The sequence below is a fragment of the Lolium rigidum genome, chromosome 6 (assembly GCF_022539505.1).
Source record: "Lolium rigidum isolate FL_2022 chromosome 6, APGP_CSIRO_Lrig_0.1, whole genome shotgun sequence".
In the NCBI taxonomy this organism is placed as follows: domain Eukaryota; kingdom Viridiplantae; phylum Streptophyta; class Magnoliopsida; order Poales; family Poaceae; genus Lolium; species Lolium rigidum.
The window spans coordinates 356044457-356114989 of record NC_061513.1 but is presented as its reverse complement, the minus strand read 5'-3'; the positions used below and the strand labels follow the sequence as shown (position 1 = coordinate 356114989).

The 70533-nt window shown below is 44.0% G+C and overlaps 7 protein-coding genes across 7 annotated transcripts; 2 read left to right on the top strand and 5 right to left on the bottom strand.

Moving 5' to 3' along the window:
• The first annotated feature begins 19387 nt into the window (after positions 1-19387).
• On the top strand, positions 19388-21229 carry LOC124668527. Its single transcript, XM_047205652.1, has 6 exons — positions 19388-19674; positions 19868-20037; positions 20109-20214; positions 20315-20602; positions 20739-20862; positions 21042-21229. Exons 1-6 carry the CDS (start codon positions 19405-19407, stop codon positions 21158-21160), a joined length of 1077 nt encoding a protein of 358 aa, XP_047061608.1. The 5' UTR covers positions 19388-19404; the 3' UTR covers positions 21161-21229.
• A 6006-nt stretch (positions 21230-27235) lies between these two features.
• On the bottom strand, positions 27236-31608 carry LOC124660056 (epimerase family protein SDR39U1 homolog, chloroplastic-like). Its single transcript, XM_047197852.1, has 7 exons — positions 31356-31608; positions 31211-31270; positions 29073-29191; positions 28938-28982; positions 28751-28829; positions 28002-28230; positions 27236-27782 (listed from the first exon to the last, which is right to left on the bottom strand). Exons 1-7 carry the CDS (start codon positions 31534-31536, stop codon positions 27464-27466), a joined length of 1032 nt encoding a protein of 343 aa, XP_047053808.1. The 5' UTR covers positions 31537-31608; the 3' UTR covers positions 27236-27463.
• A 3147-nt stretch (positions 31609-34755) lies between these two features.
• On the top strand, positions 34756-35574 carry LOC124664997. The gene is made up of 2 exons (XM_047202397.1): positions 34756-34846; positions 34961-35574. Exons 1-2 carry the CDS (start codon positions 34756-34758, stop codon positions 35572-35574), a joined length of 705 nt encoding a protein of 234 aa, XP_047058353.1.
• Positions 35575-35792: 218 nt separating this feature from the next.
• LOC124666500 (GDT1-like protein 1, chloroplastic) lies at positions 35793-40553 on the bottom strand. Its single transcript, XM_047203851.1, has 12 exons — positions 40370-40553; positions 40028-40291; positions 39824-39877; positions 39379-39440; positions 39114-39182; positions 38927-38978; positions 38651-38725; positions 37914-38043; positions 37756-37826; positions 37274-37321; positions 36309-36446; positions 35793-36190 (listed from the first exon to the last, which is right to left on the bottom strand). Exons 1-11 carry the CDS (start codon positions 40499-40501, stop codon positions 36375-36377), a joined length of 1029 nt encoding a protein of 342 aa, XP_047059807.1. The 5' UTR covers positions 40502-40553; the 3' UTR covers positions 35793-36190; positions 36309-36374.
• A 3961-nt stretch (positions 40554-44514) lies between these two features.
• LOC124667647 (aluminum-activated malate transporter 9-like) lies at positions 44515-47356 on the bottom strand. The gene is made up of 6 exons (XM_047204910.1): positions 47007-47356; positions 46714-46854; positions 46285-46554; positions 46060-46199; positions 45820-45966; positions 44515-45156 (listed from the first exon to the last, which is right to left on the bottom strand). The coding sequence occupies exons 1-6, from the start codon at positions 47290-47292 to the stop codon at positions 44557-44559; spliced, it is 1584 nt and encodes a 527-aa protein (XP_047060866.1). The 5' UTR covers positions 47293-47356; the 3' UTR covers positions 44515-44556.
• Positions 47357-51580: 4224 nt separating this feature from the next.
• Positions 51581-54591, bottom strand: LOC124660397. Its single transcript, XM_047198206.1, has 2 exons — positions 54079-54591; positions 51581-52203 (listed from the first exon to the last, which is right to left on the bottom strand). Exons 1-2 carry the CDS (start codon positions 54465-54467, stop codon positions 51735-51737), a joined length of 858 nt encoding a protein of 285 aa, XP_047054162.1. The 5' UTR covers positions 54468-54591; the 3' UTR covers positions 51581-51734.
• Positions 54592-64133: 9542 nt separating this feature from the next.
• On the bottom strand, positions 64134-64643 carry LOC124667455. The gene has a single exon (XM_047204733.1). The coding sequence runs from the start codon at positions 64564-64566 to the stop codon at positions 64336-64338; it is 231 nt and encodes a 76-aa protein (XP_047060689.1). The 5' UTR covers positions 64567-64643; the 3' UTR covers positions 64134-64335.
• Positions 64644-70533: the final 5890 nt, after the last annotated feature.

The window sequence follows — 70533 nt, the reverse complement described above, 5'->3', positions numbered from 1 at the left end:
TATCTTAAACGTGGTCTAAACCTAATTTGGGGGCGTCCTGGGCACTTATATAGGGGTTCAGGACGACCTCAGGTAAAAAAATTACAAGAATAACCGACCCAGATCGGGATCTGGTCGAGACAGACTCGGACACGACCGGCCTGGGGGCCGGTCGACCGGGCCTAGGACCGGGTCAGGCCGGTTGAAACCGGGCCTGGCGCCGAGTGGTGACCGGACGATGGTTCCGGGCTTACTGGATGTGGCCCGGCTGGCACAAGCATGGCGTCCGGTTTGGACCGGACGGATCCGGCGTGGAAGCCGTTGGACCGGGGCTTGTAATATCCCAGTATTTGGGGTTACAAAAATAGAGGAAACAGATGTGTGCATTGCATTCATGCATAGAAAATCCGGGGAATTTTCGCGCTTTTGTTTAAAACTATCAAAGTGATCGAGATTTTTCTTGCATCGGTGGAATTGAGCACCGGTGGAATTGAGTTAGTCATCGAGGTGAGTGCGACAAATTTCGACATGACCTTTGTGAATTCATTGTTTCCGGGAGAAAAATTTGAATTCAGATGAAATATGAATTACATGAATTCAAATAAAACCTGAATTGGAATTTGAATTCCAAACAAATTTATAAAACACAATTGAAAATTTATAAATAGATAAAGAAATAATATATATTACATTAAGAATTATCCAATTGTATGTAGAATTCTCATAAAGAGAAAGTCACAAATTACAAAATAAATAAAAGAAGATACAAAAAGAATAAAACAATTCCTAATCTAAAATCTTCATATCCCAAATCTTCCCAATCTTCTTATTCTTCATCTGCAAAATAAACAATAAAGACAAAGAAATGTTGTGTTAAGGTTAAAATGTTTGTCTCCGCATTTTGGGAGACATTTTAATATTGGAAACTAGCTATTAGGAATTAAGAACTTGTCTTAATACCCAAATGGTGATTAGAGGGATTCAACATCAATTAGGAGGCAGGGTCAGAAGTATCATGAGGCAACAAGGACTAGAGGCAACATCAGGAATTGATTATCACTTAGGCAACAGTAATTGATCCAGATGACAAGGCAACACTATTTGAGGCAACAAGGCAATCATTTTTCATTTCCCTCTAATCTAGCTAGAATCTGTGAGGCACCACAAAATTGTTTTAATGAATCATTACTGACATGGAAAAGTCAGTATGATCCTAAGCCACTAGTTAATAATTACATGTATATAAGCAGGACTGAATTTAAATCCACACTTAGTTAAGCAAAATGACCATTAAATAAAGCCATATAGAAACAACGACCAACGAAGTATTTTCACTTAATAGTACCAAAGATAGACGGAATAGGATAAGTACAAGGTTGAGCAATGGCTTGCACACGAGGCAAGGAAAGTCAAGTTGGCAACGTGCACATGGAGGGAAGCAGCCTACCTAGCAGCTCACACACACATGCAATCTCTGTGTTGTCATCACCACAGTAGTTAGCCCAGTACTATAAAAGCAAGGGCATCACAGCCAGCCAAACCATTTGGCCCAGGTTTCACCAAAGTAGAATAACAGCCATCTAATAGCTAGTTGCAAGATCGACCAGACATGATACATCTCTCCATTAGCACAACATCAAGAATTAGTTCAGCAGCCATATATCAGTAGCTAGATCAATATGAAGCGAGATCAAGAAACTAGGAGGAGCGAGGCATGTCACCGAAGCAAATTATCACGAAGCTAGAAGAATCCACCGAGATATCAAGCTAGGGAGCAACGGGTAGAAATTAACCGAGTAGCTTAACTAGATCATAGTATATGTATCTCTAGATTGCATACACATATGTGGGAAAACAAATGGAATAAAAAATCATTCCATCTAACTACCCTTCAACTAGGTTTTCACCTAGGAGGATAGAAAGATGGATTTCTCTCAGTATTGCATAGGGATACTATGCAAGAATCATCACGAGAGAATTAAATCACATATTTTAGCATCTGTTCTTATCACAAGTTTGGGCCTCAGCCTTTGCATCATTGGCAGGGCTACAAGATCAAGCACAAGCATCTGTTCCTATTAACCAGCAGTGCATCAATCATTGCATCACTGGCAAAACCAAGGAAGCAAGCTAGATCTGTTCTTATCAGCTTAATCAATCCAAAAATATAAAGATATAGCAACCAGTAACATCAACTTGTCTCTGGAATAATTCCTGGAGATCAATGGATCATATATATAGTACATCCCTTCACCGAAATCCACTAGCTGTAGAAGTATACTTAGGGTCCAGGAAATCACTCCTAGGCCAATTAAGTAAGCAAGCAAAGCCACAAGCTAACCATCATATAAAGTATCCATTTATAAGCAGCATATATGTCTAGAGATAAATCTCAATACACCACCAAGACAAGCTTGTCCAGGATCATATATACACATGATCTAGGTATGAGTAACAACATCCTGGAATTAAAAGCACAAGTAAATGGGGGCACCAAATCACTATAAGCATGCTTCTAAGCTCATAGTCAAACCACCAAACAAAGCATCAAGTAAATAGTGCATGTTGTAGAGTATATTCAGTTTCATCAGTAAAATAAATACAACCAGCCACACATGCATGGATGATTAATCATCCAAATAGAGGCATAACATTAAACCACCTCAACTGAATTTAACATTCAGTTTTGACAGTAAGAGTAAAATAGCAGAAGCCACCAGGAAAGCTAGCCACAATATTTAGCTCCACTATAACACTTTTGGGGCACATATTCATCAAGCAGGATAGTGTAGTATATGGCCATAGGCAGAGAAGTGGAGAAGTTAGCTCACCATGATGTAGAGGTGCAGACGAGATCGACGCCGGGGTTGCGTCCGCGGCACCATCCAGCCGAGGTTGCGCCTACGGCACCATCCTGCCGGCGTCGAGGACAAAGTAGCCACCAAACCACCAGTTCACCGTCAACACAGCCGCACGAGCAGCAGCAACACCACCACGAGCACCCCACCCCCAACAGCACACCACCAGGACACCACCACTTGAGGAATCAGAGCAGCCGGGCATGGCAGAGCCGAGTTGGGGCTCGGGGCGCTCAAAGAAGAGGTCCAGTTCGCCAAGGAGAGATAGCCGGAGGAGCGGGAACGCGAGCACCGTGTCGACGACCTAGCCGGAGCAAGCTAGGGTTAGCCACAGGGCCGTGTATGAGCGCAGGTCGGTGTCGTGGCGGCAGCTTCTGAAGGAGAGGCCAATGGCGGAGCCACGCCGACACACGACGGTACCCGCCGAGGCCGGCGACGGCCAAAAGCATCAACGCCGAGCTAGGGTTCCCTGGTTGGGCGCGGGTGATTAAGACCACGTGGATCAAATCGACCGGGAGGAGGCGGTAGAGAGCAGCGAGACGGAGCTGGGCCGGCGTGCGGCGGCGACGGACTTGGTCGGCGGCGGCCTGATGACCCACAAGTATAGGGGATCGCAACAGTCTTCGAGGGAAGTATTACCCAATTTATTGATTCGACACAAGGGGAGACAAAGAATACTTGAAAGACTTAACAGCGGAGTTGTCAATTCAGCTGCACCTGGAAACAGACTTGCTCGCAAGAGTTTATCGAGTAGTAACGGTTTTATAGTAGTAGCAGTAGTGAAATAACAACGAAGCAGAGTAACAAAGACAGCAGTAGTGATTTTAGTAAACAGCAGGATTAAAATATCGTAGGCACGGGGACGGATGACGGGCGTTGCATGGATGAGAGAAACTCATGTAACAATCATAGCAGGGCATTTGCGAGATAATAATAAAACGGTATCCAAGTACTAATCAATCAATAGGCATGTGTTCCAATTATAGTCGTACGTGCTCGCAATGAGAAACTTGCACAACATCTTTTGTCCTACCAGCCGGTGGCAGCCGGGCCTCAAGGGAAACTACTTGGATATTAAGGTACTCCTTTTAATAGAGTACCGGAGCAAAGCATTAACACTCCGTGAACACATGTGATCCTCACATCACTACCATCCCCTCCGGTTGTCCCAATTTCGTCACTTCGGGGCCATTGGTTCCGGACAGCGACATGTGTATACAACTTGCAGGTAAGATCATAAACAACGAATATCTTCATGAATCAATAACATGTTCAGATCTGAGATCATGGCACTCGGGCCCTAGTGACAAGCATTAAGTATAACAAGTTGCAACAATATCATAAAAGTACCATCTACGGACACTAGGCACTATGCCCTAACAATCTTATGCTATTACATGACCAATCTCATCCAATCCCTACCATCCCCTTCGGCCTACAGCGGGGGAATTACTCACACATGGATGGGGAAACATTGCTGGTTGATGGAGAGGCGTTGGCGGTGATGGCGGTGATGATCTCCTCCAATTTCCCGTCCCGGCGGAGTGCCAGAACGGAAACTTCTGGCTCCCGCGACGGAGTTTCGCGATGTGGCGGCGTTCTGGAGGGTTTCTGGCGACTTCGACTTCTCTCCTGGCATTTTTAGGTCGAGGCGAATAAGTAGTCCGAAGGAGGGCGTCGGAGGCCGGCCGAGGGGGCCACACCACAGGGCCGCGCGGCCCCCCCCTGGGCCGCGCCGCCCTATGGTGTGGGGCCCTCGGGCCTCCACTTCAATTGCCCTTCTGGCTCCGTTAGTTTCCCGGGAAAATAGGGCCTTCGCATAAATTCCGAGGTTTTTCCCGAAAGTTGGATTTCTGCACAAAAACGAGACACCGAGCAATTCGCTGAAAACAGCGTTAGTCCGTGTTAGTTGCATCCAAAATACACAAATTAGAGGCCAAACAATAGCAAAAGTGTTCGGGAAAGTAGATACGTTTTGGACGTATCAACTCCCCCAAGCTTAGCTTATTGCTTGTCCTCAAGCAATTCAGTTAACAACTGAGCGATAAAAGAACTTTCACGAACACATTTGCTCATATGATGTATATATTCTCATGTTAAGGCTAATACTTAAGCAGTTCATAATGAGACACATGCAAATAAGATCATCTAACAGCTATGTCAATCATGGAGAGGTACCAACAATTAATAATAAGCATCAAGAATCATGTACATAAGCAAGATTGCAATGTTCATAAGAGAGTATGATAAAGTGGTATCTCGCTTGCCCGTATTTGATTGGCAAAACATAAATGCCCGGGCACCTCCGGAGTTCATAGAAAGACTAGAAGTAGTGATTGTCAAAAGATAAATGCATCAAAGTTATACCACAATCAATCATATTTTGAGACAAGCATATTGTACTAAGAATGACAGTTGTGCTCTCAAGATAGTACTCAAAGAAATAATGGAGACACAACATAAAAGTAAAAGATTGACCCTTCGCAGAGGGAAGCAGGGATTAACATGCGCTAGAGCTTTTCATTTTTATAAATCAGGAGTAAAATTATTTTGAGAGGTGTTTGTTGTTGTCAACGAATGGTAATGGGTACACTAACTACCTCGCCAACCGGACTTTCAAGAGCGGCTCCCATGAATTATTGCATATTTATTTGGCACTCCTTCCAACCTTTCTTGCACAAACCATGGCTAACCGAATCCTCGGGTGCCTCGCCAACAATCTCATACCATGAAGGAGTGCCTTTTTATTTTAGTTTTATTATGATGATGACACTCCCCCAACCTTTGCTTACACAAGCCATGGCTAACCGAATCCTTCGGGTGCCGTCCAACAATCACAAACCATGGAGGAGTGTCTATTTAAGTTTAATTAATTCGGGACTCGGGAATCCCATTGCCAGCTCTTTTTGCAAAATTATTGGATAAGCGGATGTGCCACTATTCCATATGAGAGTCCGTCAAAAGTAAATGACAAGGTTGAAAGCTAAACACCACATACTTCCTCATGAGCTATGAAACATTAACACAAATTAAGAAGCATTTTGAAGATTTTAAAGGTAGCGCATGAGAATTTACTTGGAATGGTTTGAAATGCCATGCATAGGTATTTATGGTGGACACTCTGGAATGACTTGGTTTTCATGTGTTTGGAGGCACGAGCAGCGTTCCCGCTCAGTACAAGTGTAGGCTAGCAATAGACTAGGGAGCGACAAATCAAGAGAGCAATAACTGTCATAATCATGCTTGCGGCAAAATAAATTAACAGAGGCATAAAAGTGATACAAGAACTCGAAGCAATATAGATCATCGAGGCTTAATTGACTTTTTGTTCAGTCATATGCATGCGTGAGCATGTGCCAAGTCGATATAAATGAATTATTCAGAGGAGGATACCACAATGCCATACTTACTTATGAATAAAACAATGCAAGCAAACATCCATGACATGCTACTCATATTAATAGATTGGAGCTAAACATGAGAGATCATAAACTACTAGACTTTCTCAAATAACATATACCTCACATGAACCAACTAAGCATGCTCACATGGATGAGTATATGTACAAAAATGAAAACAAATAGAGTTCATACCAGCCTCTCACCACAATCAGATTGTCGTAGATCGTCATTATTGCCTGTTCACTTGTGTAGCTTGGATAATATGAAATGAAAACCACGCTCCAGCCACCGAAAACCATTGAACTCATGATGAACTTTACAAACCAAAGAAGAACAGCAAATATTTTTGGTGTTTTCAAATTTGAGAATAAGAACAAAAGGAAACAAGCAAACAAAGCAAAAATCTTTTTGGGTTTTCTTATAGCAAACTAGCAATAGCAAATAAAGCGAAACAAATGCAAGAAACCAAAGCAAACAAATGGTGAAGAGAAACAACAGAAATATTTTTGATCTTTTTGTGTTTTGGAAAGGAACAAAGCAAAAACAAGAAATAGCAAACTAAAAGAAACGCAGAAAAGCGAGATGGCAGAAATCTGCCAAAACCTGACAGCAGTACAGAAATCGATTTTTACAAAAATCTTACGTTGCTCAGTTCGAAAAGTGTTCAACTAATGAAAGTTAGATAACAACCTGGGGAACATGCACAAAAATTTTCAACTCAAAATACTGTTCTAGCTGGGCACACGAATTTTTACGGTAACAGCCCAGAATCTGTTTTCAGGCAGCACTTCCCCAAATATCATCTTCCTCTCATTGGAAAACCACTCAAACAAACTAAACAAGTATATACAAGAATCCAGCAATCATAATATGCAAAGAATGAGTGATGCCGGTATACCTCCCCCCAAGCTTAGGCTTTTGGCCTAAGTGGAGTTCAACCCCAACGAGGGTCGTTCCTCGCCGGTGGGTAGTCCATGGAGTAGTCATAGTAAAGCTCCTGCGCAGAAGAAAAGCGTGGAGGCTCCGCATATCCACCATGTTGATGCGAGGAACTTGCTGCATCGGATGATGAGTCGAGGTGCTCCTCGACCTCTATGTCGTCTCTTGCATGTTGGCCTCCTCTCTCTATATGTGCATCCGAGTGCACCTTCGTGACCGACCAATCTCCCCTGGAATCAAGGTTAGACAAAACAGGCGCAAGCAATCTTACTAGTTTCTCAGTTTTCTTAGTTATTCTCCAAACTTTCTTATAAAATATCATCTTATAATACAGGTTACCCAAGTTGGAGGAATCTGAAACAAATTCATGTTTAATCATAGAGGCTATGTCAAGTTTTTCTATGGGGAACGGAATATCAAAATGATGAGGTTCTACATTATGAAAAGCTAGTAAGCGGGAGGCGATGAGGCCTCCGCACATTCCACCTTTCTCACGGTTAGTAGCAAGTCTATAAGCTATTAATGCCCCCAAATTATAAGACCTACTATTTTGCAGTGCTGCAGCTAGAAAAGCCAAATCCGGGATAGAAAGTTTACTACCAATCCTTTTGGCGAGAACGCATTTGGTAATAAAATAAGCAAAGTAGCGGATAGCCGGGAGCCGAATACTAGTGATTTTACCACTTTCACCTGAGAAACTCCTTCCATCGCAAATCATCTTGTAAAGATCCGAGAGTTCTTGCGGCGATCCCCTTATCTTCTCGCACGACCCCCATTGCGGTATTCTAATTGCTGCACAAAAAGCACTAAATGGCAAGTTGACAGTTTTATTGTAAATTTTATACTCGACCGTGGGGTTAGATCGCGACCAATTAAACTTGAAGTCCTGCACAAAAGCCATAGTTAATTTTACATATTGTCTTGGCTCTCCTTCAACAAAGTCACTCAGCCACGCACGAGAAATTAGAGTTTGAACATCTTCAAATATCCCCGCGCTTCTCATGAAATCCGCGCACGGGTAGTAAGAGGGGTATACTCCCTCTTCACGATTGACTATCATAACTTGTTGGACTTCCAATTCTTGCTGGTTCAAGTGATATCTATTCCATTCCATTTTCGAAGAGCAAATGTGCCAAATTTCAGACAGAAATCTGGGCTGAGCAAAGAGATCGAGAAATCTGGAGCTCTGGAGCAAAAACGCGAGAGAGATGAACTTGGTAAGAAAGAGATGACAAAGTGGGGCAGAGGGGGACCCACACCACATGGTGGCGCGGCCACCTCCTTGGCCGCGCCGGCCAGTGGTGTGGCGCCCTTTGGTGCCCCACAGGTCATCCTCTGGTGCTCCCAGGTGCCTCGTCAAAAAATAGGACCAACGGTATAATTTTTGTGAATTTTTGAAAACTTTGAAAAACGCACATTTCTGGGTATTTAGTTTATTATTACTGGCCAGGAAAAATTTAGAAATCTTCAAATAACCAAAGAACTTTACAAATTAAAAGTGCTACAGCAACTAGAGCAAGTGGAGGAAGAAAGAGATGTTGTTTACCTCCTCTATGCATATAAAAAGTATTTGTTAACAAGGTTGATCAAGTCTTGCCACCAAATAAATTTTACATAGCATATGAAGAAATAAACCTCAAATCAATCATGTTACCTTGAATTATATTGATATGGATCCAATAACAAGAGTTTGATATTCTTCTTTAGGCTCATATATAGGACAATCAATAGTTCCCACTTTGATAGTTCTCACATTAGAAATAGTATTAACTCCACACGCTTTCTCAATCCTCTTGGGGAAATAAACGGTATGTTCCCTATCATCAACATTGAAAGTAACCTTTCCTTTGTTGCAATCAATAACAGCCCCTGCGGTATTAAGAAAAGGTCTCCCAAGAATAATAGATATATTATCATCTTCGAGCATTTCCAATACAACAAAATCAGTTAATATCAAGCGGTTAGTAGTAACTTGAACAGGGACATTCTCACATATACCAACAGGAATAGCGAGTAGATTTATCAGCCATTTGCAAAGATATATCAGTAGGTATCAACTTATCTAAGTAAAGTCTCTTATAAAGAGAAAAAGGCATAACACTAACACCGGCTCCCAAGTCACATAGAGCAGTTTTAACATAATTATTCTTAATAGAACAAGGAATAGTAGGTATACCTGGGTCGCCCAACTTCTTTGGAATTTTGCCATTGAAAGAGTAATTAGCAAGCATAGTGGAAATTTCCTCATTGGGGATTTTCCTTTTGTTAGTAACAATATCTTTCATATACTTTGAATAAGGAGGCAATTTAATAGCATCCGTTAAAGGGATTTGCAAGAATAAAGGTTTCATCCAATCGCAGAATTTATTATAGTGTTCTTCTTCCTTTGATTTTAGTTTCTTAGCAGGAAAAGGCATTGGCTTTTGCACCCAAGGTTCTCTTTCATTACCATGTTTCTCAGTAATAAAATCTTCTTTAGTATACTTTTTATTTTTAGCATGCTTTTCGGGTTCTTCTTCAACCTCTTCTTTATCGGAGTATCATTCTTATCATTATCTTTATCATTATCATGTTCATTACCACTTTCGGTTTCAGCATCGAAATAGAAATACTATTAGGATCATTAACAAGTTCGGAGGATTCTACAACATTTTTATGTTTCTTTTTCTTTTTCTTCTTAGAATGAGCACTAGGTTCAATGCGTTGAGAATCTTGTTCAATTCTTTTGGGATGCCCTTCAGGATATAGAGGATCCTGGGTAGAGACACCACCTCTAGTTGTTACTTCATAAGAATGTTTCTCTTTAGAATTATTCCCTAACAAGTCATTTTGCACTTTAGTGAGTTGATCAATTTGAGTCTGAATCATTTGAAAATGTTTGACAAGCATCTTAACATCATTGGAGGTTCTCTCCACAATATCATGCAATTGACTAATAGCTTGAGAATTTTCCATTAAATGATTCTCTACTCTCATATTAAAATTTTCTTGCTTAACAATATAATTATCAAACTCATCTAAGCATTGTGCAGGAGGTTTCGAATACGGAATATCTTCCCTAGTAAAGCGTTGAAGGGAATTTACCTCAATCATGGATGAAGGGGGAATTATTTCACATATATCTTCTATAGGAGGTAGATTCTTCACATCTTCGGATTTAATACCTTTCTCCTTGAGAGACTTCTTGGCTTCCCTCATATCTTCATCATTCAATTTAATTAAACCCCTCTTCTTCACTATTGGCGTTGGAGTTGGTTCAGGCGTATTCCAATCATCATAATTCCGGCCTATTTTAGCCAATAATTCTTCGAGCGTCGTCCTGGAGTTCTTTTCCGAAAACACAACCAAGCACAACTATCCAGGTATGCCCTAGACTCAATGGTTAGTCCATTATAAAATATATCAAGTAAATCATGCTTTTCTAAATCATGGTCAGGCAAAGCTCTAATAAGAGAGCAAAATCTCGCCCAAGCCTCAGGCAATTTCTCCTCATTTCCCTGATCAAAGTTATAAACTCTCTGCAAAGCAGCATGTTGAGCACTAGCAGGAAAGTATTTGCGGAAGAAAATATCAAGCAATTCTTTCGGACTTTTAATAGAACCAGGTGGCAAACTATTATACCAAGTTTTAGCGTCATCCTTTAATGAGAATGGAAAGATTTTAGCAACAAAGTAAGTACGCTTCTTAACATCATCAGAAAACAAGCTACTCAAAGTAGATAACTCAGATCATGTGTTCAACAAGCACTTTCTTTTTCGAGTACCACAAAAAGGTTTTTTCTCAACAATAGCTATATGAGATAGATCAAGAGAAAAATCATAATCTTTATCCCTAATGTTTATAGGAGATGTGGCAAATTTAGGATCGGGAGACAGTTTATATCTAACGGTGTGTTCTCGCAAGCAACTTTTTAATTTTTCTTGCATCGGTAGTAGCATTGCATTTTTCAATAAAATCATCATCAAGCTCCACATAATCTTCCTCAAGATCATCATTAAAATAATCAAGTTCAGGTGAACTAACAGGTGTAGTAGCATTAGGAGTTTCAGTATTTTCAATTTGTCTAGATTTAGCAATTGTAGCATCTAGAAAAGATCCCAATGAACCACTATCATCAAGCACAGCAGAAACATTATCAATATTATGAGAGTGTTCAGATTCAGCGAGATGTACCCGCATGCGAAGCATGTGGCGGTGAAACAAGTTTATCAATCACGAGATGGTGAATCAAGTGTAGCGGAGGTACTCGGAATTGTACCTTTTCTTGTAGTGGATGGTAATATGGCGATCTTAGTATCGCGAGGTTTACCCATGATGGAGAATTTGCAGCGAACAATATTAATCCAAGTGAACTTCCAAATAAAGCTATGCTCCCCGGCAACGGCGCCGTGAAAATAGTCTTGATGACCCACAAGTATAGGGGATCGCAACGAGTCTTCGAGGGAAGTATTACCCAATTTATTGATTCGACACAAGGGGAGACAAAGAATACTTGAAAGCCTTAACAACGGAGTTGTCAATTCAGCTGCACCTGCAAACAGACTTGCTCGCAAGAGTTTATCGATAGTAACAGTTTTATAGTAGTAGCGATAGTGAAATAACAGAGCAGAGTAACAAAGACAGCAGTAGTGATTTTAGTAAACAGCAGGATTAAAATACCGTAGGCACGGGGACGGATGACGGGCGTTGCATGGATGAGAGAAACTCATGTAACAATCATAGCGGGGCATTTGCAGATAATAATAAAACGGTATCCAAGTACTAATCAATCAATAGGCATGTGTTCCAATTATAGTCGTACGTGCTCGCAATGAGAAACTTGCACAACATCTTTTGTCCTACCAGCCGGTGGCGGTCGGGCCTCAAGGGAAACTATCGGATATTAAGGTACTCCTTTTAATAGAGTACCGGAGCAAAGCATTAACACTCCGTGAACACATGTGATCCTCACATCACTACCATCCCCTCCGGTTGTCCCAATTTCGTCACTTCGGGGCCATTGGTTCCGGACAGCGACATGTGTATACAACTTGCGGGTAAGATCATAAACAACGAATATCTTCATGAATCAATAACATGTTCAGATCTGAGATCATGGCACTCGGGCCCTAGTGACAAGCATTAAGCATAACAAGTTGCAACAATATCATAAAAGTACCATCTACGGACACTAGGCACTATGCCCTAACAATCTTATGCTATTACATGACCAATCTCATCCAATCCCTACCATCCCCTTCGGCCTACAGCGGGGGAATTACTCACACATGGATGGGGGAAACATTGCTGGTTGATGGAGAGGCGTTGGCGGTGATGGCGGTGATGATCTCCTCCAATTCCCCGTCCCGGCGGAGTGCCAGAACGGAGACTTCTGGCTCCCGCGACGGAGTTTCGCGATGTGGCGGCGTTCTGGAGGGTTTCTGGCGACTTCGACTTCTCTCCGGCGTTTTTAGGTCGAGGCGAATAAGTAGTCCGAAGGAGGGCGTCGGAGGCCGGCCGAGGGGGCCACACCACGGGGCCGCGCGGGCCCCCCGGGCCGCGCCGCCCTATGGTGTGGGGCCCTCGGGCCTCCACTTCAATTGCCCTTCCGGCTCCGTTAGTTTCCTGGGAAAATAGGGCCTTCGCATAAATTCCGAGGTTTTTCCCGAAAGTTGGATTTCTGCACAAAAACGAGACACCAGAGCAATTCTGCTGAAAACAGCGTTAGTCCGTGTTAGTTGCATCCAAAATACACAAATTAGAGGCCAAACAATAGCAAAAGTGTTCGGGAAAGTAGATACGTTTTGGACGTATCACGGCCGGAAAGGCAGGTGGCGGCGGCAGCATCACGGAGGCGTGCTGGGTGTCGCGTGCGTACGAAGAAGTGGGGACGATAGGAGAGTGTGCGTGACGGCGTGAGGGCAAGGTCCTGTGCGTGAATACACTTGACTGGGTCGGATCCATTCAGTCCAAGAAATATACGTATATGCTATGGCTCAAAAAGCTCCAATCCTAGTAACTAATTCGTTAGAACTACGTATGGCCCTAGCAAATTTAATCAAATAAGAATATGCAGCATACCTATTTTAGTGTAATCTAGTATCATTAATTGATTACAATTTAAAGACTGTAATTTTTCTCTATACAAATGCCAAACAAATATTTCAAAATAAATATAAGTTTTGTTCTAATTTCTAAAAAAATAATATTAAGAACATTATTCACGTTAAAAAAAACTAATATTAACCTTTTAAACAAGTTAATCATTATGTTAAAGCCTTGGGTATTTTAATTCAACTCTAAGTGTTTTAAAAAAATTAAAAAAATATTTTTAAGAAAGAAATGTCGAATAGAATTTCTAAAAAAGTTTGAAATATGACTTCAACCTTAATCATGTAATAAATGTTTTTATAAATAAAGCTTATTGGTATTTGATTTTGATTAATAAAAAAAACATATAAACATGGAATAAATATTAGATAATTCTAAATTATATTCTAGTACTTACTTATATCATATTATTAAATGAGAAGTTCCCTATACCATATACCAAAGCCATAGTCATAGCTTATGAGTAGAGTCTAAATGATTGTCCTTCATGGATTAGCATTCATTTCCAAATCATTTCTCAAGTCTAATGTATTGGCTAACAAGTAAACTTAATCACATCATCCACTTACCTTGAGCGTAGCTAATTACATATCGTTAACCATAAGAGATGGAACCCATGACTTGATATTACTAGAGGCTAACTATGTGTTGTGTCATCTATTACTCTTAGTTAGTCTTAACCATGTATTCGTTATATCACAAAAGCATTTACCTAATACTACTTAGAGACCATATGATCGAAACCTTGATGCTTTATAAAACTATAGTTGTATAATACTAGAACCCCGCAAGCTCTAAATACAAATGAACTAGATACTTCATGTGCTCCACTTTACTGGTTCATGTGATCAAGTAGTAAGGATTTCGTAGTAACCCTAGATGGTTATTTTTAAGTCATCACACCTTGATCAACTAAAGCAACAACCCTATATAGTAATTTACCTCATATGCTCATGCTTAACTAAACCATGCAAGTAGTAGATGTTTATGAACTCAAATTGGTTTATGATCCATCTAACACTTGTTGAATGCCAATTTAAAATAATAATAAACTCTAGAAGCAAATACTTCCTAATTGAAATACTTCTTGTTCACTAAGAAACATGTTCTTCAAAAGTTATTCCTTTGAAATATATAACATGTAATCATTAAGCATGTCTTATAGTACAAAAATTAACAATTGTTCTTTACACGTAAAGAATATAACAACTACTATTCCTTGTATGCCATCATTGTTATTATGATTATTATTATGTATTATACCACTTGTTTATGATACTAATATAACCAAACCCTAATAAGAACCTTGTTTGTGAAATCACTCTAAAAGTGCAACACACCTTGAACTAATCATTACAACTCACTAATCCTAAATGGGTTAAGTCACGCTTAGAACGATTGCATCTCATACTTATGCATTATTGCATCCTTGCCAATCTTTTAAACATCGTCCTTACCGGACGATGATGCTATTTCAGAATTTGGAGTTATTGCGTACCGAAGACCTTGTCTGCATAATCTTGCAGTCAAGAAAGGCAAGTTCATCGCTTGCTCGTGTCATTTGAGTATTTTTACCAAATTACTTGCAAAGTACTATGTTTATCACTATTGCATAAAAAAGCAAAAAATCACTATTTTCATAACTATGAATATGACTATGTGGTGGGCAATGGAACCATGGATTGTGTTGATATGGTGGAGGTTCCATTGCAAGGGTTTATATCCATCTAGGATTAAACAACAAATGTCGTCCAGTGATTCTTGTGTCGTAATACCCGTGTTAACCATAAGATCTGGAGTGGGACGGAATAGTCAATTGTATTTCCACCTCTTGTACATCAACGGATGCGCTTTACCGTAGACCCTTGATCCAAGAGAGGACAAGTGGTAGGGTGGGGGTCCCGTTGAAGTCCCCACGGTTATTGCGGTCTATGATGGGTTGCATCTCCCGGCTAAGGAGTTCAAGGTAGAGACCTGAACTGTTGTCGTGGTCGGGGGCCGTCCTTAATTGGTATAAGAGCACCGGCGAGGACCCATGGTCGGAGTTTGCATCAACGGGTGGGTGTATGAGGTAGCGGAGGAATATGATTGGCTATGACCTTATACCGGGCTTCACACCAAAGGAAGTGTGGACGGGGAATATGCCCGGTTGGCACCAAGGTTAAGATCTCTTATGGGTAAAGCAACACACCTCTGCAGAGTGTAATGAATCGTGACCTGTCACTCCCTGTTCTGGGTTTTGGAACTGCGAACGCTGCCGGAAAGGAACTCCATGAAGTTCTAGTAAACCGGTGAAGGCTGACGGACATAGTTCTTCTGAATAAAAGCAACCTCTTGAAGAAATGGATATGAAAACCTGCATTGGTATTAGACTTTCTCGGTCTAATGCCGTAGCTAGTGCATTAAACACCTCTTTCCTATAATGAACTTGTTGAGTACGCTCGTACTCATCCCACTCTTAAATCCCCTGCTTAGATATGGAGGCACCGAAGGAGGATCTACAGTGCAACTCGAAGGCCGAGGAATCAACAACTACTTCACGGGATAGAACTCGTCGGAAGAGTCGGATACCACATCCAACAAGGAGAAAACCTAGATTAGCAATAGAAAGGAACTAGCTTCCTACACCTAGCTCCTATTTAGCTAGAATCTATTCATAGCCTCTATAGCTAGATAAATACTCTACAAATAGAGTTCGTGATAGGATTAGACTATGAGTCGTTCTTCTGGAGTTTATTTGCAGTTTTACCTCATTGTAAAGTAGGAGGCTGTGATGATCTTATGTAACAGAGTCTGTGTGTAATTTTATAGACATGCCTTGGACCCGCATATGTTTCTGTTGTACTACTCTGAGCGATATAATACTAGTGGAACGGTGTTTCATTGGTGTTATATCAGATTTGCATACTACACCATGCAGTGGTATGCCGGGTCACCACAGGGCTGGGACCGGGTGGCCCGGCGGCACGGCCGGTTGACCGGGCCTGGCGCCGGCCTGAACTGCATCTCCTCCTCTCGCGCATGCCTGCCTCTCCTCCCTCGCGCGTCCATGGGATGTCTTCATGTCCAACTCCATGTCCAGCTTCACGTCCAGCTTCTTGTCCAGCTGCTCCTCTCCTCCTCGTGCGATGCGTGTTTCCTCTTCATACATGATCATACATAAGTAATACGACTTAGGCAGTATAAAGTTCTCATCAATCAAAGTATCACATAGGAACAAGTTCACCTGTTGCTTAAGTAGCTTCGCACGAGCTCGTGTCATTGTTCCAATCCTGAATTCATTGGACTTAAGCTTCACAGCAGCAGCATCTTCATCTTGCAATGACGGAGGTAGTATTGTGGTAGGGATGTCCTCATCAATTTTGCTTGGAGAAATTGATCCCTAGTGGTTGAAAACTCTTTTAGTAGATAGTAAAATCAATCTAGTGTTCCAATCTATTGATTAGACATAGATTTTGCTCAAATCGTGTGCTGTCGCCAGGGCGGAATTTCCCGTCCCAACGCGGACCGGAATTTCCGGCCAGAGCGGAATTTCCGCCCCTGGACAACACCAGAATTTCCAGCCTAGGAATCTGTCTACTACACCCTTTTTGAACATCTTTGTCCACAATAGTCTCGAACCTAGATTGGTATTACTGTATACTGCATTTTTCTATGTGCTTACTCGTCCTATGCTATCCATCTATCTCATATCACATGTAGCTTGCACCAGAGACGCCGTCCTCGCAAAGACGGTCTAGTGAGGATGTTGGCCAGTCTGCTCCGAGAAAGTCCGCCACCATGAGGCGGAAAGGGAAGGAGACGAGGATCAACTATAATCATATGGATCCTATTGATTATGCAGCTCTTAGGAAGAAGAACTAGTATGTGGATGGATAGTGGGATTTGGACATTGAGGGCACCCGTTTCTGGTGTATGGAACAACTGTTCATCTACAAGGACATTTATGGGAAGATGGACAAAGTGCGGCCGATCAATCCCATTGATTTGGATACTCTTGTTGAGAAGGATCACTTCTAGGATGTTGTGTGGGTGACTGACAAGATGGGGTTGCACAGGTTTATGCGGCTCAAGAAAGACTACAATATTCCATTCATTCATTAGTTTTATGGCACTCTTGCCTTCAAGAAGGATGAAGAACACACTATGATGTGGGTGACTTGCTCTACTCCACGTGAATCCAACTTCCACAGGATTGCTGAGCTTCTTGGGCATCCCTTCAGTGGTGGTCATCGTCTCCATCATCGAACCCGCCCCGATAAGGATTTACTCTATGATCTCTATACAGAGAAGGGTGTTGTTGGCACTACTACCGGTCTCCTTTCACTTTATGATCAGCTTATTCGTCTCTTCGGGGACAACATTGCCCCAAATGGAGGGAACCGTGATGCTATTCATGGTGCACTGGTGAGTGTGCTGAAGATGAGGAGAACAAGGATTACACTGTTGATGTTATGGATTATATCTTCCACGAGATACATGATGCGATGGTGAACATGACTTCTATGCCATATTTTCCATATTCTCCATATATTCAGCTCCTCATTGATCATACCATTGTGACTGAGGACTTGAGTGAGTATCCTCGAGTGGATCATAAGGTTAAGAAGACCTATGTGAAGAGGAAGACTTTTGGCCCCACTGCTGGTTCGTTTATGGGAAATGCTCGTGCTAGCGGTACCGCACTCGGCCGCGCAGCTGCTTCTCCTCTTATTCAGCAGCAGGTGAAGAAGCTGAACTGGTTCGAGAGGCATGTTCTGATCATGAACGTTGAGATCCCCACGGAAAACTTCCAGGCCATTCGTGAGCGCGCCGACATCCAGCATACTCAGGCGGCCATTCTTCACAAGATCAACGGTGAGCAAGGTTCTCCTCCTCGGCCTCCTGTCCATCCTACCTACAACAACTGGCACTCTTGTCTGGTTCACTTGTCCGAGATTGAGTAGAGTCTTATGAGGAGAGTCATCTCTCGCGCTTCTCCACCAGCCGTAGAGGACAATGAAGACGAGTATGAGTCAAGCTCAGAGTGATTCCCTTGGGGCGTGTTGCATCGCCTTTTTCCCTTTTTGGCGTTTCGATGCCAAAGGGGGAGAAGTAATTCTATGTAGGGTTTCTCCGGGATTTGCATGGGAGGATACAAGCATATGCTTTTACCGCTCTTTGAGAGCTTGTGTCCCTTTTATTTGTTGAACTATCTTATTTGGGCTTGTAGTATGGTTTATTATGTGAGACATGGATTTTGGTATTCTATATGTTGAGACTATGCATTATTATATGGTGTGTAATTTATGGTATTCTATATCACCATTTGGTATGATCTCTATCTCAAAGTCTCAACTATATGTGATTATGTCTCTTGCTCATATTGTTGTTTCATGTTGCCTAGCTTATGTTTCGAGGTCACTCGAACCTATGAGTGGTGCATTTGTATTCAAATGCAAATATGGCATAGAACTTTTGTTTTATTTTGTATAACCGTTCGACGGTCACCGTACCACTAACCCACTGTTATTTCAGCACACCTACCGATCGCTCCAGTGCATGTGGGAACATCGCACACAGTAGGAGCTTCCCCTGGTGGGATGGCCCAGGTAACCCACTTCTCTAGATTTTGCTTTTCCTTTTTATTTGGGAAAATTCAAATTTGAAAAACTTATGTTTTTTAGCAAGAAAGTTATTCAGATATGAAAAAAAAATTAAGCAAATATTGTTAAATTGTTTTTGCTAAAATACTTCTTGTTCAAAAAAATTGTGCTTGGAAAGGTTTTGGCTAAAAAACGTTTGTTTATATTTTTTGTTCAAAACCGAAAATTGTTTTTTTTTGTTATTCACAAAATTAGTTTAGAATTAAACCATGTACATATTTCAAAAAATATTCGTTTTTTGAAAGTAAAAAAACCAATCGGAAAAGAAGATCATAAAACGAAAAACCGATCGAACCGAAGTAACAAAAAAACTAAAAAAAAGAGAAAACCCGCGCTAATGGGCCGCAGCCGGAGTCTTTCAGTTAGTGGGCGAGGCTTATTCCCTGCCGGGCGATCTATAGGAATTACCCCGTGATTTGGAGATAAGGCACCAGCAAAGCAATGATTACATCCTCTTCACCGCACACCCCCATTACGTACGCTCGATCGGGCATGGACGCCGGCGAGCTCCAGGTCTTCGACGCCGGCCATTGCGCCGACGGGTACCAGCTGGGCCTCGCCGTGGGCCAGCGGTTCGGCGAGACGATCAGGAGCAGAATGCGCGGGGACCTCTTCCTGCACGAGCAGCTGCTGCCCTTCGCATCCACGGCGGTCGGCAAGCCGCTCCTCGCCGCGCTCCAGGCCTCCAACAGGGATAGGTACCCCCGGTACTGGGACGAGCTGGTGGGCACGGCCGCCGGCAGCGGCGTCCCACTCCTGCACGTAATTTTACTCCATCCCGTTGCTTGCTTAAATTCCCCGTCTGAAACGTGGGAATTTTTATGGCTCTGTGCCTGTGCTTTGCCGGCAAATGTACTTCATGCTTCTTAGAGAAAGAAACCTGCATTCAGGTTCCAGCAGAACTTGCACACAAGTGGCAGTACACAATGGCTCATTACAGAAGTTTCTGGAGCAGATAATTCTGGTCAACTTCAAGAAGGAGATTCGGCCGTTCATCCCGAAACGGGAGGATCAAGAACCCAAAGAGGAGCCGGACAACGACTGCTCCGACATCCTGATGGTCAGCGAGTCGACGGCGATCGCGGCACACAACGAGGACGCCAACGTCGCGCTGGTCGGCCACACGTACGTACCTATACCAATTGCTTTGCCCATTCGATGTACAGTTAGTACCGATCGAGGCCTCTGCATTTCAGCTACATTGTGAAGGCGACGTCGCCGGACGGCGCGTCCTCCTTCACCGCCTACACCTACGCCGGCGAGCTCCCGACCTGCGCCTTCGGCTTCAACAGCAACGGAGTAGTACGTCCCTTCTCGTCAGAGAAGCAAAACGCCGTAGAACAACTGTTACATACATCACGAATGACCACGCTGAACTTCCAGTACCAACGCTCGATTTCAGGCCTTCACACTCGACTCGGTTCCGCCGGCGAAATGCGAGGTCGACGCGGGAGGCATCGCCGTGAACTTCGTGTCACGCGACCTGCTGGAGGCGAGAGACATCGACGACGCGATGCATAGGGTGTGCTCGCCGGGCGTCTCCGTCGGGCACTGCTACAACCTGATGGACGTCAGAGCCCGGCGCATCGTCACCGTCGAGACCGCCTCCCGGAACCGGTTCGCCGTCCACGAGGCCGGCCCGGCGCCCTCCTTCCACGCAAACATGTACCGCCATCTCCAAGTGGAGCAGGTACTTACTACCAGAAACCAGCATTTTCCTTTCGGCTGTCATTTTTCCTGTGAGGCCCGAAGTAGTTCACAGGTCAACAAATTATCCGAAATCTAACTGTTTCATAAACACCATTGTGTCGTGTCGATTTTCAAAGGTGTACGACGAGAACTCCATGAGCAGGGAGAGGAGAGCGGCGCGGTGCGCCATGGACTCCAAGGAGAACGCGCTGTATGTGCTCGGAGACGCAGACGATGAGAAATACCCGATCTTTATGACTGGTAACCAACTAGTATTTCCTTTTTTTTTTTTTTGAGAAACAAAGTACAAACGCAGACGCTCACATACACGCGTATACACTCACCCTTATGTAACATCTTTATGTACTCCGGGTTACTGATTAAGTGTCAAAGCTTACAACAAAAAACATGACCTATTTTCGTCGGTGACCTTTTTTCAGGTCCGACATTGTACACTCTATGCACCGTCATGGTCGATCTTGATGAGGAGACGATGGCCATTTACAAGGGGAATCCAAAGAACACAAATGTCGTTCGAGTAGTTCTTCCTATGCTATGAACCGCTACACATGTCATTTTTTTAAACAGGGCATAAGATTTGTCATTTTTATTAAGTAAGGAAAAGTTAAAAGAGGTCTTACAAACCAAACGACACTTGACCAACAGTCAAGTACAATGCACAAGCCTACTCTCACAGCATAACATTACTCAAAGCCTTAGCTCCAGCGAGGCTCCACATTGCCGCATCTTCTTTAATTTTGTTAACCAACATATTTGAAGTACATGCTTCATTCCGAAAGGAGCGAGCATTCCTTTTCTTTCAAATTTTCCATGAGACTAACATTGCGAGAGATGCCATATGGTCTTCTTTGATTGTCCATGCTTGAGAACTCCATCAATCCACCACTCTTTGATGGAGCGCATTGCATGCCAATTATTCGTGTCATCATTATTTAACCCAAGCCATATTTTATTTTGGACCATATCCAAATGGTGGAACGACATTTGAAGAGAAGGTGGGAGGCGGTTTCTTGCACTTGATTACAAATCTTGCACGTTCCATCCTCTTTTCTGGAGCCTATCCACCATCCACACCCTACTCTAGATAATTAACCGAGTGAAGAATTTTCATTTCGGCGGTGCCCAAGGCTTCCAAACCACGGAGGGCAAAGGAGATGTCAGTTGACCTAAGAATTGCATATTGTAGGCTGTTTTAGAGGAGCATGATCCATCGTCGGTGAGCTTCCATGAAATCCAGAAAATTCGGGTCCAAATGAATCGCGTGTAACATCTTCCAAAGGTTGGTAAATTGCACAATGTGCTCAATGGATAGGCCCTCTTGTGTGTTGACTTGGGAGACCCAAAAAGTTGTAATCCAAAGCTTTGTTGAAGGTGATTTTTTTTCGCTTGGGGGATTTGAAAATTGAAAATAAGGGGAGCAATATCTTTGGGACGCCTTCCATCTAGCCAAGCAGCCTCCGAGAAAAGCGCTCTCTTTCAATTTGCAATAGAGACCTTAGTGGTTGCCGCAAATAGCTCATGGTCTTGTGTGGTGTGCAAGGGTTGACAAGTCTAATCCAATGTTTAGCCTCGTCGTTCCATTCATGCCAAAGGCATCCCGTTCGAAGATTCGAAGCAAATTTCGTAGGGTTGAGGATCCCAATTCCCCCATACTCTTTCGTCTTGCAAATTGCTTCCCAATTCACTTTGCATTTTCCTCTGGTAACCTTGTCACAAGCCGGCCAAAGAAAATCTCTTCGGATGCTAACAATATTCATGAGGACCTCCACCGGGATATTTAACACAATGATATAGTAGACATGAATGCTTGTGAGAACCGACTTCACTAGGCTAGCGCGTCCGACCATGGTAACATGATTCCCAAGACAAGGAACAAGCTTGGCAGCCACTTTATCTTTCAAAGATTGGAAGTGGATTATCTTTAGCCTTGTGACCGACAAGGGCAACCCAAGGTATTTCATTGGAAAGGTTGTGCGAGTAGCCGGAAAAGCATGGAGGATGTCTACGAGATCAATATTCGCACATCTAATTATTGAAGAGTGTAAGCAAGAAAGTTGATATCATCCTTGTTGGGCACCATAAAGATGGCGACATCATCGACATAGAGAGACATTCGGAGCATTGGAGCTCTCCCACGTAACCTCTTGAGATTCCCTTGCTCGGTGGTCTTGCGGAGTATGTGGTGTAAAGTGTCAATGGCCAATACAAAGATAAGATATGAGAGAGGATCCCTTGTCTTAACCCTCTACCATGCTTAAATGGGTCACCGGCTATGCCATTGAGAAGCACCCTTGAAGTGAAAGTAGTGAGAAGAGTCACAATCCAATCAAAAAATTTGCTTCAGAAGCCCATGTCTTGAAGCATTTCGCCAAATGGTCCCATCTAACCGAATCAAGCCTTTCTTGATGTCAAGATTGAAGATAAGTGTTGGCGTTTTGGTCTTCTGCAGCTTTCTTACGAAGTTCCTCACATGCAATAAGTTATCGTGAATGCTTCTTTTCCATAAATGCGCTTTGGGAATCGAAAAAGATCTTGTTCATATGGGCCCCGAGCCTAGCGGCCATCTTCTTGGATATTAGCTTGGTAATAGCAGGAATGAGACTAATGGGGTGGAAATCAGTGACATTTTCGGCTCTTTTTTTTTTGGATGAGAGCAATGTTGGTGGAGTTGAGCCAATGTTGGTGTGGAGATTCTAGAATTGATTAGTAAACGCCATGACATCTATCTTGATTGTGTTCCAACAAGATTTGAAGAAGGATCCTGTAAAGCCGTCCGGTCCATGTGCTTTATCAATAACGGTGTTGTGAACCGCAACTTTAACCTCTTCTTCCGTAAAATGATCAGCAAGCCCACTAAGATCGCATTGTGGGGTTGCAATTGTTGACCAATTTATGATAGCATAACATGGGGGACCTCTCTTGATGATATTTTTGAAGTGATTTTGGATGATTGTCTTCTTCTCATGCTCTGTGACCCAACAATTATTATCTTTAGACGGTGGATGTGATTTTTTCTCCTTCGGGCATTCACGCGAAGGTGAAAATACCTTGTGTTTGTATCAAGCTCTAGATTGGTAACTCTTGAAGCTTTCCGTTTCCTTGTTCTCTCCAGAGCCACCACCCCGATAATTCTCCTCTTCAATCTTGCTCTAAGTTCCCATTCATCATTTCTAAGGGCTCTATTTTCTTGTGCCACATCCAACCGTAAATAATTTCCAAAGCCATGTAGAGCTCAAATTTTTATCTTGGCCAAGAGGATCTTGATCCAATCCCTCAATTGTTCACCCTTTTCTTGAGCTTGTGAAAAAGGAGTTGGCAAGGTTCGACGTGATTTATGTTTCTGGTCCAAGCTTAGTTCACAACATCGGTGAATCCCGACATTTCTATCCAAAAGTTCTCAAAGCGAAAGGACTTGGTCTTCTTCGACCCACTATCATTTGCAAGAAGAAGAGGGCAATGGTCGGACAAGGATGACAAGAGGGCGCCGAGGATGTGGTTTGAGAAGGTCACATCCCAAACCTCGTTGCAAAAGAAAGTGTCAAGCTTGCTCAAGGATGGATCGTGTTGTTCGTTGCTCCAAGTGAACTTGCAGTTTTGGAGATGTGTTGCTTTGAGGTCATAAATGTTGAGGGCATTTCGGAACCGCTAAACATATTAGCTTAGACATTCAAGGTTGATGCGTGATCCTTGGGACAACTTCCTTAGGGAATCTTGATAACCTAGATGTGGAACATGCATGGACGGCGCCTTCCAAGTATACATGGTGATAAATATGTGACAACGAACTTACATATTTGTTGCATATGTAAAAAAATTAGTTTCATAGTATGTTTCTTTCTCGAACAAAGAAAAAGATTCAAGTTGGAGTCGAGGACCACTTCGGCTTTAGATTTGTCAAAGCACTCTCTAATTTCGGTCTCCATGCTCATTTACCCCCCCTCCCCACGGAGTTGTCCCAAGCTCCGCACTGCCTAAGGAAAGACATGAAGTGCGAGTTTGGTTGCTCGTACATTTTTGCTGCATCTAGAGAACTTGGCTCCGCAGAGGCATTAGGAGGTCACGCGACCTAAAAGTCACATTGTGCAAGTAGATTGGTTGCCAACATATCGTTTTGAGCAGGACCCATCATTTGGTTGGGCCCTTTATTCGTTTTGCGTTTTCGGGCTCGTTTCCTGCATACATTTACCACGTCTGCTTTGTGGTGAGCTTACACAGAAGGTGTTCGACAAGATAGCATTTTGAGGCAGAGCTAATATATAGCATATAAATAACAACACAAACATAGTTCTAGCAGTGGATTAGATTGTTGCACACGAACAACTACTTGTGACGCAACACAAGTTCATCAACCAAGGGGTTAGATCACACCTCCTCGTCATACATAGCTACCACAAAAAATATACAGACTTGGCATCAGTGTTTATCAAACCTAGCTACTTCCAAAATATACGCCATATTAATGATGTTCATCACTATCATCAACACGAGAACGAGCACCACAACAAGAATTCAATACTCGGGCTCCTCAAAGGCAATACTTCTTCAGGAAGACAGTAAACTAGGACATCATGTACTCTACCCGGTGGCCTGTGCCTTGTGCTCCATGAGGTAGTTAAGAGCACGGCCGATCGTAGTGGGAGAGATGGGTGGTTGTGAAACGCGCCCATCGTAGATCATCTTCATCCGAGCATAGTTTGATATGGGCTTGTTGAGGAGATTACTGCCCCTCGGGTGTGTCTGCAAACAAAAAGATAGTTAGTCCATCGTCTTGTCATTGCTTACGATTAAGTGCACACAAGCAAAAATATGTGCATTTATCGAACTATGATGTGCGCAAAGTAGACATCATGGTCCATCATAATTGATGTCATCTCTTCCACCCAACGCACATCCTCAAGCCTTTTGACCCTGCTCACATGAGCCCAGCGTGCTCTCTAGTGCCTAAGATGGTTGTAGATTTGCTCCGGGGCAACAACATCCGGGGCAACAACACGGCCACAATACTTGATTACATACTCAATAACATCCTTGAGGTACTTCACTCTGAATCTAAGGTCTACTCTAACTCCTTTCTTTTTTCGATAAAGGAAATATATTAATATCAAAAGATACCAAATACACCCAGCCTCTGCAAAAACGCAACACCCTAATGGCAATACGGATGCACACAGCCAAAAAAGATAAAAGAAAACTAAGAAAGAAAAATCCCGCTATAGTATCCTAGGCCTAGTTTACAACGAACGTGGACAGAGCAGGTGGCCATGTCATGATATTTTTCTTCGTCACCGGGTAGTACTTATCAGGCACCATCCTGTACCGAAGCGGCACCTCCGCCTCTGCCCGCAACACCGAGTTTGCAGATCTGGTGAGTTTTCTTCTCGCCGACATGCCTCCGCATCGTAGCTCCTCGGGCTTCCGTGGTGTGCGCGCCCGGCATGATGGCGGGCACCATTGACGATGACGATCCTCGGTGGTTGGATCTATTTTCGTTCATCACGTTGAGTTCGTCATACTCCCACATCGACTTTGACGATCGGATGTTTTGTTTAGATTATCGTGTTTCACTGTTTTAGTTTATCACATATGTATCCGTTTGATCTATGTTTGATCAAAGTTTGCACAGAGACTTGTTTGTGGTGATGTATTTTAGCGTGTCTGGTGAAGCACTCCTTTTTCACGCGCGATATTTTGGGCGTCTAGTGAAGCAGATCAGTGAGCTACGCGCAGAAAATGTAAATCAAGCGATGTCAAAGTTTTTTAGCGCAGGCCTATTTGAGATGTCTGCTGAAGATGCTCTAACTTTAGTCAAAGTCAAACTTAATATTGTTGCATAACCTTTTTTCCATGTCAAGCTGGGAGTCTGAATCTGAACGCCTCATCTTACGAGATGTTTTTGGTTTATCCCATATAGAAGCATGTGCTTTTATTTGAGAAAGATATTTCGATTCCACTGAAAAGCTTCTGCTAGGCGCCGCAAAAGCTACATCCATCGTGTTGAGGTGGACGGAAATTCAGTGACGACCAAGCAAGAAAACAATGAGAAACCATTTGGTCATACCTCCAGAACCTGGTTGGCATCTCCCGACGTCAGAGGCTCCATTCCATGTAGTTCCAGAGACAGGGTTTCTCTCATGTGAACCTATCTGATCAGGAGCTTCCTATCACGCCGGAAGAAGTGTGCGCTGCAATCATGGACATGCCACCTGACAAGGCGCCCGGAACTAATGGTTTGTCCGCCCTTTTCTTCAAAATTGGTGGTTGATCATATGCACTGATATGATGCATGATATTGGAGCAATGGAATCGAGATCAACAAGGAACTTTCAACTCCTGAACTCCGCAACCATGATAACTGCTGCCAAAAACACCTAAAGCAGCCAACCCGAATGATTTCAGACCAATTAGTCTTGTTAGTTTATTTGCAAAGTTATTCACGAAAACTCTGCCAAGATGGCTCATCCCTCGTATCCATGAATTGGTCAGCTCCTACCAAACAACATTAATTCATCAAAAAGTGCTCGATTCAAGACAGTTTTGTGTTTGTCAAGGGGCAAGCAAAGAAATTCAGACAATCCAAAACCCCAGCTCTGCTGCTTAAGGCTTAAGCTCGATGTGGAAAAAGCTTTTGATTCCATATAGAATGGGAATCATGATATCCATTAACCAAGTCGCAATTCAAATTATATACTTTGCACGAGTTTCTTTAATCCAAGGTTACATCATTCTATAAGCCGATAAAATAGTAAAACTCTTTTGTTCATTAGCTTCGTTTATCTCCACCGTAATCCATGAGCCAGTTTCTCAAGAAACCTAAAAGACATGAGTGACCATACCAAGCTAGCTAGAGCTCCTTGGCGATGGCCTTGAGAGCGTCTCGAATGTAGGGGTACCGGTACGAGAAGCCGAGCTGATTGGCCCTGACGGGGAGGACCTTTTGTCCATCCAGCACCACCGTGGCGCCTTCTCCGAGCACGGCCTTGAGCGCGAGCTCCGGGACGGGCAGCCAGGATGGGCGTCCCACCACCTGGCCCAGCCGGTCGCACATCTCTGCGAGCCGCACCGGGTTGGGCGCTGTGCCATTGATCACGCCCCTGTATGCCGGGTTCTTGATGGACTCGTATATCAGGTCCACCAGGTCATCCAGATGGATCCAAGAAAACCTACAATGTGGAATATGTATGCACATTGATTGATGAGTATGTATACACACTTCACGAGTAGGTATATGTAAGAGTAGTAGCTATTTGAAAACAAAGAACTTGACTTTCACGGTCTGATTTATAAGGATATTCTACATAATTTTAAATTAAATATACTCCGTATTAGTTTCTAGAAGTGCGCTGCCTCAAGTCTTGGCTAATTATCAGGTTGTTACGTACCATTGCCTTCCGCTGCCTAAGGGTCCACCGGCGAACATCATGAAAAGGGGAATCATCTTGGCTAGAGCGCCGCCATCCTTACCAAGAACAACGCCGATCCGAATTAGCACGAGCCGGACGTCGTCCTCATTTACCTGACGTGCCCTGCCTTCCCACTCTCGGCACACCTCTGCTAGGTAGTCTTTGCCTGATGGGCTCGATTCGTCGAAGCTATCGGTTTCGCTTGTACCTGCATGCAGTTCATATGTTGTCAGTTCAATTGTCCAATTTGACTCATCAGTGTAGAACATAAGATTAAGAATAGTAAATTGTACCAGAAAACAAAAACTATAGTAGGTATGGTTTCACAAAACCACAACTGAAAAGAATATATCACAGATTCACAACTTCGTGGCAATGAAATTCACAACAATCACATCTCATGATTTAGGTCACATGTCAAAGAAGCAGGTTCCCTCCTGATTTTTTTTGCAGTTTTTATAACTGTTGGACAATTTCTTCTTCCAAACTTTCAAATAAAAACTGAAAAAACAATGGATCAACTACCCGCTCCAAGGAAAACCCTTCCGGGTGAACCGGATGTTTTGCCACTAGTCCTTTGATTGATGGGACCAATTATGTCGAAAGCGCTGCCAAATGTCTTAAAAAGGAGATTTGTGTTCTATGAAACAGCTTACCCCCGACTGTTGCTTTCTTGTACTCCATATTATTATTAATCAAAGAGAGAAATAAAAGGGCTAGTATGGTACCGTAATAACCGACAGCTGTTGCACTGACAAAAACAGAGGGCCTGGCGTCAGCGCTGGCATTGTTGATGTGATCCACAACCTAGCTTCAATCAAATTCAGATGCAGCAAATTACGTTTAGTTAGTTCTGTGCAATGTGTACATGCATAGTGAAGTGAGGCAGGCTGGCAGGGTAATACTTGCTAGTACCTTTGACGTGACATTGACTCGGCTCTGCATAATCTCCTTCTTAACCTGCAAAAGAGTTCCAACCACTCATATGTGCAAGGAGATGGTTGCATCGCAAGATTGATCGATGTGGTGGTCTGAAATCGTAGGTAGTACCTCGGGTGACCACCTCGTGCTAATTGGCATTCCTGCCAGGTTCACAACAGCGTTGGAGCTCTTGATACACTGCTCCCAGTCTCCCTGTTCGGCGACGGTAACTCCCGGATACGCCGAAGCTGCAGTGACAGCAGCAATGCAACACAACACAACACAACGATCTCGTTAATTAATTTCAGGGAGCTAGGGATTCTTTGGATTACACGATTTTGGAAATATAGGAATAGGAAAAATTACAGGATTGAAATGTCATGTGAATGGATTTCTACAGAGTTTCAAAACACAAGAATTCTGCAACAATGTCTTTGGAACATGAAATTAACACATGAATTTCAAAGGATTTTTTTTTAGTTTTAAATTTCAGAGGATTGATGAGCTAGAGTAGAGTGAGATTTTTTAGATAAAGGGAATATATTAATATCAAAAGATACCAATTACACCCAGCCTCTGCAACAACGCAACACCCTAATGGCAGTACGGATGCACACAGCCAAAAAAGAGAAAAGAAAACTTAGAAACAAAAGTCCCGCTACAGTATTCCAGGCCTAACAACAGCAATACATGCACCACCAAGACAACACCTGAAATACAGACTCTTCAAAAGCGACGCCTCCAAGAAGAAAACAGTGTACCAGCACCGTCATCGCCCGACCAAAGATCTTAGGTTTTCACCCTGAAGATAGTCCCCGCTCTCAAAACAATGCCTCCAACAAGGTCATTGCCAGACACAACTAGTTAAGGCCAGACCTTGGGTTTTCACCCTGAAAGGTAGGACTCTGAAATTCACCTGTGTTGTCGCCCCCACTTTCATACCACTGCTGCGAAGCCCGGAACACGAAGCAAGTCCCTCAACAACGCGGAGACTTCAACCTCCATTAGCTAGTCCTCCGATCCAGCCTTCATGATATTCTCTTCTTCTGACTTCACCATGGACCAAAATGTCACTTGATGTCAACACAGAGCCAAACGGCTGGAATAAAAACATGGGTGCGCACGACCGAACACCACCCAATCCAGCAAACTCCAGGCAAAAGATGCACTGTTCCATTCGCCGACGGCGCCTTCCGGAACTCAACACTCCGGCCGGATCAAGAAGGACAGACCTCAGGAAGGTCTCCATCTTCGCGCAAGAGAAACCCTAGGACCACCACCTTCAAACTGCGAAACAGACGAACAGGCCCCCTCGCCGCCATCTGCTAGCCAGCGGAAACGAAGGAGGAATTGGTGGACGCACCATCTGAGACCCACGCGATCCAGATCTCAGATCGGGCCTGCCACGCCACGCGGTCTTGGACGATGATACCACACCATCCACGCCTCGTAAGGTCGCTGCCCCCTCCTCGTGCCGCCAGCTGAATCGACGACGGGTCTATGTGGGAACTAGACCCGCAGCCACCACCACCACCCATCACCGGAAGGCCATGGAGGGAGCACCCACCGCCGCACATCAAGGGATCTCCACCCCGGACGCTGTGCGTGCCTCCCCGCGGCCGCCGCCCCAGCCACCACAACGGATCGCCGCCACCACCTCCCCCCGACCACCTGTGGCGCCGGGGGCCGCCGCCACCGTGGCTGGCACCGACGGCAGCGGCGGAGGGAGGGATGTGAAGGGGGGGGGCGGCTGCAGGCGACGCTAGGGTTCGCCCTGGCGTCGCCCTGGGGAACGACGCGAGGACGTACCTGTTCGCGTCTGTCTGTTCGTAGAGTGAGATAGAGTGAAAGTGCATTGGACTTCTCAAAGGAAAATTAAAATGAGGTTTGAGCTCATGTTGAGATTCCTATGGAATGGGAAGCAAAGGAATGGATTTCATAGGAATTTGGTTGCCCCAATCCTATGATCCAAAGGGCTTCCATAGAAAAAATTCCATAGGATTCAAATCCTCGAAGAATCCTATGATCCAAAGGGTTTCATAGGAATTTGGTTGCCCCAATCCTATGATCCAAAGGGCTTCCATAGAAAAAATTCTATAGGATTCAAATCCTCGAAGAACCCTATAAAAATCCTACAATCTAAAGAGGGCCTGATGCATGCCGATTCAGTAAAATTGAGTGTATACATTCATATATGATGCAAGAAGCAGTACTTAGTATTTGCTTAGAAAGAAAGTCAAGATGGAAGCTAGCTTAGCTTAGCTTACAGGGGAAAACAGAGGCGGCCTTGGTGGCAGAGCGAGTCAAGACGCAGACCTTGTGATCATCTGTTATTAAGCAATGCCGGAGACAGTAGTTAAGCTATTGGCAAAATCAACTGGACTGGAGAGGTGAGCGTCTGTATGTATGTACCGGAGAGGAGCTTCTGCACCAATCTACGTCCGACGAACCCGGTGGCTCCGGTGATGGCCACCGTCAGCGCCTCATCGCCGGTGGCGCTGCAGGAGCAGCAGAATACGAGCCTGGTCCTCCTGCTCGTCGTCCCGGCCGTCAGGGAGTTGAAGGAGGAGGGGAAAGGGCGGATGGTGGCCATGGCGCCCCTGCTCTGCTCTGCCTCTGCCCACCTTAAGTTTGGATAAGGAGTTGGGTTCAGTCGAGCGCATTGCTGAAGTCCCGTGTGTGCTCGATGAAATGAAATCTGCCTGCTTTGCTTGGTTGGCCAAATATGAGCCACCCCCACACGCGTTCCAGTACCCCACAGGCCTTCCCTGCCTCGTTGGCCAAGAATCAGCCAGACCACCCAAGGTATGTGTGCTGCCGTGTAAGCGCATCTTCAGCGGCGGCACACATATCTGACGCCAAAAAATAGTGGCGTGTCCGTTTATATCGTCCCGCGGATATATTTTGATCACGCATCCGTTCACATCTGGGTGTGCTCCCAACGGGGCGACCTATTTTAGGCTCACACCGCCCACCCCTCCCTTCAATCTCTGTCCGGAGCGAAACAGAACCCTGACCTAAAACAGCGCCTCCTCCTCCCGTCCTCCCCCACTCCGCCGCCGCTAGAGGTCACGCCTCTTGGAACTCCACTTTCTAGTCCCGTCCAGTTGTGGTGGTGGACCGACGAGCAGCACCTCCTTCTCCACCAACCGCCTTTCCTGCGCGCCTCTTGCCGGTGGTGTGCTAAAAGGAAGCTCCTTGCGCGCTTGTCCGATGGATTTGGGAGTGGTCGATAGGCCGGGGCGAAATCCATGCATGTTGCTGACGACAGCGACGCTAGTGGGCGCTGTCACCTTCTTGGAGGCGTCGTTATGGCCTTGCTCGTGCTCCCCCGCCTCGAGCACTGGGGGAAACCCTAGATCCGTCCTCGGATTGGGCAGCGGTGGCACAACAATGTCGTTCCCTCCTTGGAGGCGTTGCTTTGGTTGTTCGGAGTCCTCGGTGCGTCTGATGGAGTTGATGTTTGGCCACCGCTTAGAGCGTGAGCTTCCAGTGCGCAATGTACACCATTGGTGAGGCTTCTTGGCCGAAACCTTCTCCGGTTTGGTTCTGGTCCCGCCGTCCACTCGCCATCTCTTAGGCGCTCAAGGGTGTGATTGATACACCTTCCAGGGTGTATTCCTATAAATTTTTTTCCGTTTTGCATTAATATTTAAAAAGCATAATGTACCACAACCTATACAAACTACATTCGTTAGAAGCCTAGACTACTTGGTGCCCGACAGCCCGGCCCCGTCGTTGCATCCCTTCCTCGTCTGTTTCTCCGCCGCTAGCCGTGCGACTGCTAGAGCTCGGTGCGCCACCGCATCCTCTAGCAGGCACCGCCGCAGCGTTTTGTTCGCGGCATCCTCAGCCTTCTTGTGCGTCTCGAAGGAGTCGACTAACGCCCTCTTCTCCGCCGCCTTCTCCTCCGGGGTAGGCGCATCAGGGTCATCAGAAGAACATGAGATGTCGGAGTCGTCGTCCTCTGCCGCCCGCTCCTCCTCTGCTTCCTTCTCCGCGTCAGCCAGGAACTTGGCGTCCCTGATCGGGTCGAGGAGGTCGTCGCTGCTGTCATCGTCGAACTCCCCGTCTGAGCTCGAGGCCGGCGGACGTGGAGCCGGAGGTGGAGGTGGAGGCGCGGCAGCCTAGCCGCGGCCGGCGCTGCTCATGTCGGCAAAGGTGGAGGTTGAGCAGCGGCGGCACTATGGTGGACGTTGTGCGGCGACTAGAATTTAGTGTGGGAGGAGATGAGATGCGCGCGCCCCTGTTTACATAGGCAGGAGGCAGACGATGGCCGCGGCACGCGTGGCATCGCCATTACTTCGTGCACAGAGGTAGGCGATGACTGTTTGCCACGCGAGACATCGCCATTACGCGGCTGCAGACTGTCGACGCGATGCCTCGGCGTCAGTACTGGCGCGGCTGAGAAGACGCATCGAGCCTGGGTCACTGCCAGGCGGGCCCGACGAAAAGACCGTCAGACACGACCAGACACTTTGCGCGTCCGCGCAGCATCCGCAGAGACGCATCCGAGATGCATATTTGGGCCAGGTTTGCGTCGCTGCTGACAGCTCGGTCACTATGCGTCGCCCCGCTGGAGCTGGTTTCTGGCGCATTTTTGGACCACGCGAACGCAAACGGTCGCTCAACGTCCTCCACTAAATACTTGTCACATATTTAGAAGAAATATAGGATAAAATGTGTCAAAATTCATTGAATCTATGACAAGTATTTAGGGCCAGTGGAAATACATCTCTTTTATTAAATAAAATAAGACGTAAATTTTGTCAAAACTTAAATAGTGCAAAGTTTGATCAAGTTTATAGGAAAATACTATCAAAAAATGATACTCCCTCCCATCCACAATAAGTGTCGGGGTTCTAGTTCAAATTTAAATTAAAACAAAGTGTCAGCGTTTTCTCACAGTATTGAAAAATAATTCAGAATGTACCTAATAAGGCTAAAGCTAGGTTGATATTAGAGAGCTTTATAGCAAAAACTATAAATGAAGGCCAAGCTACATGTACCTTTTTATTTTCAAAAAATTGAAAGTTATATTTTGAAGTTTTAAAAAAAATCTGAAAAAGAATCCTAGATATAGCCAACGATGTATGCTACAAACCTGCAAAATCTCAATGTATTCTAGGCCAAAAAAATAGCATAATGTGACAAGTTTTATAGTTTTTAAATGTACACTATTCACTATACTTAGATCCACACATATGCCACTTTTGTGTAGCCTAAAATACAAATAATTTCACATTAAGATTTTGGACGTTTGTAGATTTTATCCAGGTTTTTTCAGTTTATTAATTTAAAAATATAATTTCTAGATTTTGAAAATAAAGGCTGTATGTAGCTCGGCCTCTATTTTTCCACTCTCGCTTTAGAGTTTGATCAAACCTTGCACAGTTTAATTTTTAAAAATGCATTGTTTTATGGAACGGAGTAGGTAGATAGGAGCAGTAAAAAGCTGTGCCGTGTTCACAGTGCTGGAATGGGCCACCCCGGTCACTTCACTGCGCTCTCTGATGCGATGCCACTGGTGCCTGCCTGGTGGTGTAGTACAGTACAGTAGCAGTGATTTATTTGCGCCTTTCCGTGCACTGCCTAGCGAGTAGCGATGAGCGAGTGATGAACAAGAGAGGAACAGCAGCCAGCGCACTCACTTTTCCCCATCTCGGCATCTCCTCTTCTTCTACCTTGGATAGATAGAAGGAGGATTAATTCCTGCGATCTTCCTTTCTCGTAGTACAAACTACACACAATGTGGGGAAGGATCTGCAGTAGCACCCCTTGCTCCATGCTCCGACTAGTAGTGCTCGCCGCCATGGCTGCCTGCCTCTCCATGCTGCTGCCTCATCCTGCCGTTTCCTCCCCTGCTCCTGCTCCTGCTGCAAGTGCAAACATCATTCACCATGGTTGGTTGCCATCTTCCTTCTTTCCCTCTTGTTGTAGTCCTGATTTGGGACTTGATTTCTTGTCTCGTGGTGGATCCATGGCTACATTCAGACTATGAACATGTGTGTGTGCAGAAGGAGGAGCAGAAGTAGGAAGGAACCCAGCAAACTCACTGGTGGCGCTGGTGAACGCGAACCGGACGGCGGCCAGGCTGCCACCGCTGCGCAACAGCAAAGGCCTCGGCTGCATGGCGCTGCAGTACGTCTCCCACTGCATCACCGCCGCCACCGACGACGCCTGCGACGACACGGGGGTGCTGGCAGCGTCGTGCCACCCGCCGGAGACGGACCTCACCGAGGTGTACGCCGCCAACTGCGGCGTCGAGCTGCCCACCGTCGACCTCATCTCCGGCCGCCTCCTCGGCTGCTCCTCCGACGACGCCCTCCCGCTCCTCGGAGCCAACGCCAGCGCGACGGCGGCGGTGGTCCGCGGCAAGGAGCACACCCAGGTGGGCGCGGGGTTCCTCCGGCAGCGCCGGCACGGGCCGTACCTCTGGTGCCTCCTCTTCAGCAGCGGCAGCCCCAGCTCCACCTTCCGGCTCGAGGCCGCCGGCAGGGGCATCGCGCAGACGCAAGGCTGCTTCAGCGATCCGGACAACACCCTCTCCTGCAGCGCCGCCGGACGGCTGGTCACCTCCATGGCTTCACAAGCCGCTCTCCTGCTGCTGCTGTTCCTCGCAGCACTCTAGCTAGCTAGAATTGTGATGTTTTGCTACTCAGTCATGCACTGTGGCCTTGTGGTTCTTACTGTCAATCTCAACATTGATTGAATTGGCACTGCAGTTTCATCTGTCACAAGCAAGTACTCCATTTACATGCGGTGCAGGATTTAGCAAGCTATATACGTATTCCAGATTGACCACAAATCAATCTTCTAATTTTCGATGCATCGAGCCGGTAAAGTAAGTAGCACACTAGAAAGAAATCATAAATCAGGTGCATCAGCTGGATCTTGCAACACGTATACATTGCTTAATCACCAACCCAAATTATACAACAGCAGAGAGGCGGCGACGACGAAATGATGTAATACAGGACTGTACTTGACTGAAACTGTTCAATACAGTGCCTTAGACTGTCTGCTCGGCGTTGTGACTGTTGTGCAAATCAGTGTGTTTTCCTCTTAACAATTCTTTGGTTGCGGGGTAAAGAAGAAAGCTCCAGGGCACTTGAATTTACTACCTGTTCTCAGTCTGAATATCAAATCACGCCGATGAAGTGGTGTCGCAGAGGAGGCAGAAATTCTTGTCAGCAGCAGCAAAATCATCCCATGTATGCTATGATGTGTTATGAACGGTGAACTCCCTGTAGATAATCAAAGACTTTCAACATATCAATATATCACTATTACAGATGAAAATAGTGCTGATTTTTCTGCACTGTGATAAAAAATGGTTTTAGAGGTTCTTTTTTGTAGCAGCACCTTGTCAGAATGATGTATCTGGTGCTTAACTATCATGTGGTACGTTGCAGAACCTTGAAACCACCCTCAAGTCACGATTTCAACTATTGTCACGGCAGCAAATGCTAGGAAGAGGCTCCCTCCAATGTATGCTATTATCTGCAAGAATAAGGACAGTGCAGGCAGAATTGTTGAAGGTGAATGGTGCAAGGCAGGTGTTTTTTATTTTTCAAAGATATAGGTAACGATTTCTACAGATCGAAAAAAAGTCCCTAAAGTGGAAATTATACTCTATAAAAAATGGAACCGAGAAAATACTACGATGTTTCTATATTAAAGCTTCAGTCAGTGTTAAGTATGAGTCGAGTTTGAGAGTTCCAGCTCAGTGGCAAGGCAAGGCGAGTGCGCAGCCAGCCCACCCGGGTTCGAATCCCCATCTCGCGGTAATTTCGCGAGAGGGGCGAACTTTAATCGGGTTACCATCCTAGCGTCCATCCACGGGGAGAGTCTCATTTCTACCTAACAACGTATAGCCAAGGGAGGGATCATTCCCCCGTTGGTCAACGTTTACGTTTTTTAGTATGAGTCGAGTTCAGCACATTCTCCCGATGGTCTAAAATTTTGGATGAGCTCATTAGTGTGTGAAATTGAACAGAATTTTTAGGAAAAACACTTAATTGATACTATATAGAAACTTATATATCAAGTGGCTGATTGAGTGAAAGAAAAATTGAATCCAAGTAAAAATTCTGTAGCGGGACTTTTGTTTCTTAGTTTTCTTTTCCTTTTTTTGGTTGTGTGCATCCGTAGTGCCATTAGGGTGGTGCGTTGTTGCAGAGGCTGGGTGTAATTGGTATCTTTTGATATTAATATATTCCCTTTATCGAAAAAAGTAAAAATCCTTAGCAATTTTTACATGGGAGTGAAACTACTAAGTCAATTTCAGTCACGTGGGAATTCAGGTTCCCTTGGTTGTACTGCTGTACCTTTTCTGACAGGAATGTCCCCAGTAAAGAGCCACCAAGAACTGCAATCTGTGGGAGGAACATATGGTTAGTGTGAAAATTCCATAAAAACCAGAGCCAACAATATGGAAATGAACAACAGCTGGTCAGTATGTATAGTTATACTCATAGTGTTCATGTGCGATAAACAGATTTTTCTCTCTCATATTTTATCTACCAATGCTCTCTACAGTGTAACTAAAATAAACCTCGTGACCCGTGAGCAACCAGAGAAGGTAGTTGCAAAATACAAAAGCTGGCGCAACAACATATTAATTAACCAATTCATGATTCTTGGGACCTGGATTAATGATCAATCAAAGTACTAAACGATTCCAGTAATCCATTAATTGGAATGTTATAATGCTTAAATATCTGGTAAAAATAAGTTATCATGACAATGCTTATGCATATTACTATTAGGACCATTTTGGTGTGAATTTTTTTCTACTGATGTTTCTTACCAATGTTGCAACACCATGGCCAGCGAGCGACCCTGCAATGACACCTGGAGGGGATGAAGCTGCAGCAAGTGCTGTAAAGATACATGAAACCCAGTGTCAGTGTTGCTTGTTAAAAATAGAAATTTCACCCTTGTATGGAATGGTAGTAAGAAATGTACCAATAGTTGAGAAAAATGATTTATCACCCCATTCAGCAACAAAAACCAAAACAAATGTGCTTGCAAGAGTACTGGCGACAGACACTATTCCTGCACCATTTCCAGAAAATTTCGAAACTGCTAGCTCAGCCTGCCATTGTTCAGTATAGTGTTATGAAGGAATTTCACTATCAAATAGAAATAGGGCTAAACACAAGATCATCAAGGGCATCAGGCAATCATGTAAGATGTAACAGGTATTTGGCATACTCTTAGAAGGTTTTCACTATATGAAAATAACAACGTTAAGAAGAATGAATTACTATGTATATTACTATTTTAACTTCTAAGTACTCCCTCTGATCCGATTAAATCGACGAGCAGTTGTGAAGATCGTTAGCATGTTTTACGTGGTATCCGCGTCGATTAAAAAGGATCAGAGGTAGTATATATTAGACATAAAGCAAGTTCTCTTCGTTCAGGGTTTTAGCTTTCTCAGAATTTCTTTTGTTTTCATCCTTTTCCTTCGGGTGATCATGTAAATATTCTACCTACTAATGAAATCCGGAAGCCAGCAGTTGCTGGATCTTCCAAAAAACAAGTTCAATGAATAACTTTTAGAGAGTATGATATTCATCATTAAATCCTTGATTAAAAGTTATGCAAGTGTTTCTTCTTAGATCCATATCATGATTTTAAAACTTAGAACTTGAGAATATTCTCGACTAAAACTAAGAATTCGAAATTTGAAATTCTACCTCCTCTTGCTCCTCATTCATCTTTTCTCCATCACCCGAAGCAGCATCAAGTAATGTAGTAACTCCATAATAAACCTAAAATACAGCAACGTTCGTTAGGAGTGCTAATGTTCTTTAAACCTGAATTAGTAATGCAATAGTAATAACCATGCACACCCTTGAATTTTCATTTAAGATAATATTTCTGAGTACATATTTCAGTATCTTACAGATAATGATTTTAATATGTGATCGGTTTGTACATGCAACAATAATAGTACGTGATAATTCACTTACCAAGAGACACACGGCAAGAATGTCGTCAATTGGAAAATCTGTACCGCCAAAACTGCATATGCCAAGAGGTACATTAGATAAAAGCAGTAATTAGAAGGTTCATTTCTAGAGCAGCAAACAGAAGGTCCTCAACTAAGGGTAGCAAATAGAATGACCTCTTCAGGACTGCAACAACAAGTACAATTACCTGAATGGAATGACGCCATCAACATAATGAAATGCTCGACCGAGAACTACAGATATAACTGTCATTACTCTGCGAAGACCAAAAATACCATTATATAAGTCAGATATGTTCAACTAAAAATGTAACTTTTTGTCCATAGCAAAAGTTGTATTTTTGTAACCTAATTTTTTTTTAATTAGAAGCATATAACAATAAAAGATGTAATGGTATAGAGAAGCAACTTAGCATATAGAGGAAAGCATGAAAATACATTTCTAGTACTTACGCAAGAGCTCCGAATGTGCCAAGAAAAATGACTCCTCCAGAATTTCTAGCTGCTAAAAGTGCCTATTGAAACACATGAAACTGCAGCATTTATCAATGACTCATTTTAGCATACATTACTTTAAATATTTTGTATCAGAGACTCAGGAGTAAATATGAAGCCACAAAACTTGTAAAACACTTGATAGAATTCACTAGCAGTGGGGGTGTTGATTGTCAGTTTTGTCAATTTGGTCAAATTCGATTTTGAACTAAATGTAAGCATGCATGGAACATTTTGTTGAAACTGCCGGTTTAAACAGGTTTCAGAACTCCACAATGAACAGCACCCTAAACTGAAAAACCACGTAGTTTGCATAATTGGACATGTAGACATGTAGGTAAACATAGTATCGACTAAGTCCCTTTGAAACCTGAACGTGACAAAATAATCATGACAGACTCACCGCAATGAAAAATGTCCTGTCTCCTAGCTCAGAAAAGAAGATGAGCAGAAAGGCCTGCAATTGAGTTTTTGGACACGAGATGATGGCATCAGCACTTGATGGATTGCATTACAGATACACTCCGTACTAGTAGTTAGCAGAGAATTGGAAGCAATAGGAAACGAAGGGGCGTCAAAAATTAAGGGCAGAGGCGGTTCTCCTAACTGAAGCAAAACCTGTACTGATGTCCCCGAGATCACCCAGCGCGTCCGCCGGCGGCTGCAGGCCCATGAACTGCGTGCCGGCCAGCGCCTGCTGCGACCCCTGGAGCATGAGCACCCCCGCCGCCGCCGCGAACGCGTACCCCCACGACGCATCGAACGGCGCCGTTCCACCCCGTTCCTCACCGGCCGGCGCAGCCCGCTTCGGTTCAGGAGCTCCGAGCAGCGGCGGATCGCCCGAGTCGGATTTCCGGAGGCACCTCAACACCTGAAGCGGAGGCAATTTCACGTCAGGTACGGCGCGGGGCTATCTCTTTCCTCTGCTTACGGATCCGGTGCGCTGTACCGGGCGGACGGGAAGGCTGGCGCGGCGCGGCGGCGACGGGCGGAGAGATGGAAGAGGCTTCCGTGTTCGGTAGGGTATGGAGGAGAAGGAGGAGGCGAAGACGGTGGAAGAGCAGGCGGCGACGGTGGCCATGGCGCCGCGGTGGTGGCTTCTCCTGCTTGGCGGGCAGAGTGGGCGGTTACCGGCCGCTTCCTCTCGGCCGTTGGGAGTGGATAGAGTTCGAACGGGTTGTTGGTAAATGGGCTGAAATAGCTATGATTTTCATCGAGAGGCCTCGACCCCGCTACTTTGGGCCAGCCCATGTAAGCCACTGCTGCGGCCGGACGTCCATGGGAAGCAGCTGTCTCCGGCGATCGCCGGTTTCGATACGAGCTCGTCGGAAGCGGCGAGCGAGTAAGCATCCATCGCCACAGAAGGCCGCTCTATCACTGCTTAGCCAATGGATCGATCCCAAGAATTCAAGATTCGATCGTGGTAGTTCCTGGGAGTCGGAGGTATTCCGACTATGCCAGCCGCCATGCTCATAAGTCCAGAACGCGCACCAGGTGCTCGACGTTATGCTTCTGTTGATTCTCTTAATTCTCTTAATTCTTCTTGCTTACACTGTGCCCTAGTCCTGTTTGGCTCGCCTAATTGAGTTCGTGGAGGAGATATTTAATATTTTTACACGCTGATACTATATTCGTTGTTCTGGATTTGATAATGCTGATTGTTTTTATTACGCTGGCCACTTCATTTTGCTATAAGTGACTCCAGAGAAATTATTTTTTTCGAGAATACATAGGGTGCCAAAGAAGGCAAAGTGCATTCTGCCCACTCTCTAGGCTCTGGAAAAGAAAAGGCATTTCCGCGGAACAACTTGGCCAAGCGCCACCTATCTACTCCTCCTTTCTTCTCTCTAATAGCCGCCTATTACGTCACCGCCTATCACCAAACTCAGCCTAGACCTTGGCAGGATCCACCTTTTGAAGCCACGCCCAACGACATCGAAGGGCAAGATTGAGTAGCCGGAAGTCGGGGATGCCGAGGCCACCACAGTATTCAGGGCATGCTACCTGATCCGACGCCACCAAGCAATGCCCCCTTGACCTCCTAGCAGCCCTTATACAAAAAAGGCCCTACATACCTTGCGGAGAACCTCGAAGATCTTGGTTGGGATATCCAACGACGTCATGGCATGAATTGGATCGAGCACAACTCGTCATATCCTCACAGTTTAGCAGTTCCGCCCACCAGGGTTGCAACCGACTGCTGTCCACCACACCTTTCTCAGACCTAGGGGTCATCCCAGATACTTGAAAGGGAAGGATGCCACCTCGCAGCCGAGAATCGAGCGCGTCAGCTCCACCTGCTCCGGCAAGCACTTAGCCAGATTGGCGTGCAAACCTGACGCCACGCCAAAATCCTCCACAATGGAGGCACAAGCAATGAGACCCATCCTTGTCAGGCGGACAAAGGTGACCACATCATCGGCATACATCGAGGTACGATGTCGGAAGCTCGTCGACGCCAGCTCAGTAAGCAGGCCATCCACTACTGCCCGCTCGAACAACAAGTGGAGGATATCAATAACCGTGTCAAACAACAAGGGGGAGAGAGGGTATCCCTGCCGCAGCCCATGCCCATGGAAGATGAGCTCGCCTGCTGCACCGTTCACCGCGCGTGGAAGCTCCCGATAGGGGTGTGAACGGATCGAATCAGATCTGATTTTGCTCATATCACATCCTTTACCATATATTTTCTCGGATAAAGATCGGAGCGGATATTGATCGGGTTCGGATTCGAATTCGGATATATCGGACTGCGGATTTGAATCGGAAACGCGGTGGACTCGGTCCGGAAACAAACATAGTCGGATTTATGCTCTCATCGGTAGATAGTTATAGTTTTCGCAAATCTTGAGAGGGATTTAAACTTTACACTTGTGTAGTTAGGAAAAAAAAGTCACAATTTACGCTAAAACTTAAGAATTAACAGAATTTAGAGCTAAACATGCTCGCCAAATGAATTTGGTAACTCAATAACTACTAGCCTTGTGAACTGGTCTGAAAAATCGGATTATCCGGTTAAAACATTCGGATTATCCTAATTAAATATCGGTTAATCCATATCCGCATGCTATTTGCTATACCATATCCTATACCGTATCCGGAGCACCACTGTGGAATCGGATATCCTTATCCGCCGGATTCTATTAAATCAGATATGGACACATTAAAACGGATTCGGGGTCGGTTTCGGCGCGAAAATTATCCTATCCGTTTACGCCCCTAGGTCCCGAGAAGCCCACAAATCATGGTGATCCACCTGTGGCCGAAGCCAAGTTTCGCAAGCACCTCTAGAAGGAAGGCCCAATTCACTATATCAAAAGCCTTTGTGTGGCATATTGGCATCCCGCTTGAGCGCATGCAACTTCCGAGCAGTGTTGTGCACCAGCTGGAAGTTGTCGTGGAGACAGCGGCCAAAGATGAAAACACTCTCTACGGTCCCACAATCTCGGAGGCAAGCGCGAGGAGAGCACCTTGGCCACGAGCTTAGCCGAAACAGAGTGATGGGGTGAAAGTTACAAACTTCCATCGCATCCACGTGCTTGGGCAGAGGAGTAACCAATGCCTAATTGGTCGCGTGCAAGCCCCTACAATCCCCACTCCACAAAGCTTGAAAGGCATCCATGACGTCAGTCTTGATGACCGACCAACACGCCACATAGAATGTACAGAAGCCATCCGGCTCAGGTGCCTTGTCCAACTCCTGCGAGCGAATGAACCCCCCCCCCCCCCGACCTCCCCAAGAGCTCCTCTGTAGAGGGAGTCCATGGCCTCGGCTTTTGCGCAATGAAGTTCTTGTGCTGTCGGTGGCTTGCATGAAGGTGGAAGAACCTAGTACGGGCATCCCCCTCAGCCAACCACGTGATCTTGGACCGCTTCCTGGCAATCGTGATAGTCCCAAAAGCTTGTGCTGGAGGAGCTTCCTAAAGCACCTCTCTTCCACCGGGAGGGCCCTCGATTCCATCGCCACATCCAACCGTAGGATGAGCTCATTGGCCAACAAGATCTGCTTCCTGTTGCCAATTAAACGATCATTCCAACTAGTAAGTGCCTTGGCCGTGGCAGCAAGCTTGGCGTCCAAGCGGTTTAAAGGGTTAGTGATGGCCGGCCCAGCATTCCACGCCCCTTCTACCGCCTCAAGAAAGCCTTCCACCTTAGGCCAAAACACCTCAAAGCGGAAGCGATGCCCCGTCTTGAAATCGGTCGCAAGACTGAGGAGTAGGGGGCAATGGTCCGAGGTGGAGGACTCCAACGCCGGCAGGAAAGACGAGGGGAATGCCACCTCCAGGTCCACCATGGAGAAGACCCGATCAAGACGTTCCAAGGTCGCATGCTCCTTGTGGTCCATTCCACCACGTGTAGCAACGACCATTGAGATATAGCTCCTTGAGGTCTAACTCAGCAAGAAAGTGCCGAAACTTGCCCATCATGCGCCTGTTAAGATTGCCATTGCTATTGTCAACCGCATCCACAATGAGTTTGAAGTCGCCCGCCACAGCCCATGGCCCTGGATGGAGGTCTCTGACATCCTTAATCTCCTGGAGGAAGAGACACTTGTCCACATCAGATTGCGGCCCGTAGACGCCGGTGAACCACCAGCCGGATGTCCCTTGCCCTCCCACGCTGGCTGTGATGGTGTTGTTGGAGTTGTGAGGGTTGGAGAGGGACACCACATTGGATTTCCACGCAATAAGAATACCACCCCTAGTGCCAACCGCAGGGAGAGAGAAGAAACAATCAAATTCCCTGCCAAGGCACTGACCCACAACGGCGCGGGACACCACCTGCAATTTGGTCTCTTGGAAACAGACCACACTCGCACCCGAGAGGTGAACCACTTGGTATATAGAATCACAGCGTGCCAACAAGTTCAGAGCACGTACATCCCAGAGAAATTAATGTGCTGATTGATGTTACAAGATTAACCAGTACTGGATATCATTACAAGTATACTATTATTAAACTGCTAGATCCACTGACAAACATCAAACATCAGTAACTCAACACACCTGTTCCCTTTCTAGTATCAGAAAGAGTAAAAAACACTTTTAGATCAATGGATTTTCTGCGTAGATACGTAGACACTTAGTTCTATAACCTGTCGGACTGCTAATCAATAATTTGTCAGTCATTGAATGGTTAGGTTCCAATCTGCTGCTTGAACCTGGCCAACTGTGAGAGCTTCTCAACAGCTTCAACCAAATGATCAAGCCTAGCAACAAATTCAATCAGTAGCGATGTGAAAGTCGCAAGCGACAGAGCTGCAGTACTTTCAAGTGCACGCATCCTCGGAATCATATCAGAAACGACTTTGTCATCATCATCAAAATCATCCACCTCCCGAGAAGGCCATGAATGCAGCCTTCTCTGCTGCCTTTTCATCACCTCGTGGTAGGATTCAGGTTGCAGTGGCACAGCTACCTGTGTTGATGTATTTTCTTCAATCTTACTATCTTGGTCATCAGATTGTTTGGTGTTGAGGTTGAAAGTGACAACCCTGGAGGTTTTTAACTGTGATTTGGCAGAGTTGTCTTCATGACTTGAGGTAAAGAGGTAGGAGTGTAGGTCGATTGATTGTTGCAGACGCTCAGTTGAGACATGCACATGATTGAGGAGGCTACTTTGGAGGTTCCACTTCATGTTGTTTACATCCTTTGCCAAACTGCGCAACAGCTCTGCAGCTTGGTTTGTGGCATCTAAGATCTCAGAGTGGAAGGCGCATCTTAGGTTGTATGGCGCCTGCAGAATGCAATGACTAGTTTTATATGCAAATTAAGGTAAAGATTTTCCTGAACTGCTTATTTGTTATACAATTTTGTTGGATGATATGCAAACTCAGCAGAAAGTATGCGAACAAGAAAATCAGATGCACTCGGTACAATAGTACATCATGAGGAAAGGTGCGCTTTTCAACAAAATATTTTCTGCATTGTTTTAGATAAGATGAGCATTGTTTAGTTTTGATCATACTCACCACCTGTGTCATCAGTACTTAGTTGACTTGCAGTCTTACAGCATATAGCATTTGTTATTTCTTAATCAATCATATCTGCATTTCTAAATTGGTAATGCTTGCATTTACCTATGCTGTTCACAAACTGGGTATGATATAGTTCTCTTAAGTCGAGTTAACAGTCTCAGGTAACAAGCTATTTTTACCAGCCAAAGTATTTGGCATTTAGTTATCTGGTTAACTGATTACATAGCTCCTATGGTGTTTCTCTTGCATATGCAAGAAACTAGTAGAAAGTTCCCTACTGGAACTGAACTATAAAGAATTTTAAGCTAGTTTCTAAGCGGGGTGAAATTTTTGATCCATATGACCTATGACAGCTAGGTAGGGGCAGGATCAGAGCATCTGCAGCACATGGACTCGTGATGCTAGGAGTATCAGTATGGTACCTGAATCTCCGAGTGCAGGCAGCCATGTAAAGCCATCACCTCATAGGCACAGTGCCGAAGAACATTGCCAACCTTCACATACTCTGCCCATGGGTAGAAGAAGTGCTTGAATCTCCCATGTGGTGGCTCCCACTTAGCAGAGTTTGCCTGGACAATATTCACCATATGAACAGAGAAATGTTATCTGGCATGCTGTTGATTTATAATAATCAAGCATATAAATTAAGGTTGACTAATTACCAGCGAGTCAAGTTTTGCTGATGAATTTAAGGTAGCTCGGCACTTCTTGAATGCTGGTTCGTCAGGGAAGTCATTGATGACTGTCTTTGAGAAATCAGGATGCTCAGAACCATCATCGCTTAGATACTTTTTGACACACTCTGTAGCAACAGAAAACAGAGGATTATATTATACGACCTCATTCATGATTGAATTTGAAAAATGTCTTGGGGACTAGAGCAAAACCTTCTAAGGAGTCTGCCAGAGAGTTGAAGTTGTTAACTAGCTCCTTATGTAGTTGTTCCCCTGCCCAGATTGGGCAGATGGTGACATTTACAAGAACAGCTATGAAGGCTCCAATTGCTATTGAGTAGAGTCTATCCATTGCAGTCCTGATAGGGTTTCCCATGCGGTAGCCCGATACAATGATCAAGCAGTAGGTAAATAGAATAACTCGAAATCCATACTCGTATGGAACCAGTGATGGCCATAGCTTCATAAAAGATGTTACGGCTCCTGCATATCATATTATTGCACAGTAAAAATGTTGAACTGAAATACCAGGTAATGCAAAAAAAAAAAGAGTTCTGACTTGGACCTCTTGTCAATACAATGAACAGTCATGGCTTAGATGGATTTCATATATGTTCATTACTGATCAATTGTTAGACTTACCGATAAGAAAGATGCTGAAACCAATGATGTATGGCTCTGCAATGTGGCCACTAGACATGGCCACTTGAATAACGACTATCGCGAATACTCCAGCAAGTACACTTCCAAGAGCTCGATTGAATCCACGATTGAATGTTGCACCTGCAATACCTAAAACTATTATGTTTTCTGGTCATAAATGTTATATTTTTCATCAATGCTCATCTCAACAAACATAGCATATCCAAACATTGTTCTTTTTTGTTTGAGCAGCTGCTTTTAACTAGGTACTCATGCATAGGGATCTTACTTACCAACAGTGTACTCAAACATAATAGCAACAGTGAGGATGGACCATATGATATTAGTCCCGAAGATGTCATAGGGTGCACGGAAGAGTATGAGAAGTGACACAAGGAGGCAGGCAAGGCCAACTTTGAGCGCAAAGGTGACCCTGTTTGTGTCCTGCCTACCGAAGTCCCAGACATCACGTAGCCATTTCCTTGGGGACAGGCCTTCATGCTTCTTTACACTTTCTTCCTCCACGATTTTTGATGGCAGGCGAATATCAATCCTTATACTACCCTTCTTGCCATTCATTCTCCAACTGAGGATATCTTTTACACAGTAGCTCTAGGGACTGCACGTAGCAGTTGTATTTAGGCTTCAGTTGAGATGTTGAAGTGTAGAACCTTATGTATGGCACATGGTATATATAGCTTCCGTGGGAGGTTAACCTGCAAGTAGATAAAGTGGTGGTGTAGCCGGCATAGCGTCATGTAAGGAGACTAGCTTCTGAAAATAGTTGGTGGTAATATTACTACAGGTAATTATCGAGATGCTCTCGCTCAATAATTTATGTATTGATAGAGAATTGGAATCTATCATCTGAAATAATGTTACCTTTCCAGTACTGATTTGCAGTTTACGGTGTATTGTTTGCCCAGCTTCACGTTGCATGAGAGTGGACGTGTCTGGACCAGATCATTAATAACGGCACAACGTCTTTATTTTGGATGGATATTACCACAAAATATCAGCACTACAATAGTTTTAGAATCCACCACATGCATATATTACAAATGCATTTGTGAAGTAAACTACTTGGTTTCTTAGATCCGTGAGACCAAATTCATGACTCTCAAAGATGATTTTTTGTCTGATAATAGAATCTGAACTAGTTCAAGGACATAAACTGGAAACCCCAGAAGTTGAAGAATTTCTGCTAGTTTTGGTTCCCAATATGGTTCTCGGCGTCTGATAATACTGCATAATCATCAAATAGGTGAAGTGTTACGAAGAACATACATTTACAACATATATATATTAAAGTTTAGCTTTGAAGATAAATTAACGTGCCATCTCTCCAGCATTCTCACTAGCTTTAAAGTAAAGTGCAGCAAAAACTGCATGCCAGAAGGGTAAGACTTTGCATTTTTGCATGTTACTACTTAACTACTGATTGAAAACGTTGATATGGTAGACAGGGGAGTTATTATACCACTTAATAGGGTCTATACTGGTAACTGTATGATCTTCTCTGATCTGTGTGCCATTTGCTAAAATTTAACTTATTTTGCAACGGTCACTGGAATCTTCTAAGCTGCAAAATTGGATGTCATATACTCATATCCCATGCTAGACTAATCCATGATCTATGATTTACACACTCTTATGTAATGCAAATATATGTGTTTGTGTGCGCGAGTATGCTCAAGTATGGTTTGATTCTTTTTGTACCCCTGTGTTTTGGCAGGATTAGGAGGCCTAGACATTTGAGCGACTGGAAACATGAAGAGATAAGATTCTGCGAAGCTTGTGATCTCATGCTGCATGGTATCAGATTCCACATGGCCTGCCCGCGTATGGAACGATGTTGGAATTAGAGGTTGCATGGAGTGATGCTGTTAGTGATCCTAACATATGGATTAATGATGGATCACGAAATCTTCGTTGGGCCAACTGTCTATAGACACATCAGATAAAGGTGTGGCATCCTATTCCGTCCAAAAGCATCACTAGGAATAATTTTCAATGAATTATCTTTAATTTATCAGTTCTTTACTTCTAACCATATGTCGGAAATTTTCTTTACGTTAAAAAGTGATCATATTTACCTTCACTGGGAAATGCCCTTTATGTTTTTGTGCAACCAAAACAGCGATATTTGAAATTAGGGGATGTTGGACCAATAAACAAAATGATTAGAAGTAATAAATGGAGGGATTCCATATCACAATCTCAAAATAAAAACTTTAAAATATTAGTGATTTTAATCACTTCAGTTTTTCTATTTTTTTAATACTAGATTGAGCTGGATTTAGCAAATAGTTGTTACTGACTAGTCACCACTCACCCACCTGCTTTTTTATGTTGTATTTGATAGTAGAGGCTAACTTGGGTTGTCGTATTTGTCCGGCATTATATTATGAACTATTTGAAATTATCTTTTTATTTGTATTTTAAAAACTGTTTTAAAAGGCATGATCTTGTCTAAAGAAACAGCTTAATCTCGTATCTGATTCTGTTCTGAAGGTCAGCTCCGAAAGAAGGTCTGTTTAATACGATAATGGACAAGCAGCCAAACTTGCCAGTTCTTCCCTGTCACAACCACTACAGCCTTGCCGCTTACTCAACTGCCTCTAGTTGCCATTGCCAACTTTGCTTGTGTTATAGTAGCCATCTCCCCTTCCCTACTTGTCATCTCCATATACTTGTTGCACAAATTTATGCTGATTTAATAACAGAGCCCTCATAAGGGCAATCTTTACAGGTTTACACAATGATATATATACCTATACTTTATGGATGACATTGTCTTCTTCTGATCTGCAAGGCGATACTTTTACTACCATTACAATAACTCTACATTAGTGTAAATACGGTATCAAATGATTTTCGATGATTCTCCAATGTGGATACTTATACATAAATGTCTGCTCAAAATCGTAAATATTTGACCAGGGGAGTTTAAACCTCAAGATAGAATAACAGAGGGTGTACATGATGTTGCATCTTCACAGAGATATTTACACAATATCCAAGTTTTATTTTGGTCATCAGATGGTCCTTACTAAAATGCAAGAAAGTCTGGAGGTGTATAATGCAGTATCATGTTTTCCTAGTTGGATGGAAAGCGCGGACAATAGCAAGTGAATAACATCAGGCGTTTGCTGAGGAACTTTAACTAGGGTAGGTGCCATTCAGAGCTCAAACTTTTGTTTTATGCCTGTTGATGAAAAACGTCAGCATACAAATATGCTCTATTCCTGGACCTGTTGGTGTCTTCCCCTGTATAGCCTACATCGTGTTTCTTCTGTGTAATCAACTAGCAATTGGCTGATGTTTGCATGGCCCATGAGCATTATAACATTGACAGAGACTTGGCCTCATAAACTCTACGATTTCTTCTGTTTGTAGATACACGAGGCCGCTCAGCCACAAGGAAAAAGAAGTTAGATCCTGATTATGGTTGCTGAGTTCAGCAGCTGGCTGTGCTGGAAGAATTAGGCATTTCACAATGGGAAATCTTGGCATATTCACAACTTGTTCATGAGCAATTCTTCTTAGATATATAGTGTATAAGGTTACAGAAAGCATATGGGTCCACTTGTGGAGTCGATGGCAGCTGGAAGGTTCCTCAGAAATTGCTTGTCCTACTTCTCACTGTAAATTATTGGAAGATCGTATTCTTATTAAGAGTGAAAGCATTATTCCTCCAGCATCGACATTAGGAGCATGTGCTTTGCTATGGAGAAACAAAGAACAAGCGGGGTATGAGAAACGTGAAGGCTTTGTGAGGACCCACTTTATCTTGTCCTGTGGCATGCAAGAGGGAGTGGACACAACCGAAGTTCCATATGAAAATATACGTGGTTCCTGTTCAGGTAGGATTATTCAGTGTGACTATTTTTGCTTATCTTGTTAAGTTTGAGCATTTTGGGCCAGCAATGTGTGGCTTATGGTTTATAAAGCCGAGTAAGCTTCTACAAAATGCAAAATGTTCCCATTTCCAAATCAAGCAGAATTTTGTGGACCGCTTGCTTGATGCTAGACATCTGAAATCATTTTTTCGCAACTGCATATAGTGGCCTATGGTCGTGGGCCTGGTCACGAAGAATATGAAACTTAGTAGGTTTTCTTCAGATTATCACCGTTGGTGTCAAAAAGTATGTAACATACTGAGACATTGACGTGGAACATTGTTTCTGCTTTGTTAATGATCGAACAGATTAATGGCCATGAATATTTGCTGTTTGATAGTTTCTCATTCTGATTCTGCAGTATGCATGGAGGTCTTATATGATTGAAGTTTGGGGGCCTAGTTTCTTACTTCATGGCAGAAGGTATAAACTGAACTTGTGTGACACTCTGTACTGCCTAATATGGACTGTCCGACAAAGTTTGAAAAGTGTTACAGTTCAATACCGAACACTTCAATAATTGTTATCTTCGAAGTATGCTTAGTTTTTATACATGTATTTGAAACATGGTGTTCCAGCTTTAACACTGATCTATGTGCACACATTTAAGATCGCCGATAAATAAGTTTGCCCTTGATGGTTCATTTCTGATTCACATCACACCTGATAGGCTGATAATGCAGAAAGTCTTATACACAGCTATTGGTGTAATGCTGCATTCACTTGGCACATGATTTAATGAGATTATCTAGTCGGAGAAGGGAGTATTGCAGGCTTCAAGCTTTGTTATACTGTAAATATATTGTGATAGGGGTCAAAAAAAAAATTTGGAGACCATGCCAATGTCCAAATCCACAGCTTTTGGGTAACCGGATTGACTGCCCCAATCAGTTTGCCACAAAGCATTGTCAAACTCGCTTGCTGATAAACAAATTTAACAGACACGAACATATGCGACACTGCAGTTTATACAACCCAATCAAGAGCGACTTTATTCTATATAAGTTTATCACTGTACATATATACAACAGTTATGATCCAGTACTACTCATTAGTGAAAATGGTACACTACAATACAACAAAAAAGGCAAAACTTGTAAGCATCATACTGAACCTACACTATCCTTCTCCAAGATTTGACAGCGAAACATGGTGTCTGATCGATGCCAATCTCGAACAAAATGGAGCCATGCTCAAAGATTGAGATGAAGCCTCAAAATAAGTTGGTTTTGGAGTGGATGGACAGGTGACAGCTCTGATTAGCTCTTGAACAGACATGCCCTTGACTTTCGTTGGTGGGTTCGTAGCGATGTTATGTACCTTATGCTCATAAATTTTCCCATTCCTATCAAGTTTGTACACGGAGGCACCGTCAAAGCGGGCATGGCCATCCCATGGGACTCGAGGAATGCCGTGGGCAATCCAGCGAATCATAATAACATTATCCGCAGGCTGCCATATGCTAACTATATCAACCCATAATGCTTTGAAGAAGATACGTCCAGTAAAGCGCAATCCCCAGAATAAACTTCTATAATTGTCAATGCCCTCAAATTTATTGAAAGGGTTTCTGAAGACAATATCATCTCTGGCAAACAGTAACAAAAGGAGTTAGAAAGATCAATCACAATACTCAACAGTACAGTCTGCAGAGTGCAGATCACAAACGAATTAGAATGGGAGACAGAATAATATCTGAAGTTGCAGAGTCAAGTTAATTGACTCACTGCAGCAACTTTGTCAAGCATTAAACAAGACATATGCATCGAACTTTGCCAAGATCAAGGTAACTATAAAGAAATAAGTCCATTTTCACCCTAACCTTAACCACTGATTGGTATAAACCTGGTAATTCATATACATCATATGGGGTTCCACTGTTTCTCTTAATTCAAGATTTAGCCAAATATGGTTCATGATGCAAGAAGGGTATTGTAAACTTCGTTAAGGGCCAACCTCATGAGCTCGATATTTGAACGGCAATAAAAGATAGTAAACACTAGCTGACAACTGAGATACCGTATGTTTAGAAAACATGAATGCAAGCAACTGATGGATGGTCAGTATGTTGACATATGTCAAGATAACAATACTACAGAAAAGGAAAAGGTACTCCTTCCGATCCATATTAGTTGCCACTAATATAGATGTATCTAGACATATTTTAGTTTTAGATGCATTTATACTAGTGGCAAGTAATATGAATCAGAGGGAGTAAAATAAACTGTTGATTGATGCGTATAAAACTAAATGGTAGCATTTGCTCTCGCCCAAACAAATAGCTGAACACACAAGGATCAAAATAAGCTTGTTTAAAAAAAAAAGATAAACACTGCTATAATCGCAGTAAAAAAAACATCTGAAGCAAGGTAGGAACTGCGATGAGCACGAACATTACTATGGAGTGCACACCAGATCAGAACAAAGAAAGTAAAATGCCAAAAGATAACTAAGCGCTAAGCTATCGCCATAGATTAATGATGATCGACCCTACCGGGAAGAAACCTATACATTTAAATCTTGATCAACGATCCATTTCACCCTACCACTGGTAGACTTCCTCCTTTATTGCTCACCTTAGTTGTATTAAATCTGTTTATTTACAAACTAAGGTCATATATTTAATATTTCTATTACAGTGATTAACTTAAAGAGTTCCTGATAAAGAACCAAAACTCTGGCAATAAGAAAAGAAATGCAGAAATTATAGGCTAGCCACAAAAATAAGACAACAGAAGAAAATAGTCCATCCCTTGTAAATATAGCACATAACCCCTCTTCTCCAGTCCATGTTTGAGTTTACTGAACCAATGTTCCACTCAAAATCAATACTACAGGTCAATGTCATCACCTCGAGATGAATATCCAGAACTGTAACAACTAAAGGATGCATTGAGCAAGTCTACAGACAGGAGGTCCATTCACATCTGCAAGACAATCCATATCCTACATAGCATTATATAGGGATAGATAATTGAGCTCCATCTCTGAAATATGGTTGTCCGACGTATTGGATAGCACATTAGTAGACGCTAGACGGCTCAATAACTAGCTGTGTTGCCTAATTGATCCATCCAACACAAAAAAGGAAACTCCTAGACTAGCAAATTCATGAATGTGAATACCAGCGCAAGGCTTAGGAGTTAGACTAGAACTTCGAGGTCGAAGAGATGTGGTATTGCAAGACAATCTGGCCATTTCTATCAGTCAACACTCAACAGGAATCACAAAATTACTCAAGAAAAGAACTACTTAACCGAGATAAGAGGCCTGTAAGCTAGTATTTGGTATCCAGTATGACGAATATATAAGCGTGTAGGCATGCAAGATGTCCTAATTAGAAACTATTGTCTGTCTGCAACTATAAAAAACGCTGATAATGATCAAAATTTCATCTGGTTTCCATCTAAAAGCTGCTCAATTTGACTCCAGGAGGATCAGAATTCAGAAAACCAGCACGAACCTGTAGATATCGAAGCAGGGCTCCTTGGTGAACACGTCGGGGATGTCCTCCCTGAGCGTCCGGATGGCGTATCCCAAGTTAAGGTAGTACCTCCGCCTCTCCTCCTCGTCGTCGTCCCGCCGCTTGGTGGCCGCGGGCGACCCCGACGCGGGCGTGACCGGCACGGAGAAGAGCGGCGGCGGCGGCAGCAGAGGCACCGGCAGCCTCCCGTCCCGCACGGGGTCGGCGACCCTGATCACCCGCCCCCTGCTTCCCGTCCCGGCCTCCGGCTGCTTCACGCGGCCCCCGGGCGCCGCCGCCGCCACGACCCTCGCCCGCCTCCCCCGCGCGACGCCGGCCGCCGGCGGCCTGGCCGCCGCGAGGTCCGGCAGCTGCAGGAGGTTAGCCATGAATTCGGTCGCGCTTGCTTAGGTTTTGCTTGGATGTGAAGTGTGTGAACTGCGTGAGAGGGGGGCGGAGGAGAGAATGGTCATTTGACTTCGCTATGCGGGGAAAAAGAAGACATTTTTCGGCCGTTTCCAGCTCCGGTTTGGATATTCGTCGGGCCTGGCGTCGAATGGCGCCCTTGTCTGTACAGCCGCATACTGCCGGCGGCATACGCGTCGCTGCCGGAGAGGGACACGAGCAGAGCTGTAGAAGAGGAGAAGAATATCTGGTGAGTCAGGCCGGTTCGTTTTGCCCGTGTCTCTGTCGGTGGGGCCTCTGTGACGAGGCAAGGGACCCGCTGGACTGTTCTGGATGATCAACAAGCTACAAATTCGGTTTTGTCTTTCTTTAAAATTGTTTTTGGATATGGAAAACAGAGCTTAACTGTTATGTCCGAAACTTCTGTTTTTTTTTTTTGTGATAATACTTCTGAACCATAGAAGAAGAATAGCTGCTGAGTCTGGGTAGCTTGCTTTGCCGGTGTAAAAGTCATATGCATTCTTTTTCTTCCTACAAATACCTAGTGCCTATAGTAATACTATTCTTTATTATTCAGTTTAGACTTGTGATGGTTGATCAACATGGCACGAGAACCATCAGATCTAAAACTAAGGGTTTAGATGAGTTTGCCCAAAAAAAGTTCGGTTTGGCCCACACCTTTTGGATCAATTCCAAATTAGATACTAAGAGTATTTCTTTCTCTCAATTGAAAAAGCAATTATAAAATAAAAATATCAAGGATAAAAATGTGTTATAAACCGCAGTATAGATTGGTACGAGTCAATGCAGCATTTTGGTCATTCAAATTTGACTGTGCCATAGTTTTATAGTTGGAATTTGGTTTCCAACCAATTACATTGTTGACAACGATTCCAAGAAAAAAATAGTATGTACCTACTCGTTGAGGGCGTCTTGAAAGGATTTACTAAATTCATCGAGTTTCTGTAAACAATCAAAATGGCCAGTTATTAACGATTCTTTGTCGGTTTTTCTTCAAATACTCGTTTGGTCAAGGACTTCCAAACACGTCGTGGTCATAAGCTAAACCAGTACTAACAGAATAACCGACTTGCCATGAATATGGAAGGAATAGTAATGCTATGAATAACTCAATTTCGAATACTGGTAATAATATCAACATAATAACGTTTGTAAGTAAGACACTATGAGAGCTGAAGTCAGCTTTGGGACATGTCACGACGAATGTTCATGCAACAATCTCTTAGCTACACCCAAATCCGTCATCTTAAACTCGCGCTTGAGCATGGCTTAACCTCATCAACTGCAAAACGAACGAATCTTCCCAACAATAAGGATGTCATCAACATAAAGCAACATATACAACCTAGAGCCATCTGCATCTAAAACACATAAATTTAAGTTATTAACTTATATCAAATCAGTGGTTGTTGACATAAGCATCAAACTGGTGATACTAGTGCCTTGGAGACTACTTCAAACATTCATCCATGTGTTGTATCAACTCATGTTTTGGAACATCGCACCCCTCGATTAACGCCCTCTAGGTATGTGATGGTGTCCTCCAACTATGCTTCCACGATCCTTGAATTCAAGAAGTAGATTTCCTTTAGGAACCCCCATTGAGAGTGTTCGAACCTTCCTGAATAATACACCATGATTGGTGATCTAGACAACCAAAATAAAAAAAAGTTTGATTTAGTCGAATCCTAGACCATCGAAGATCTTCAGCCCTGTCATCACCTCCCATGACACAAAACATGTTCTATGTTCTCCCTTATTGCTTCCTCACAAAATAAATCAATGCAGAGAATTTATATGTTGCCATAAACCTTTTGGTAGTTTGAAACATGCTACGAATGAGATTAGCACCAGTTGTGCAGCTGATTTACTTAGGAAGTATTTCCCTCTCAAAGATAAAGTTTTTTCAATCCACTCCTAGACTTTGTTCCGTACTCTATCTCTAAGGTATTTAAAGGCTTCATTCGTTGATTTACCAGCATTAGACTAGTCTATCACTCTCCATATGGTCTTCCCATGGACATAACTTTAATGCTTCATAGCTTTCTTACTGCAGGAGGGGTGGTTCGAAGCGCTAATTATACATACACAACCCCATCGAGTTACTGTCAAGGGATCAACATCTAAATTCCTTAACACAAGATATAAGCACTATACTAAATGGCAACTAACTTCTTTTTTCTCATAATTTTGAACTTTTTCCGGATTAACTAGGGATTGACACTTTAGGTGCCTTCTAGGGATTTTCAGAGGCGTTTTCTTTTATTCTGTAACTCTATTGTTTGGGTGGCTTTAGGTGTGATGCTGGTCTGCGGCTGTGATGCTGGTGGTGGTGGACCCGAGTTAGGTCGTGGTAGGTCTATGTAATCGACAGCTGGTTTGTTTGCTACGTGCAGTGATGTGATGCTTTGCGTTGAGCTGAGTCGAACATCTGATTTGTTGATCGGTGTACGGTACATCCGTGTCTCTTTTCTTTATTTTCCTCAGAATCAAGTTCGTAGTCAGTTCTCTTTTGGTCCATCCTCTGTTACGGCCGGCTTTCCGATGAGGCCATTGGAATACACGGACGAGGTGGCCGAGACCCAGCAGAAGCTGCCGCCGGTTCCTCCCGGACACTTCATCGAGTGGCGGCCGCTGCCGTTTCATCCAGGAGAAATCCGGGAGGACGAAGGAGCCAGGAGCGTACTCGGCGACCTCAACAGCGGCGTGGCCATCCACCATTTTGTGGCGGATATGCACCTCCCCCGGACTCCACCATCACTTCCATGGCACTCAGCACTCACCACTAGCTACATAGTATATATCAAAATTCATAATATTATCTTGTCTAAAATCAGCATAAATATGTTACTCACACGATATGTCATAGTAAATAAATATAGGAATTACTAGATTACATTTGTCTAAAATAATAATAAATCCAAGCTAGCTTCTACTACTATGTCTAGTAGATTTCTCGATATTGGTATCATCACTGTCATTTCCCTTTTTCTCACCTTCTTCTGAATCATATGTCATTGCAGACTACAATGTTAACATATTTACAATTTAGTAATTCTAGTTCATATAAGGTTAACAGTCGATCGACTAGTCCATGTGTCGGTACCCTAGCTACTCGTCTATACTCATCGACTTGTAATCCTTGTTCATATGTAGGTAAACGTGATGCACGAATGAAAACTTACTTCCAGCATATCATACTTAATCTCCTTTGCCCTTGTTTCCTTTATAACACATATTTTTTCAATTTCCTTTGAGATCAGATCAGATACATTTCTTAAGTTTTTGGTTAACCACGTGCATTCTCTCCTTTCTTGGCTTTCCAGCATATTCTATAAGAAAAATAAATGATATTGTTAGTGTATATCGCACATTTCCTCATTGATGCAAACAGTCTAGGAAAAAACACTCACATTGTTCAATATATCCACACAATCCACATCAAATAAATCTCTTATTGTAGGAGTAGTTACTGCATTCCATTCAACATTGAACTGGGTCTTGCACATGATAAACCTGTTTTACTTGGCTTGCAAGAATAAAAGATTCGTTGTGCTTATGTTGTGCACGGTAAATATGATTGAAGTTGAACTCAGTTGTTCCAAGACCTTCTAACTCCCTAACTCCATTACTATTGACGCAGTCACATTTGAATAAAACTACATGACCTTCATTTGAGTAATTTAACTCAATAATTTCAGTTATTCTACCATAGTAGGTCATACCCTGCACTAGGATTCTTGCCCTTAGCACTTGCATAACATGATGTTTTTGCAACATGTGATACCCCATCTCACTGTGTTGCTTTTCCTACACTATTGGAATGTGTATGATAGTGCAATATTATAGCTACTAAGTTTTTGCTATCATGTATGCCTTTTGGACTTAGAATGTAACTCCGGACATGACCCATACTTTCAGTGATTAATACGACCTATATTACCCAAGGTATTACTAAAGTCAAACTTAAATTCTTACTTCACTTGTTTTGTATTATTTGGTCAAGACTTGATTATTCTTTCATCTTCCTTATGCTTTTCTTTATCTTATGGGAAATATAATGAGTTTTTGCATATACACTTGAAATATTAAGCACTATAAATACATGGTTTATTACTAGTCTAGAGGAACCACGCTTACACACATGATACCGCTTTTAATTACCATTAACACGACAATCACACTTTTTGTATGTAGCAATTATCTTACTGTACTTCTCCGCGTGAGTTCTAATGCTAATAGGTTTTTTCCCTGTAATGGATGTTCAAGAGTGAACATAACAACACATGTTTCTTTTAGTGTGCCAACTTGTTATCTTCTTTCTAAACCCCTGTATTGACTTGTAATGATTTGCTATCTCTTTGCTCAATTAATGAAAAGGGGAATCACCTAGTTCTAACAAAATCCATGCTCATTGCACCTAGTCTATCACTCTACTTATGGTCTTCTCATTGACATAACTTTCATGCTTAATAGCTTCCTTACTATACAAGGAGAGTTTGGCATCGGTATTTATACATACACAACCCCGTTGAGTTAGTGTCAAAGGATAACCATCTAAACTCCGCAACACAAGATATCTTAACGATAGTGAAAACTACTACAAATATCTAACTCTACATGTTTCTCGATTTTGTTGTGAGCCATGCCTAAATAATTTAGTTAGAACATTGATGCCAACATCAATCTAATCTCGAGATTTTGAAAATTTGTCATGAAAAACATATGTAGCATTTCTTACAGAAAACTAGCATGTGGCCCTCGCAATACACGGTATCATCTTGTTGTGTCAAAAGTGTATGATAGTTAAATTTATAGTGTCACAAATCTTCACATTATAAGATACAAAATAATATGGATATATTTGCACACATTTTTGTAAAAATTTCATGATTAAGATAATAACTTACAAGCAGGGAACATTTTATTTATCTTTTAATTAATGAGAAAGTCATACATTTTTACAAAAACATGGTATGAATGATCTTGTAGTTTGTGCATATTTCTACATTAATTGGTAAATCAATTAAAGTTATGGCCATGAAGTAACCCTTCGCCTTTTTATTTTTTCAGATCAATAGGTGAGGTGTACGTTTAGCTTGTCTGTCCTTGGTAATGTATGTACATTCCAAACATATGTACAATTTGGTTCAAGGCAAACTATGTTTACATGATCCTACGAATGGAACAAAAAGTTTCACTGTAGAGAGAAAATAAAGTATCCTCGTTATAACATGTAAGTCAATCCTTGCCTCGATGTTTATTCCTCTCATTTACTTACTTTGCTTTCTAATACATGACAATTTAAATGTGGATTGTTTCGAAAGTGCAACTTTGATTTTGTTTGTAAATTATTAAAAAAAATGAAAAGGTTGATAAAATCAATTAAATTTGGAAGTACTTACTTGCATAAATTTAATAATTTCATATATTTTACTAATAAATTATATATTTATGTATTGGTAAACAAATTAGAGAACTTTGACCACAAGTTTTCTGCAATATCATTCATTTTTTGAAAGGATGTTGTATATATTGTTTTGATATTTTAGAACTCTCTTGAATCCAATATTTATGTAGACTTTTCAATCCAATTGCAATGAACTCTCGGCCATATTAATTTGCCGCATTATGTAACATGATTATGTCAACATGGATGGGATATTATTTTACTTTCTAATCGAGACAACATATCCTCTCATTATGTCTTGTTCCATCAAGAGGATAGTGTATCTGCGTAGTTCAGAATAGATAGCCCTCCTTCCATGAGGTGGGGTACGATAACTAGGCATGGCCATCCTCTTTACCGCGTGCAACGAGAATATATTGTCAGCACATCAGCTATGATGTTAAATAACAATGAGAATATATTGTCGGCACATCATTAGTAGAAAACGGATCTTTAGCCCCGGTTGGTAAGGGCCTTTAGTCCTAGTTTTCCAACCTGAACTACGGAATCGGGATTAAAGCCCCCTTCTTTATTCCCAGTTACGTCAGGGCATGTACAATGCGGTGACGTCAACTTTCCCTTAGAGTTACCACGTAGGATATTTGCTGAGTTGGAAAAGAGATAATAGAGAAAGGGAAGGTGGCCTTCTATTAGCTAAAGGATGATCCCTTAGAAAATAAAAGAAGATCATTTGCTCCATTGTACTACATGTCTTCTCTTAGTAACCTAATTTCCTACCAAATTTAATTGATTCTCATTAATTTCAAGGGATAACACTAAGAGACAATGCATTGTACATGTTATACTTATGGGGAGCACTAGGGATCGGATCCCGATTTAGGCTTCCCATCGGACCACTGTTCACCCGTACGATTGGAAGCGGCCGCACCGTACGATCGTCAAACACAGGCGCGTCTAGTTACTGAAAATTTGTGCGCGATTGCATGCTTCCGTATTAAATTCCCATTGCATGCTTCCATATTTAAAATTTCCGTAATACACTTCCGCTGATGTGGATATCCTTTCATTTCAATTTTTGTCGGGCTAGTTGAATAATTTAAGGAAACGAATTCCCAATATTAATTGACGATTTTTAGGAAACAAATTCCTAATATTAAGGAATCAGATTTTTAGGAAACTATTTTTTCCTAATCTTGCTCCCGCTGTTAATATTTGCTTCTGAATATCTTATTCCGTTTCCATTATGAGCAAACTTTGTTTTTGTTGAATACAAATATTTGTCCAATGAAACTTTATACTTTATTCAAAAATAAAAATCACAATACTACTTCCAGAATTGTTTCCATGGAATATGGATTTATTTTGCGAGTAAGCAAATGCGGATTCTTTTTTTGGCAATTGCTTCAAGCAAATAGGAGACTGTTTCTACACAAATTAAATCTGCTCCTATCTAGAGACTGTTTCTATACAAATTGAATCTGCTCCTATCTAATTGAGAGATTGCTTCCATGAACACAATATTCAACTTATAACCACATGTGTTTCCATCGTTTCGGCTAGTTGCTTCATACACTAGAAATTAGAGCTTCCGATCCATTGTATATATACAAACACCAATCAACTATGCTCCCAACAATATTAATACACGCTTCCCGTCAATTAGAACAATGCTTCATATTAATAGCATTTAAATTTATATTCATAATTTTCTATGTTTGCATTGTTTCTTCTATTTGCTTGTCAGATTCACGAATAAAAAGGTACTCCGAAGAAACAAATTACATGGTTTCTACAAGGATTGTTGATGCAAGAGAACAATGTGAGCATCCACCTTTGCTGGCTCGGGACAATTTGCTCGGTCGCCGACACACCGCTCGACCACGTCTTGACTGTTCTCACCTGGTTGCACTACTTTATGACCGCAAGCCTTGCACCGACGAGGCAATGCACTGACTACTCGTACCATACATCATTCTACTGTCCTGCTACAAATTGACTATTCAAAAGACGCTCGGTAGGAGGCTCCTTCATGATGCCTACAAATTACAAAAAAGAAAACATATCATGGAAAGTGAACATGATTTGGAAGGAAAAGGAATAAGAACATGGGGCAATATGTATGTAATGAAGAAACAGTACTATCTCTATAACGAAGCAAATTGAAACCCTGTCGAAGCCCAGTTATGGACACAAGAAGCACGGTAAGTTGTTGACTATGTACTGAAGAAACCTCCACCCTGCTGGGTAGACGAAGCTAGCAGAAAGCCAATTTGGACCTAGTTCAGTTGTTGACTTGCCTGAATGGAGTGGCAACCAGCGAACTCCCACTCACGAACACACTGCTTCGGCCCGGCATGCTGGAAGCCTTGACGGCACTGAGGTTATGCCCCGACGACGTGTTTCCGTCTCGGAATCATACTTCCGTCGGACAGTGGTCAGTTTAGCCCTGGATGGATGTGGAGGTGTAGAGCAGAGGCGGGAAGCAGTAACTCAGGGGCCGCGGATGAAGCACGGCGACAGCGAGGCGGGGAATGGGAGGGAATCAGGCGAGCGTCGCGGGGAGGGGCGGCGGAGGAAGCACAATAGATTGATCTAGCTTCAGGCGTGCGGACGGGAGCGTGGTTAGAGGATGCGGAGAGAGGAGCGTAATTATCGTACAAAATCAACGAGAGGAGGACGACGGGATGCTCGTTCGATTGCGGACCAGATCGACGGCGTGCGAGAGGTCCGACAACACGATTCCAATCGGACCCGATAGCTAGTCTTTACCTATACTTATGGGCGTGTCTATGTCTCAGTCAATTGAGAATTTCTTAAGTCTCAGTCACCTCAGAAAAGTGCAACTGCGGTTCAAAAAAATGCGCAACTCGGATCAGTTGCACTTTTCTAGTAGAAAAGTACAATTGCACTTTTTTGACAGAAATGTGGAACTCAAGTGCATTTTTGTGAGTGACTGAGACTTTAGGAATTCTCAGTTGACTGAGACATAGCAAAACCGTATAGTTATTATCTTCTCTACATGACGTGGAGGATTAAGAGAAGACGTGCCTTCTCTACCATTGTACATGCCTTTACGAACCGAGACTAAATGACCTCCACGTAGGTTGCGGGCGCGCGCTGGGGTGGGGACCTTTAGTCCCGGTTTGTAACACCAACCGGGACTAAATGCCATTGCGTCTCTTTTTCATCCAATTTTTTTCTATTTTTTTCCATTCAATTTCTTTTTCTATTTTTTCATAATTTCTAGTATTTGAGTTATCTGACCAGTTTAGTCTCTAACTACACTTAATATTTAGTCAAATTACTTACTCGTAGTCAAACTTTCCGATCGGACACTCATCCTCAAATTGCTTCAACAGTAGCATGCTTAATTTCTAAGTTTCTTTCATCCCGCTTTCAAGTACTTTGCGCGCACGTTATTGATATTAATATCATATCAACCCTATTAACCTCTTGGTCACGATGTCACACTTCTTTATTGTTTGAATTCCAAATAATTACTATAATAAAAAAATAATGAAGTAATAATAATATTGAATAACTAAATAACAATTTTTTGGTAAAACCTAAAATCTGAAACTTTTCATATTTCCCTTTCACGGTTTGAGAACCTAAAAATTGGTGAAATCAGATGTAACTTTTCACTAGATAGATTTTCATATATTAAATATTTTTTCGAGTTCGTGTGCAAAAGATATTTGCATTTTACCAAAAAATATATTTTTTTGCAAAATAAGTTAAAATTCATGTTTGTTATTTTTCATAATAACAAGATCTCACCTAACCTACTTACATCTAAAAGGATTTTTAATTTTGAATTTTCTATTATTTTTTTTTATATTTTACAAAGCTAAAAAAAGCGATCCACGGGGGAGGGGGTGGAGCCAAAATAAGCCAGAAAACCTTTAGTCCAGGTTGGTGTCTCCAACCGGGACTAAAGGGTAGAGGCTTGCACCGCGAGGCCTGCCGCAAGCCGCTTAGTTCTGGTTGGTGTCTCCAACCAAAACTAAATATCTCGCTTGAACCAAGACTAAAACCGTGCAGCGTCCTAGTCGTTAGAACCGGGACTAATGCTCATATTAATCCCGGTTCCAAACGTGACCGGGACTAATGCTCCGGATAGCTCCGAACGAATAGCATGTTTTCTACTAGTGCATCATAATAATATTATCTGGTCTAAAATCAGCATACACATGTTACTCACAAGTCATACGTAGTATGTCGTAGTAAATAAATATAGAAATTACCAGATTACATTTCTCTAAAAAAAACAAATTACCAGATCCAAAGCTAGCTACTACGTAGTAGTAGATTTCTCTATATGTGGATACAGTGCATCATCTCTCAGATTCTCAGGTTCCTCGTAGGTGCGCTAGCGGCTTGAAGGTCCTTAGACGGCGGGTAGGAAGAGTAGAGGTCGATCAGTTGCCGCCGGCGCCCCAGAGGAAGGAGCCGATGGCGAAGCTGCGCTTGTGGTGGAGGGTGCCGTGGACGGGGAGGCCGTAGTCGGAGAGGAGGCGGTCGAGCTGCCACTCGGGCATGGCCTCGTAGTTCTCCCTGGTGTACCTCGGGTAGTGCAGCGGCATCTGGAAGCGCCGCCCCACTCCCTGCTGCTGCCGCTCCACGCCGCCGTTTGCCGACATCATCTCCATCGCCACTACCTCGGAAGCCTTGTGACCGGCGGTGGACTGTGGTGCCTTTGCTGCCTTGGATCGAATCGATAGTTCGATCTGAGCTAGCTAGGTAACGAAATGGACGAGGCGGTCGGCTTTTATATTGCTGTCCTGGGCAGTGGCGCCATTGGCCATAGGAAATATCAGGCGGAGAGTTCGGTAAGTTAATCACGAGGGATGCAGCTCAGCCAGCCACCGAGTGCTGGCTGTAGCATCGGGACGAAATTAGGACCCCGTTCGGTCGAGCAGTTGGCAGGCACGGTGAGCACACGGGCGGGCGGGCGTGGACGGCGGACGGCTGACGCCCGTGCCGTGGCAGCGATGGCGAGCTGCTGTTTGCAGTTGGCACCCGCAGCGCGGGCATGTCAACGCGGCTGCACGCTCGGGCGCCGTCCGTTCGCGAACAATCCCCGTGCGCGAGTCAACCTATTGCGGCCACTGTTGCTCTTAAAAAAACCTTGAGCCGTCCTCGAAAAAACAGCCCCCGATATTTGTGTGTCTAAGGCCATCTCCAACGGGGCGACCCATCCCGCGCCCGCGCGTCCGGATGGGTTCAGCCGGACAAAAACCCGGCCCAATGCGGGGACGCACCGCAAAAGCGGATGGCCGCGGCGTCCGGAACGACGCAAACCCGGCCCAAATCTGGGCCGGGTTTGCCTGGCCGCGGATGGCACGCGGCGTCCTCGCGTGTCCGCCCTGTCCGCGTGGCTGGCCCACTCGTCGGTGCCCCGGTCCCTATTAAATGTGGATCGGGGAAGGGGACTGTCCCTATCCGGTCCCCACTTTCCACTCCGGCCGCACGCGCGAGCTCGAAGCTTCCGCGCCGCCATGGCCCCGAAGCGCGAGTTCTCGCCATCCGCCAACGACCACGAGGCCGGCAGCAGCCGGCCAGTCGCGCCGGCGCCGTTCGCCATGGGGCCGCCGGCGACGCCCATACGCGACCGGATCTACGTCACCGTAGCGGTGGCGCGGATGTTCCGGGACGCCGGCGTCCCAATGCCGTGGGGGACGTGCACCTCCCCACGGCCGGCACCTGAGCCCGGATCGGGTTCCGGTGCCGCCCATCCCGGCGTCGAGCCGCGCCCGCTACGCCGAGATCCGGAGGCGCCGCGCTCGGCTGCCGGCGGACCTCCGGCGAGGACCCCGCGTACGGCGACGCAAGTCCCAACCGGGACTTGTGGTTCGAGGTGGAGCACGATGCGCGGCGGCGCACGTGCTTCACATCCGCGACGGCGCGGCCTCGCGCGCAGCCGAGCACGACCTGCTAGGCGGGCTGGCCGCCGCCCCGGCGGCCTCTACATCAACGAGCCCGCGCCCCAGCCCCAGCCCCGGCCGCAGCCGCAGCCGCAGCCCCAGGAGGAGGAGAACGACCCGGAGCTGCAGGCGGCGCTCGCGGCGTCCCGCGAGCAGCAGGACCTCGACGAGCTGGCCAAATGGCCGCTCCTCGCCGAGACGCTGCGCACCTCCGCGCCGGAGGAGGCGGCCGGGAAGGCCCGGGAGGACGCCCGGGCGGACGCGTGGGCCTTCCTCGAGCCGGCGCGCCGTCGGGAGGAGGCTACGCGTCGGGCGGCGCTCCGGGAGGAGGAGCGCCGGGCCGCGCGCCCGGCGGAGGAGGAGCGCCCGGCCACGCAGGCGGAGGAGCAGCTCCGACGGGAGTCCGCGCGGAGGGCACGGCTGCGCGAGCCGGCGAGCCCGCCGAACGCGCACTCCGCCCGGGAAAGGGCGCGGTGGGACCCCCGGCCGGAGTCCCCGGTGCCCTCCGGCGTGTCGAGCCGGAACGGCGCGTCGCCGCCGGGCGGCGTCGTCGTCATCGACGCCGACGATGACGAGTACTACCGGGGGTAGTATCGCCGGCGGCCACCGCGTGCTCGCAAACCCCGGCTAGGGTTTGCTTTTTTAGTTTAAAGCCATATATGGCTTTCTTTTGTGTAAAATTTGCCCAAAATAGGGCTAAGTTTAATGACCAACTAGTTTAAATTTATGTTTTGTTCTTTTCCTTTTTTATTTTCATTTCTGTTTTATTTTATTACCAATGCGCTGCGTCCGCGCGTTGGGCGCAGCGTGCGACCCAAACGGACACGCGGACGCGGGCCGCTGTCCGGGTGTCCGTTCGACCACGCAAACGGCCCAAAACGGACGGCCCAGCGCGTCCGTTTGGGTCGCGCGGTTGGAGATGCCCTAAGGCTGGCCATAGTGCTAGTATCATAGCTAGTATCATGCATATTGGTCCCATAAAAATGATGATGTGGCAGCTAATTAAGGAGGAGAGAGAAGATTAGAGTACTCTATATACGGATACAGTGCATCATCCCTCCTTCACAGTTTATTAGGCGCGCGCGTACCCCTAGGTCATCAATTTAACCTATATAATTTAAATTATATAATACAAAAATTATATCATTAGAAAATAGAACATCTGAACTTTCTAACGATATAATTTTTATAACATATAACTAATGCTAACTTGATCAAATTTGCGACCTAGGGGTACGCGCGTGCCTTATAAACTGTGAGAGAGGACATAGGTGGATACTGTATCATAGCACATATCACAAGAAAATTTAATGCCAAACAAATCTTGTACACAAATTTGCATTGAGATTCTAAAAAACAATAAATATAGCATGGCTATGATACTACTCTATAATACTACCCACTATAGAGATAGTATCATACACAAATACCATATGCATGATACTACTACATGATACTTACCACTATGACTAGCCTAAATGAATTTGATGGACTGGTCCGAAGCCGATTTAAGGACACTTTGAGATTGCCCAGAAGGATTTTAATTAGGAAAACTTTGAGATGTTTCCTAAAATGTATTTAGTGGCACTTTGATATGTGCCTCTAAGAGCATCTCTATCTGCGACCCCCAAATAGTCGCCAGCAGAGACGCCGGCACTAGCGTATGGAGGGCGCCGGCACTGCATCCTCTATTTGGGGTGATGTTCCCACACCGGCGCCTTCAAAACGGCGGGCCGATAGATGATTTGAATTAAAATCTCAAATAAAAACATAGAAAATCGAATAAAGATGAGGAACTTTCCACACATAGTTTGGCACATGGTTTACACAAACTAACACATAATTTGGCACATGGTTTTACACAAACTAACACATAGTTAGGCATATGGTTTTACACAAAGTAATACATAGTTTGGAACATGGTTTACACAAACTAATACATAGTTTGAACCATGGTTGACACAAATTTAAAACATTGCAAAATGAGGAAACCTAACTAGTGTTGGCATCGTAGATTTCGTGTGTTCGATGCCAGAAAGAACACTTGCAGGCACACACAGTCACCTAAACTGAAAAATCCAGGTGGTGACAGTACCCATGTTGGTTCTTTCGAGGAAGAACATCCAAAAACATGTGTGCCTATTTTCGCTGCGAAGAAACAACACTCAGTCGTCGTCCTCCTCGGCGTTGTCGCCGTGGTAGTGCCGGCGGCAGCGTGTCTCGTCGAACACCTTGACGCCCATATCCCCCTCACCAAGGTAGGAGAACGTGAGCACGAAGCCGGCTTCGAGGTGGTGGTAGCGCGCGAACTTCTCCCAGCCGGTGTGGAGGTACATCTCGCCGCGCGCGTCGAAGATCACGTCCACAATCCACCGGCAGCAGCCGCATGCAGCCTCCCGCAGATGCGGCGAGGATGGCTTGTTGCTGGCGAGGAAGTCGGTGAACTTGTCCGGCTGCCTCTAGATTCCGAGTGGGTCGCCGTTGAGGACGACGACGAACTCGAACAACACTTCTCACTCCTTCTCCTGCAGATCTGAGGATGAGGACGACGGCATCGCAGGAGATGGCGAGCGTGCAGCTCTGCCGCGGCCACGACCACGGTCGTGACCTCGGCCTCTACCAGACATGGTGTCGTCTCTTCAGAAGGTGGCGGCTAGGGTTGGGGAGAGAGGCGCTAGGGTTTGTGTGGGAGGGACGATGCGAGAGCGCCCTTTTTATAGGCCAGAGGGAGGCGGGGGAGCGGTGGCGCTCATTAACACCGGCACAGAGAGCTAGGCGCGACGAGATGGTTCGCTGCGCGTCTGTGGAAATTGCACCGCCGGTGCGCGCTAATAACTTCCGTCGCGAGGTAGGTGACGGTTAGGTTAAAATTAAATGTGCCGCTGACGCGTCGGCCCTGCCACTTCCTACGCCCAAAGTTTTCCGCCTCGCGAGGCGCCGACGCGCCCGATTCGTGCCCTTCGCCAAGGGGCCGACACGGGGTTGCCGGCGCTTCTATTGGGCTCAAAAAATCGCCGGCGCTATTTGGGGCGCGCCGGTGTGAGCCCGTTTTCGCTCCCGGCCCCCAAATCACTATTGGGGCCGTTATGGGGGGCGCCGGTGGAGATGTTCTAAAGGTATTCAGAGACACTTTGAGATGTGCCTCTGGAGATTTTAGAAACACGTTGAGATACGTCCCAAAATATATTTAGGGGCACTTTGAGATATGTCCCAAAAGATAATTAGGACCATTTTAAGATGTGCCTCTAAAAAAATTTAGAGACACTTTGAGACGAGTCTCTAAACACAATTAGAGGCAACTCAATAAGATGCCCCAAAGAGGCAGTTTCATAAGATGCCCTAGAATCCATTCAGAGGCAACTCGACAAAATTCCCCAAATTTTATAAGATGGCCCAAAACCCGTTTAGTGGTAACTCACATAAATGCCCTAAATATAATTACATGCAACATGTTTGAATGCCCAAAAATACAATTTCAAGTACTAATTTGAATCCCTCAAAAAATTAACAGATGCATCATCACAATATTCATCACATAAGATAGCCACAATGGTTACACATTACAGTATCCATCATCACAAATGGAGTAACATAACAACACTATGAAGTATAAAATGATAGTGTTATTATCCAAGATGCTAATGATCATCTGGAAAACAAATAATTCCACTAACAGGAACACATCTCACTCAAGGATAATGCTTTCTCATTTATGTTTCTTTACATGAAAAAGTACGGGAAAATTCTTGGAGATAGCCATATGTATAGGAAACTACAAAAGTTTGATTTGATTCAATATTTTGCAAGTAGTGTAGAGGAAACATAGTAGAGGCAACAATGAAAAATACATGAAACAATGGACATGAAAGAAACAATGTCACCTACATTTTTCTTGGTCGGGTGATGCATTATGTCTCATTGTCTCCTATTTGAACCATTCTTCATTTAGGTCTTGGCAGGGCAGTTGTTTTCTTGAATACAATGTTTACTAGAATTTCGAAAAAGTCCTCAATTTCAATTTCATGTATTGTTCCCAATGCTACCAATTGCAAGTTGTTTTGCAAAGTCAAACCCATGCCACACCAGTTATGATTTATTTCCCTACATTATGAAGAAGCAACATCGGTATGCTTAATTGATGATCAATATTATGCAGTATGTATCTTCATCTCATCTCCCAGGAGTTTAAACAACAAAATATGTAGTACTAAGGATATGAATTACCGGGTAACTTCATCTATTGATGTAGAAAACTAACCTTTAGTGGATTCCTTGCTCTTTAACCAATCATTTTGTTCATCAATGTATCGCCTTCTAGTGTGAAACTCACCCTCCTTAGCTGCAATGTTCTCTTCCAACTTCTCCTCTTTTATCTTAACTAATTCTGTATTGTATGATGGCATATTTCTGTAAGAGCATGTTGGTTTATGTATTATAGTTACTAAAGTAATCAGTAAATCATCACTAAGTTCATTGAGATTCCTTTTCTTTTGTATTTTGTATTTTGTTATTTGTTATTTTTGTTGTTGCTTGGCTTTCGTCTTGGCTTGTGTTCCTTGGACCGGTTTAGTTTGTTGTGACTCTGTTGCTTTAGCATGTCTTCTTTTACTTTTTCTTGGTTTTTTGATTTCCTGGCTGACTTGTTTTGATATGACTTCTTCAATTTCTTTGGATTATGTTGAAGTTATTGCC

Coding starts and splice junctions, on each gene's coding strand:
- LOC124668527 (XM_047205652.1), top strand. CDS start 19,405: ATGGACGCCGGCGAGCTCCAGGTCTTCGACGCCGGCCATTGCGCCGAC. Junction 19,675..19,867: donor GCGGCGTCCCACTCCTGCAC/GTAATTTTACTC, acceptor TTTCTGGAGCAG/ATAATTCTGGTCAACTTCAA. Junction 20,215..20,314: donor GCTTCAACAGCAACGGAGTA/GTACGTCCCTTC, acceptor GCTCGATTTCAG/GCCTTCACACTCGACTCGGT.
- LOC124660056 (XM_047197852.1), bottom strand. CDS start 31,536: ATGGCCACCATCCGCCCTTTCCCCTCCTCCTTCAACTCCCTGACGGCC. Junction 29,192..31,210: donor GGCCGCCTCTGTTTTCCCCT/GTAAGCTAAGCT, acceptor CTGTCACTGCAG/CTTCGGCGTATCCGGGAGTT. Junction 28,830..28,937: donor GAGTCAATGTCACGTCAAAG/GTACTAGCAAGT, acceptor GATTGAAGCTAG/GTTGTGGATCACATCAACAA.
- LOC124664997 (XM_047202397.1), top strand. CDS start 34,756: ATGGCTGCCTGCCTCTCCATGCTGCTGCCTCATCCTGCCGTTTCCTCC. Junction 34,847..34,960: donor TGCAAACATCATTCACCATG/GTTGGTTGCCAT, acceptor GTGTGTGTGCAG/AAGGAGGAGCAGAAGTAGGA.
- LOC124666500 (XM_047203851.1), bottom strand. CDS start 40,501: ATGGCCACCGTCGCCGCCTGCTCTTCCACCGTCTTCGCCTCCTCCTTC. Junction 38,979..39,113: donor GATGGCGTCATTCCATTCAG/GTAATTGTACTT, acceptor TGGCATATGCAG/TTTTGGCGGTACAGATTTTC. Junction 38,044..38,650: donor TGAATGAGGAGCAAGAGGAG/GTAGAATTTCAA, acceptor GAACAATGGCAG/GCTGAGCTAGCAGTTTCGAA.
- LOC124667647 (XM_047204910.1), bottom strand. CDS start 47,292: ATGAATGGCAAGAAGGGTAGTATAAGGATTGATATTCGCCTGCCATCA. Junction 46,200..46,284: donor TCTGGCAGACTCCTTAGAAG/GTTTTGCTCTAG, acceptor CTGTTGCTACAG/AGTGTGTCAAAAAGTATCTA. Junction 45,967..46,059: donor CAGCAAAACTTGACTCGCTG/GTAATTAGTCAA, acceptor AATATTGTCCAG/GCAAACTCTGCTAAGTGGGA.
- LOC124660397 (XM_047198206.1), bottom strand. CDS start 54,467: ATGGCTAACCTCCTGCAGCTGCCGGACCTCGCGGCGGCCAGGCCGCCG. Junction 52,204..54,078: donor CCCTGCTTCGATATCTACAG/GTTCGTGCTGGT, acceptor ACTGTTTGCCAG/AGATGATATTGTCTTCAGAA.
- LOC124667455 (XM_047204733.1), bottom strand. CDS start 64,566: ATGGAGATGATGTCGGCAAACGGCGGCGTGGAGCGGCAGCAGCAGGGA.